Source organism: Strongylocentrotus purpuratus, unplaced genomic scaffold (assembly GCF_000002235.5).
Source record: "Strongylocentrotus purpuratus isolate Spur 01 unplaced genomic scaffold, Spur_5.0 spur5_scaffold_2, whole genome shotgun sequence".
Classification (NCBI taxonomy): domain Eukaryota; kingdom Metazoa; phylum Echinodermata; class Echinoidea; order Camarodonta; family Strongylocentrotidae; genus Strongylocentrotus; species Strongylocentrotus purpuratus.
In genome coordinates this window covers 29,683,114-29,749,494 of record NW_022145605.1, presented here as the reverse complement: position 1 = coordinate 29,749,494, position 66,381 = coordinate 29,683,114, and the positions used below count along the sequence as shown (strand labels likewise).

The following is a 66,381-nucleotide window of genomic DNA, read 5'->3' as shown; positions in this document are numbered from 1 at the left end:
GTATGTACATCCCCCCCCCCCGATCAATTCGCGTTTGTTCTCTCTTTAGGTACCCCTCCCTTTATCTCTCTCTCTTTCTCTCTCTGTCCCTTTCTATGTCTCCTTATATTCACTTCTCTCTCTGTCCCTTTCTATGTCTCCTTATATTCACTTCTCTCTCTCTCTCTCTCTCTCTCTCCCTCTCTATCTCTCTGTCTCTCTCCCTCTTTCCCTGTCTCTCTCTCTTCATATGCCTATTAACACATTCCCCTGTTTGGTTATACATATTCTCATTCTCTTACTCACTCTCATATTTTGTTCATCTCTCCACCCACCCCCCCTCTCTTTCTCTCATTTGACTAATTTCATTTTCGCCTTCATTTTATTCTATTTTAACACTAGGCCCTTACATTTGTGTAGAATTTCATGTTTTCCCTATTGGCAATTTAAGAAACAGAAGGAAACAAGTTTGCATTTACTAGTAGTATAAATATTAGTTTATTTTCGATTACTACATTATACATATGTAACTTAAATTGCAATCATTATTACGTAACACACGTACATGTATATACAGACAAAACATCTCATAGTTTATATATATATATATATCACTTTTTAAGAGATTCATGGGATACATCAAAGACCGTACCACATGGCTGACGCAAAAGATACCTGTTTGGCTATGTGCATTATGCCCTACATGAACAGTGCAAACATTGGGATAAATTATTGGCGCATGCTTTGATTAACTATGCAGGCTTCTTTTAGCGCAGACAATGAGGCAATCGTGTGCAAGCTTCATTATGCCGTTTTGCATAGGTGGTGTGGGTTTTTCTAAATTGGGTCTGCGTTAATGACTAGCTCAACCTGTGACACAGTATGTGAGGGTTAAAGGTCCGCTGCACCCGGTGCGTCATTTCGCTGACGGAGCTCTACGTCAGTGAAATGAACTCTCGTGTTGCAATTGGCATGATAGCTTGGAAAGGGTGGTTGGTGAGACTTCCGTTGAGTAGCTCTGTCATGGGTTTAGATTCCCCAGCCTCCTGGGCCAGCTGCAGGCGGGTTCGGTTGGGGAGTCGCTGCGGGACCGGCAGGTGGCGGGTTGGGTGGAGCTACCCCTAGAAAGATTCAGAAAGATTGAGAAGAAGAAAATTGAGTTTAAATCGTAAGATCTTGAGAACAGGGTATCGTTCATGAAGTTATACAAAATGAAATTGAATTTTTCGTGTGCGTGTGTGTGTGTCAGTAGCTTTTACAGACGTGCGTCAATTAGATCCTTTTTGTTACGTCTTGGGTTGACTTTTAATGTCATCATCCGAAAGACGTGACTCAGTCTCAAACTTGGGTCCTTGTCGGCGAAGACGAGGAGGCTGACGATTAAAACACCTTGCATCTCCTTAAAAATGTCAGTATGACGTTACATAACGATACAATTTTTTTTTTACAATTAGCAAAATATCATCAAGATGTGCTTTTAGGTCTTGAAGACCTGACCTTATTTTGCTCGTTTTGCTTTGATTACTTTCTCCGGCAGCTTAGCAGTGCATGCCACACACAACAAAGCATTCGAGTACTCAACTGAAAAGATCATAAAAAAGAAAATATATATAAACGACAATTTCATACTTATACTCCAGCAATTGTCAACGGTTCTGGGGGCGTAGGGGCGGCAGGCAAGTTCCATGGCATCACAAGCTCCTCTCACGTTCACGACGCGGGGACCTTCGGCATAACACAACATTCCGTGCCGGGCCCGTCTGAAGAGTTGCCTCATGTACCCGTCGTGGTAAAGATCCTTGTCCTTGTCATATACTTCCTTGAGGACCTTCATGTTACATGCTCCATATCCCTCATCTATCTTCTCCCAGGTAAACAAACCACAGTACTGTGTGAGACGGCCGTTGGGATTAAAGCCTGGTCCTGTAAATTAAAAATAGACTGTTCACTCATCCGTTCACTCATCCATTCGTTAATCCATTAACATGTTGAAATAAGCCCGTTACACGACGAGGTGCTCTTCCGCTACTCAAAAAGGCGCCAATCGATTGTTTGATGCAACGGGATTGATTACATCAAACAATGGAGATTTAAACCCGATGCATACCAAGTGTCATTCCATTACCGCCAATAACGCCAACGATCTGGCGAATGTTTTAATCAATATAATTCATACCACCGTAAACAGTTAGGAAAGGGATCCCTCCAGGTAATGACGGCTGCGCACGAGCTGTGACGCGAATGTTCTGTACACAACCGTAGTGTAGATTGTTGCGCCAGTGCGCCGTCGATTTTCAAATCCGAAACCTTATACTAAGCCATCGCACCCTGATCCAAGGGGTACTCTCTTTACCAAGAGATAGCGTCTCGACAGCTGGCTGCATATATTATGTTTGCATGTCAGTGAGTGGCGTATTTAAAATTTAAAGAATATTTGCCTGAACTGCCCCCGTACAAATCAAAATCGAAATAAAAATATTTATAAAGCAATGTCCATTTCGGATGAAGAGAAAGCACTTACCTCCATATCTGCCGTATCTGCCGTATCTGCCGTACATTCCATATCCATGTGAAACAGAGGCACAAATCAGAACACACAGACAGAATGCCACGAGAATCTTCTGTAACTAGGTGATATAAAAACACAACAAAAACATGGTCGCCGTTTATGTTATTTTTTAGTTTTAAAAGCATTAGCAATATTCAATTTTGCTCAAATGATTTTATTGCGCTAGAAAAAACAACACCGAGCGAAATAACATAAATAAAGATCGTAATACTGGGATCATTCTCGTTTATTTCTTCAAAGAGCTTACAATCAAATTCATTCTCATTGATGTTAATCTTGAGAAATACAAATAATTTGTGTGGGTTAGTTTAATAAACTGTTGAACAAAGCGCTAATAACTTACATGAACGCAGAGTAAAAAATGGCGATAGTTTTGGGTCATGCTTTTTCTTAAAAAATATATAATTGTTTCACTGAATTTTTGCTTTCGTCTTTTTTTTCCCTACTTGATTACTTTAAAATTCAGTATGTTTGAAGATGTAATTTAAGCATACGATAGTTCTTCTGATAAAACAGGGCAGTATCGTATTGTTAAATGCCAGCTGTCCGTGTTAACACAAAATTCAGGAAGTTCATGGACACCCACCATTAGAAACAATCGTAAGAGTTTGCGTGAGGTGAATTATCCCATTACACAAAATAATTAGACAAATAATTTTAAGCCGCTCTTCAGATATACCTGAAGTTAATTTCGAAACGTTTTTTTGTTTAACTTTAACAAATTGACCACTCTTAATATTTGTGCCATGTTGCCACAATATAACAGTTAACATGAACTTATCTTTTGTCACTTATGATTCCAGGTAGTTAAAGAATAAAGATTCAAACTCGACTAACAGGAATAATCAATTTCTTGCCAAAAAAGGGGAATACAAAAATATCTTTCCAGCTCATATCCAGCTTCCTGAAAGAAAAGAATACTACGAAATTATAAAACTTACGGTTACAGCCATCCTGTCGCTTCGTTTTAGCTGACAATTTAAGAAAGGAGATTTTCTGAAACGTTGGAAGTCGAAACAGTTGCTACCAGCAGTCGAGTGACGATCCCCGTCCGAATGGAGGCTCTTATACAATGCACCAAGCGCGTAACATAAGCCATGTACCTGTAATTGAGAAACTTTCTCCACCTAGAACCCTGGATGCAGAGTCCCAACGATACATTTAGCCAACTTTGCTCACATTAATGTGATCATTATTTTGAAGGCCATCAAAGATTACTCATGCCAGGAAATTGCAGATCTTGTTGCTTTGGAAAAGGTCTACCTAAAACATAGAAATAATCTAAATGAGAAAAAAACGAAAAGGTTAGTGACAGGTCGAATTCTCCAGAAATCAACACTTCTTCTTCTTCTGGAATTCTCTCGATTCTGTGATTAAAAGGTCTGTAAGTGTACATGTATTCAGAAGAAAATTGAAAAGTTATTATTTGAATACATATTGTTATTCCTGATTCCTGACTATTCTTGTCTCCAAACTGTATACTTTTGTTAATTACAATGAGTAACTAACGGTATGACCATACCAACTATGTTTATAATATACTCATATCGAGAACAAACTATATTGTAATATTGTTTCAATAAGCTGCAGATATATTCCCTTCCCTTTTTCTTGTCTTTTGTAGTTAATTGTGAGTATCAGTTCATGTATCCCTGTAAACTCCCTTTCCCTGTTTTAGCGTGTATTTGTATTTTATCAACTTTACTTTAGTTGATTATGTCATTTTTAGTTTAAGGAGCCTTTCCACAACAAGCTCTGCTTTTCCATAGGCTCTGCCACTTTATCTCTTAAGTTAAACTTAATGGACAATATTCTAAATAGTGTATACCGGTATTGTATGTACATGTATAAAATAATCATTTTCAATATGTTTTTACACTCTCTGTAAAATGAGATATTGTGGAAACCAATAAACTATCCATCTATCTATTTCATTCACAGTTTTTTCTCGATAAGAACTTAATAGGGTACTTATGACATCCTCGATGAATCTTTGAATAATGATAATAATAATAATGATCATAGTAATAACATTAACGATATTAACAATAATGATAATAATAATTGTAATATTAATAATAACAATAACATCGAAGCTACATTTATATAAGGGCTTTCTCAAGACATCTACAAAGTAAAACCATTTCCAGATGCTTTTGTTTAAATATAATGCGCTAATAACAATAAATTCCTACATGCTACCCATTTGTTACCCCAGAGGGGTGTTTCATAAAGCTGTTCGTAAAGTTACGCATGGCTTTACGAACGACTTGTATATGAAAAGCCAAATGGGATGCTCAATCTTTATTGATTATTATTTATTAAGTTGAACTGTGCAGATGTAGATTAACATTCTTCTTATTATAAACATTTTTAATGCAAAGTATATTTTTTGCCATAATTTAATTGAGGTTATTGGAAATATCAGAAAAAACTTTGGGCATTCTATCTGGCACTTCATATACAAGTCGTTCGTAAAGTCATGCGTAACTTTACGAACTCTTTATGAAACACTCCCAGGGTGGATAGTGGCAAATGTAAATTGTGTGTTGCCTAAGGGCGTAAATAATACTGCAACAGGTCTCGAACCTCGAACCTTGTGATCTAGAGATCAATGACGCATCCAATAGACTACGACAACGATTTTGAAAACCATTAGCGTGATAACCCTTTCACTTTTAATAGAGCCCACCCCCCTCCCCTCCGTCCTCCTATCCCCTGTCCGAATATTGCGTTTATGCACGTTTCTCCTTATCGAGGAATGAATAGAAAATAAATTTGAAATTGATAAAAGAGAGAGCGACTGAGTTTAAACGTAAATCATTAAAGTAGTGCTGGTGTTGTCTGTTTTTGCGTTCGGACCATTATCATACTCATCAACACTTGACGAATAACCAGTATTGTTTTAAAAAAAAAGTAAAATAAAGCATTGAGGCGTAATACACCCTAATGTGAAACCGCCGTCCGCCGTCCGCCGTATACCTCTTTTTGTCTTCAAACATTCATATCCTTCCCTCTATCTCTTTCTCAGACACTCTTGAATATCTATTTCACTCTTTAAATATTGTTTTAAAATTCTCTCTCTCTCTCTCTCTCTCTCCCCCTCTATCTCTCTCTCTTTCTCTCTCTTTAATGATGAAATGGTTCCTTTCCTGCCCCTACCCCATTCACTCCATTTTTCCCCACTCTCAAGTTTTCAAATGTATAATACTTTAATATCCTCCCTTCCTGTTCACATTATTCCTTAATTTCACTCTCCCGTTTTCTACACACTCCTCTCTCCCTATTTTAAACTAAGCTTTCTCATCCTTTACCGATAACACACATAATCATAAATAACTTGAAAATATGCAGAGGAACAAAGACAAACGATATCACTTTTATATATATCTCTCTTTCTCTCCCTCTGTCTTGATTATGTGTTGTTGTTTCTCCCCCATCTCAACCTATTCCTCTCTATATCACTCCCAATATGTTTATTATTTTGCTCTTTTCCCTTCTCTGTTCATTTTCATCTCTTCTCTCTCGCACACACACACTTTGTCTCTTCCCCCTCTCTGTCTCTCTGTCTCTCTCTCTCTCCCTCTTTCCCTGTCTCTCTCTCTTCATATGCCTATTAACACATTCCCCTGTTTGGTTATACATATTCTCATTCTCTTACTCACTCTCATATTTTGTTCATCTCTCCACCCACCCCCCCTCTCTTTCTCTCATTTGACTAATTTCATTTTCGCCTTCATTTTATTCTATTTTAACACTAGGCCCTTACATTTGTGTAGAATTTCATGTTTTCCCTATTGGCAATTTAAGAAACAGAAGGAAACAAGTTTGCATTTACTAGTAGTATAAATATTAGTTTATTTTCGATTACTACATTATACATATGTAACTTAAATTGCAATCATTATTACGTAACACACGTACATGTATATACAGACAAAACATCTCATAGTTTATATATATATATATATCACTTTTTAAGAGATTCATGGGATACATCAAAGACCGTACCACATGGCTGACGCAAAAGATACCTGTTTGGCTATGTGCATTATGCCCTACATGAACAGTGCAAACATTGGGATAAATTATTGGCGCATGCTTTGATTAACTATGCAGGCTTCTTTTAGCGCAGACAATGAGGCAATCGTGTGCAAGCTTCATTATGCCGTTTTGCATAGGTGGTGTGGGTTTTTCTAAATTGGGTCTGCGTTAATGACTAGCTCAACCTGTGACACAGTATGTGAGGGTTAAAGGTCCGCTGCACCCGGTGCGTCATTTCGCTGACGGAGCTCTACGTCAGTGAAATGAACTCTCGTGTTGCAATTGGCATGATAGCTTGGAAAGGGTGGTTGGTGAGACTTCCGTTGAGTAGCTCTGTCATGGGTTTAGATTCCCCAGCCTCCTGGGCCAGCTGCAGGCGGGTTCGGTTGGGGAGTCGCTGCGGGACCGGCAGGTGGCGGGTTGGGTGGAGCTACCCCTAGAAAGATTCAGAAAGATTGAGAAGAAGAAAATTGAGTTTAAATCGTAAGATCTTGAGAACAGGGTATCGTTCATGAAGTTATACAAAATGAAATTGAATTTTTCGTGTGCGTGTGTGTGTGTCAGTAGCTTTTACAGACGTGCGTCAATTAGATCCTTTTTGTTACGTCTTGGGTTGACTTTTAATGTCATCATCCGAAAGACGTGACTCAGTCTCAAACTTGGGTCCTTGTCGGCGAAGACGAGGAGGCTGACGATTAAAACACCTTGCATCTCCTTAAAAATGTCAGTATGACGTTACATAACGATACAATTTTTTTTTTACAATTAGCAAAATATCATCAAGATGTGCTTTTAGGTCTTGAAGACCTGACCTTATTTTGCTCGTTTTGCTTTGATTACTTTCTCCGGCAGCTTAGCAGTGCATGCCACACACAACAAAGCATTCGAGTACTCAACTGAAAAGATCATAAAAAAGAAAATATATATAAACGACAATTTCATACTTATACTCCAGCAATTGTCAACGGTTCTGGGGGCGTAGGGGCGGCAGGCAAGTTCCATGGCATCACAAGCTCCTCTCACGTTCACGACGCGGGGACCTTCGGCATAACACAACATTCCGTGCCGGGCCCGTCTGAAGAGTTGCCTCATGTACCCGTCGTGGTAAAGATCCTTGTCCTTGTCATATACTTCCTTGAGGACCTTCATGTTACATGCTCCATATCCCTCATCTATCTTCTCCCAGGTAAACAAACCACAGTACTGTGTGAGACGGCCGTTGGGATTAAAGCCTGGTCCTGTAAATTAAAAATAGACTGTTCACTCATCCGTTCACTCATCCATTCGTTAATCCATTAACATGTTGAAATAAGCCCGTTACACGACGAGGTGCTCTTCCGCTACTCAAAAAGGCGCCAATCGATTGTTTGATGCAACGGGATTGATTACATCAAACAATGGAGATTTAAACCCGATGCATACCAAGTGTCATTCCATTACCGCCAATAACGCCAACGATCTGGCGAATGTTTTAATCAATATAATTCATACCACCGTAAACAGTTAGGAAAGGGATCCCTCCAGGTAATGACGGCTGCGCACGAGCTGTGACGCGAATGTTCTGTACACAACCGTAGTGTAGATTGTTGCGCCAGTGCGCCGTCGATTTTCAAATCCGAAACCTTATACTAAGCCATCGCACCCTGATCCAAGGGGTACTCTCTTTACCAAGAGATAGCGTCTCGACAGCTGGCTGCATATATTATGTTTGCATGTCAGTGAGTGGCGTATTTAAAATTTAAAGAATATTTGCCTGAACTGCCCCCGTACAAATCAAAATCGAAATAAAAATATTTATAAAGCAATGTCCATTTCGGATGAAGAGAAAGCACTTACCTCCATATCTGCCGTATCTGCCGTATCTGCCGTACATTCCATATCCATGTGAAACAGAGGCACAAATCAGAACACACAGACAGAATGCCACGAGAATCTTCTGTAACTAGGTGATATAAAAACACAACAAAAACATGGTCGCCGTTTATGTTATTTTTTAGTTTTAAAAGCATTAGCAATATTCAATTTTGCTCAAATGATTTTATTGCGCTAGAAAAAACAACACCGAGCGAAATAACATAAATAAAGATCGTAATACTGGGATCATTCTCGTTTATTTCTTCAAAGAGCTTACAATCAAATTCATTCTCATTGATGTTAATCTTGAGAAATACAAATAATTTGTGTGGGTTAGTTTAATAAACTGTTGAACAAAGCGCTAATAACTTACATGAACGCAGAGTAAAAAATGGCGATAGTTTTGGGTCATGCTTTTTCTTAAAAAATATATAATTGTTTCACTGAATTTTTGCTTTCGTCTTTTTTTTCCCTACTTGATTACTTTAAAATTCAGTATGTTTGAAGATGTAATTTAAGCATACGATAGTTCTTCTGATAAAACAGGGCAGTATCGTATTGTTAAATGCCAGCTGTCCGTGTTAACACAAAATTCAGGAAGTTCATGGACACCCACCATTAGAAACAATCGTAAGAGTTTGCGTGAGGTGAATTATCCCATTACACAAAATAATTAGACAAATAATTTTAAGCCGCTCTTCAGATATACCTGAAGTTAATTTCGAAACGTTTTTTTGTTTAACTTTAACAAATTGACCACTCTTAATATTTGTGCCATGTTGCCACAATATAACAGTTAACATGAACTTATCTTTTGTCACTTATGATTCCAGGTAGTTAAAGAATAAAGATTCAAACTCGACTAACAGGAATAATCAATTTCTTGCCAAAAAAGGGGAATACAAAAATATCTTTCCAGCTCATATCCAGCTTCCTGAAAGAAAAGAATACTACGAAATTATAAAACTTACGGTTACAGCCATCCTGTCGCTTCGTTTTAGCTGACAATTTAAGAAAGGAGATTTTCTGAAACGTTGGAAGTCGAAACAGTTGCTACCAGCAGTCGAGTGACGATCCCCGTCCGAATGGAGGCTCTTATACAATGCACCAAGCGCGTAACATAAGCCATGTACCTGTAATTGAGAAACTTTCTCCACCTAGAACCCTGGATGCAGAGTCCCAACGATACATTTAGCCAACTTTGCTCACATTAATGTGATCATTATTTTGAAGGCCATCAAAGATTACTCATGCCAGGAAATTGCAGATCTTGTTGCTTTGGAAAAGGTCTACCTAAAACATAGAAATAATCTAAATGAGAAAAAAACGAAAAGGTTAGTGACAGGTCGAATTCTCCAGAAATCAACACTTCTTCTTCTTCTGGAATTCTCTCGATTCTGTGATTAAAAGGTCTGTAAGTGTACATGTATTCAGAAGAAAATTGAAAAGTTATTATTTGAATACATATTGTTATTCCTGATTCCTGACTATTCTTGTCTCCAAACTGTATACTTTTGTTAATTACAATGAGTAACTAACGGTATGACCATACCAACTATGTTTATAATATACTCATATCGAGAACAAACTATATTGTAATATTGTTTCAATAAGCTGCAGATATATTCCCTTCCCTTTTTCTTGTCTTTTGTAGTTAATTGTGAGTATCAGTTCATGTATCCCTGTAAACTCCCTTTCCCTGTTTTAGCGTGTATTTGTATTTTATCAACTTTACTTTAGTTGATTATGTCATTTTTAGTTTAAGGAGCCTTTCCACAACAAGCTCTGCTTTTCCATAGGCTCTGCCACTTTATCTCTTAAGTTAAACTTAATGGACAATATTCTAAATAGTGTATACCGGTATTGTATGTACATGTATAAAATAATCATTTTCAATATGTTTTTACACTCTCTGTAAAATGAGATATTGTGGAAACCAATAAACTATCCATCTATCTATTTCATTCACAGTTTTTTCTCGATAAGAACTTAATAGGGTACTTATGACATCCTCGATGAATCTTTGAATAATGATAATAATAATAATGATCATAGTAATAACATTAACGATATTAACAATAATGATAATAATAATTGTAATATTAATAATAACAATAACATCGAAGCTACATTTATATAAGGGCTTTCTCAAGACATCTACAAAGTAAAACCATTTCCAGATGCTTTTGTTTAAATATAATGCGCTAATAACAATAAATTCCTACATGCTACCCATTTGTTACCCCAGAGGGGTGTTTCATAAAGCTGTTCGTAAAGTTACGCATGGCTTTACGAACGACTTGTATATGAAAAGCCAAATGGGATGCTCAATCTTTATTGATTATTATTTATTAAGTTGAACTGTGCAGATGTAGATTAACATTCTTCTTATTATAAACATTTTTAATGCAAAGTATATTTTTTGCCATAATTTAATTGAGGTTATTGGAAATATCAGAAAAAACTTTGGGCATTCTATCTGGCACTTCATATACAAGTCGTTCGTAAAGTCATGCGTAACTTTACGAACTCTTTATGAAACACTCCCAGGGTGGATAGTGGCAAATGTAAATTGTGTGTTGCCTAAGGGCGTAAATAATACTGCAACAGGTCTCGAACCTCGAACCTTGTGATCTAGAGATCAATGACGCATCCAATAGACTACGACAACGATTTTGAAAACCATTAGCGTGATAACCCTTTCACTTTTAATAGAGCCCACCCCCCCCCCCTCCGTCCTCCTATCCCCTGTCCGAATATTGCGTTTATGCACGTTTCTCCTTATCGAGGAATGAATAGAAAATAAATTTGAAATTGATAAAAGAGAGAGCGACTGAGTTTAAACGTAAATCATTAAAGTAGTGCTGGTGTTGTCTGTTTTTGCGTTCGGACCATTATCATACTCATCAACACTTGACGAATAACCAGTATTGTTTTAAAAAAAAAGTAAAATAAAGCATTGAGGCGTAATACACCCTAATGTGAAACCGCCGTCCGCCGTCCGCCGTATACCTCTTTTTGTCTTCAAACATTCATATCCTTCCCTCTATCTCTTTCTCAGACACTCTTGAATATCTATTTCACTCTTTAAATATTGTTTTAAAATTCTCTCTCTCTCTCTCTCTCTCTCCCCCTCTATCTCTCTCTCTTTCTCTCTCTTTAATGATGAAATGGTTCCTTTCCTGCCCCTACCCCATTCACTCCATTTTTCCCCACTCTCAAGTTTTCAAATGTATAATACTTTAATATCCTCCCTTCCTGTTCACATTATTCCTTAATTTCACTCTCCCGTTTTCTACACACTCCTCTCTCCCTATTTTAAACTAAGCTTTCTCATCCTTTACCGATAACACACATAATCATAAATAACTTGAAAATATGCAGAGGAACAAAGACAAACGATATCACTTTTATATATATCTCTCTTTCTCTCCCTCTGTCTTGATTATGTGTTGTTGTTTCTCCCCCATCTCAACCTATTCCTCTCTATATCACTCCCAATATGTTTATTATTTTGCTCTTTTCCCTTCTCTGTTCATTTTCATCTCTTCTCTCTCGCACACACACACTTTGTCTCTTCCCCCTCTCTGTCTCTCTGTCTCTCTCTCTCTCTCTCTCGCTCGCTCTCTCTCTCTTTCTCTCTCTCTCCCTCTCTCTCTCCCTCTTACTCACTCTTCACATCACTCACTCACATCTCCCTGCTCTCTTCTTCTTACTAATTTCTCCGTTATATTTCTCATCACCTAATAAGACACGTTTAAGATACGTTTTTTCGGTAGACATATACTTCACACAAAGATAAACTGTATTTAACATTTCACTATTTATTTACAAACATGATCTTTTCAATTCAACATCGCACACAATTGAGATTTTTTTATTTTTATAGATACATTGCATTGAATTATTGGCGCCTACACAATCGATGTGACATCTCGTGTTTCTAAGAAAGGGAGACGTTTGTCGAGTAGAAGGCGTCACAGATTTACAGATGGCCCGGGGGGTTCGGTGGAGGAGCCTGAGGATTCTGAGGAACCTGGGGGCGGCCAGGTGGTTTGGCTGCACCAGTCACCCCTACAAAGATTAATAAACAGAACAAAACAAATAGATGATAAAGATTTTTCTAACTAATTTGCAAGACAGTTTATATATATATATATATATATATATATATATACATATATGATTTATACAAGTTTGCATACTGGTTGAATAAAGAATTTAATTGAAAATAATCAGAGAATGGCTGTAAGTTGTTTCACAATGATGCAGTTACAATCAAGATTTTTCTCTCTTTACTTTTTTTTTTGGGGGGGGGGGCGATCTTGCCTTGAAGAACATATTTAACATAAACCGTAAGCACTGACAAACACTTAAGTAGTGAATATGTAATTTAAAACCCCTACATCTTCTAAATTATTTTTTTATTGTACTCACTCCAGCAGTGGTCGACTGGTTTTGGGTCACGGCTACTGCACGACAGTTCCATTGCCTCACAGGGTCCTGACACTTCGATGGCTTGACCAGTCTGGGCGTAGCACAGCATTCCGTTTCGGGCCCATCTGTAGAGGCGTCGCATGTATTGGTAAGGGAAAATATTGACCTTCTCGTCCAAATCGGCAACTTTATCCAGAACATTTTTGTTGCACCTGGTGGCTTTTTCGCGTATCTTCACGTTGTCGAAAATTGCACAAGCTTCTGTAAAGCGGGTGCTAGGCTTAGGTCTTGGTCCTGTATATTGATATTAAAATGATTTACAGTAAAAATGAGGATAACGATTAATATGATAATTATAATAACAATAATTACAATAACAAGAAGGAGAAGAACCATAATGTTAGAAATCATTATACTGATAATGACACTCATAATGATAATAGTTTTTATATAATGATGATTATACCATATTAATAATAATAACAATAATAATATTAGTAATAGCAATAATAATAATAAAACAGAAGAAGAAGAGGGAGGAGAAGAAGGAGAATACCCTGCACAATCATCGTCTAGACAATACACTCCCCCTCCCGACAATCGCTCCTTGCACCTCCCAATCAGATAACTACCTGTTACATCAACTAACCATCGGACCCCTCTTCCTCCTCCTCTTTTCTACAAATACCCCGACCAATATTATAGAAATATTTACCAAACGAATGATAATAATATTCTGGGTTTATATAGCGCTCATGACATCGATCATGTCTCTTAAGCGCTTTAGAGATATCATTTCCCCGGTCATCGGATTCACACTTGCCCGCACACACTGTATGCACATTCTCCACTCCCTGGGGAGCATTCAAGTCAGGCACCATTTTACAGACACTAACAATGCGCAAACAACAATGACTTTCGCATCCTATCCTGTAATTATTCAATGCATGATTTGAGGGTGGCAAATGAGGGCTAGTCTCTTGCCAACCGACGTTAGTGCCGGGTTGGGATTCGAACCATCAACCCTTGGATCGAGAAGGAAGTGAATAGAACCACTATACCACGACACCTCTAACATTGTCAGTCTATGGATTGAGATGAAATACCTACCGTTCCATCTTCGTGAAGCACAGGCACAGATCATTACAGATAGACAGAGCGCCGTGAGCAGCATCTTCTGAAATTACAAAGATAAACGCAAAATGATATTAATGGATGATGTTATAATTTTTGCATGAATCTATTCTAAGGCGATAGAAAGAAATAAATCAGCGAGTGAAGATCCAAAAGTAATTTTGTTTTCGAATTTATTTCCACAAACGATGATGTTGATTGTTGTCTAGAAAATTGACCTTCACATTTATTTATTCATTAACATAAGATCCTGATATGGATGGTTTTATCAGATGACTGCGACAATATGGTTTCTTCTTGATCGAAAGAATTTCCTCTCGGAACCTTCCGAGAAGGTCAATCGCTATGACTCTTTATAAAAGTCAATACAGTTCTGAGAATATACAAACTTTATCTATCAAGAGTAAATCATATCGAAACATTCATATTTTCTGTAAGAAGGAAGAAAAGTAATTCCAACTTTATCGGCAACAGCGTATATGTAAAAGACACCATCAGCATGAACATTATTCGACGTTGAACTTAGATAGTCAAACAAAATGAGCCACTCCAGTTGTGCATTAGGCGACAGGAAACTATTAATTTGTTGATCGCTCGAAGTGATGAGAAGTCACATTAAAATCCTTCCAGCACATGAGTACAACTATAAAACAGCTCACTAAACGAAAACTTTAACACTTACTGTTGTACCCATTGTGAAGTGTGAGATCCGCTAATACGGGAGAAAAGAATGAAATATTGTAGATGTTGATGCGGTTATTACTCGAGCTCAAATGATGATTCTGCTGTCCAGCGTCGTGATTTATATCGTGTGCTGGGCGAGAAATATAATCCATTGCAAAAATATGTAATTGAGAAATATGTAATTGATATACTGTATCTGCTTATCGCTCTGGACATGCATATAATGCAACAAAAATATTTCTGAGCTCATCCACATTTTGGTCAAATTATGATTCATTGGAAAGTTGTGCGGCACAATAATGTAGGCTAACGACTAATTAACTGGATGAGCACTGCGCAACACCCTATTGGAAGCATTGTTTAACAATGTTAAATATGAGATGCATGGCCCTACGTGTTATTAGTGTCTTTGATATGGTGTAATATTGAAGCCCTAAAAAAATTGCGCTTCAAAATGATCATGAAGTGCCTCAAAAAAGTAAAAATCTTTGATTGACCGGTTTTACCATACTCGTTTTTCCCAATAGACTGTAGTGTTCGAAAAACCGTTAGGAAAACGCAACATTTGATTTCGATTTCCAATCATTTATATCTTGATAATCAGAGGGGCGATCGGCTTGTAAAATTCATGGGATTCACTGACTGTCCTAGAGATTTATAATTATGATTGCAGCATAAGCTAAATCCAGGATTTTGTTTCACAATCTGAGGCAATTACCGAGTCACTTTAACTCTAAACTTCACCTAAAACCTCTACCCAAACCTAACCCTAACACTATACATGTGATGAAATAAAACCCAGAAAGAGTGTACCTGAAGAAAATATCTCATCATTTATTGTAAATCAGCCATGGTATACTTTTTGTTAAATCATTACTGTCATTACATTCAAAATGTCTAGAAATACAGATATACACTCTCCTATTTGAGAAAGAAATACATACGTTCATGTTGGCCTGATTTTGTTTTTATTTTTCAAATCATATTATTCTAATTGCATATTAAAAAAAAAAAAAATCTTAATCCATTTCCCCTTCCGATAGAAAGCCAGTTATGACATTATCGATGCAACATTGAACCGTTGACGCATTGTAGCCAGCTTTTAAATGTTATGACCCCCCCCCTCCCCCCCCACTCCCCCCCCCCCCCCCCACTCCCCCCCCCCTCCACACTCCTTTCGTATGCTAATGCGTTTCTGAATTATACCACTTCGTTTTGATGAATAGAAAGAAAAAACAGGCCTAATATTAGGATATTTTATTTAGAATTCCAAATACAGTGCACAGTTTCTCTTTCTTCGAACTGTGGGACAAAGGGAATATTAATGGCATATCATATGGAATGGAAAAAGCAACGTAATTGAAAATCAAATAGCATTAAAAAAAGAAGAAACAAATATTTGGCGTATCCAGGATATGGTGAAGCTAATGTATACCTCTCCGATTGCAGGAAGATACAAAAGATCAAAGTAATTTATAATTGGTCTACGACAACCGTTGCTAGTCAGATAGAATTCATAATTCATAAATTATAATTGAGGGGGCAGTGACGTCATTTGTTTTGTGACATTAGAAATAGTAGGTGAATGGCGTGCGCGGAGAGAACAAGGGCATAGGGTAAGAGAAGGATGTGGAAGGGGTCTGTCATCTTTTTTTTTTTTTTTTTTTTTTTTGTCTGTCTGCATTTTTGACTGCGTCTGGGAATAATTTCACTCGCTCATGTTTAACGAAGTCACTCTGATTGATTCAGCAGCATTTCTATCGTTGAGTGTAAGTCAATTCGTACGCATTGATGTTTATTTAAAATGTATTGTAATTTACGGGTTTATTTATTTGTTATTTTTTGTTTAATATGTTAATGTTTGTCATTGTTTTTTGTAGACTTCGGTGGAAAGTGCTTTATAAGCACCGTTTATCATAATAATTATTATTAATATGACGAGGATTTCTTTCCAGTAAATATGCCCGAATTGCGTTTTGTTTGATTTTGTTTTGATCATTCATTTGCCCCCCCCCCCTCAATCCACCAGGCTCATGGATCTGACCACTGGATGATAATGTCTGGGCATGTACAAATCATAACAGTATGACCAATATTATACTTCTAGGAAATGCTGACTTTAAATATTTATCGTGATTGCCAGCATTTTCGTGATCCTCTTTGCATATTCATTTTAAATTTGAAAAAAAATATCCATTGTCCTTCATACTTTTATGAATATCTTATCAAGATTACCTTAACGTGTCAATAGCGCTACTTCATACACATTTTGGACTTTAAAAAAATGTTGCTGTAAATCTAAGAGTTTCTATCAATGTTTCATTTTTTTATCATGGTTTCTAGAGGGTAGACAATGAAACAGAATCCCTGTGTTTGAAGTGACACTTTAATATGATTACATCTTGCTTCTCAGACGGTTTTGATGAATACAAACGTCGTCATGCAGATCGCATATCAAATTCATTTTGGGGATCGTTTTTCATATAAAACGTTTCTCAATTTAATCATGGCATCATCTGTTTCCAATTTTCTTATCCCATTTTGAAATTATATCTCATCTTATCATCTTAAATCTAACAAACCGAGTCGAAGATGAGTATCTGTGCGATTAATTTCTGAGCATGTGTTTGTTTATTGTTCCTAATGAAATAACTCTTGGCTGGCTGTTAGAACAGAATTGAAAAAAAGGACAATTCTAATAAGGCAAACTATTCTATACATTACACCGATGGTGAAATACGAGCATACGAATATGCAATATCAACCAAATCGTCAGCTCACTTACACCTCTTCCCGTATTGAGTTCTTTATTTGGGTAAAGCTCACTGTGTTAACGCGGTGGAGTCGATGACGTTTGAGATAAAGATCATAACAATCGTTTAAGATATAGCATTTCTTTTAATTCGATCAATGACAGTCGACTTATATCCTTTATGGAATTAAAGAATGAGTATGAACGTTGAATGTGTAATTAAATATTTTAAGGTTTTAAGCCAACCGCAGACTAAACGACCTTTCGGCGATCCGAATTTCAAAGAAATGGCAATTACATTAGATACAATATATATATCTAGACAAGCATTATCTTCGTGATGTACGTTATAAATATTGAAAAGAGCGCTTAAAACGTTAGTCAGAATAAAAAACGAATCGGTTTCATATCATAGACAACGTATTACTGGTATGACGTCAGTACGATTCTGAAGCAATTTAGCTATTCCTTCTCTAAGAAAGTTTGAAATCCTTTGAAATTATAATTTTATCAATCATAATGTCTATTAAAATCAACGATCATTAAGATTTTATAGGTATGAATTTTGATATCAAATAATATTGCAAATTCTTCCAAAATCAAATTATGATCGCCAGCAAACAAGACAGTGTGTCATAAAGTAATGACTTCAGCCATGATATACATGTAACTCTCGTGTAAATATACATGTAAATCTCGGGGTCTGCGTCAGGTAACCTTAAAGGTAAAGACCGGTATTGGAAACGCCCCAATTTCAAAAAATGAAATGGAAGCTCTCATTACCAATCATGTGAAAGAAAATGTTTTGACTAATTCATGATGATAACAAATTTGCCGGGAAACCGCCTACTAATTCATATATTTGGTAAATTTGTTTCTCTCATTGTTTGTGAGAGATATAGGGTAGTCCCATACACATCTTTCTGTGTATAGTGCTTGTAACTTTACGAAGAATGGGCCAAATTTCTTATCATTTTGATGATTCCAGAACCTTGCAGATGCTAGATGCTAGATGATCAACCTTTTCTGATCGATTCCACAACGTTTCTTTCACAATGCAATCGCTTGACCATAACTGGTCTTTACCTTTAACCTTAGTATGAATAAAGTAGTTTTTTGCGACGTCATATAGCAACCTCTTGTTATACCTAATTTTAAACTGGTTTTCCGACATAGGCCTAAGTCTCGAAATTTGTCTTCTTGTTTTCTTTCGTAAAACACGCAGGGTAAGGATAAGGGTTGCAATTGTGTTTTATTTCATAGGTTTAGGGTTGTGGTTAAGGTAAGTATAGTTTTTGGTCCAAGGTTGAAGTTATACGAATTTCACAATTGACCGCGGAACATCAATCGCCGGGACGCGTCTGTCATTGAACCTCTAGACAAGTTTCTGACGCATCGGTCTACGGTATGATATTGTATCCTCTGACAAACGTTCAAACATGAGAAAATATATTTGAAACTAACGTCATATGATTGAAAACAATACATCCCTGCAATCGTCATGTAACCTAAACCCTGAACAAAGTATCATGTACAGGCCGTGTTAAGCTGGATAACCATTGCCCTTCCCAATCATTTGAGACGAAAGGATTAACATTCGAGACAGGGCCTACCTTGCGTTTCGTGCCGAAAGGATTTGATATCATTTATTTTCTATATCAGAAAGAATTAGCGTTCGGAATCAAAAGCAACGTTTCTGATATCAAATAAGATTAGGCTGGCTTTCCTTTACTGATTTAAATGTTTTAGTTAACAAGTTGTGTTGTTTATTCAAACTTGACACCGACATATATTTTCTAGAGAAAGAGAGAGGTGGGTTGGGGGGGGGGGGGGGGCAGAATCTTTGGAAACCATAGCATAATTTTCTTTCAAAAGTCACATAATCATGCCCTCAAACATTGATTCAGGTGGAGAATGGTAGAAGCATTTATGGCGGGATTTTTCCTTCCTTAAAGTCTGGGGCACATCACTATATCCAATTTACCATTTCATCGACCTTTAATTATATGCATCTGACATATTTCCATATTAGTTGTTATCGTGATTAAATACCAAATTATAAAATAATTAAATGACGGTACTCCATCGGAAAACTTAATGTGATTATGATAATAAAGGACAGTGCTCTTTGAAAGGCGTGAACATTTTAGAACATTAAAGTGGGCTTTAAATAGTTTCCACTAAAAATAACTGACTGATTGCTTACCATTGTTTCACACATGTTTTCAATTTCAAAGCACTAGTATAATTGCCCAAACCAATTAAGAAAGAAAAACGAAAAGATCATACGTCACTCACTCTCTCTATTTTTCCTTCTCGACTCTTTCTTCTTCAACCTCGTTCTCTCTGCCCTTCGGTCTTTTGTTTACGTCCCTTCTCATTTATTCTTATCTCCATCCACTCTCATTCTCTCTTCGACTTTACACTTATCACTCTTTGTGTTATCCTATCTCCCTCCTCTTCCCCCTCTCTCCCCCTCTCTCTCTCTCTCTATTTCTCCCTGTCCCTTTCTCGCCCTCTCTCTTCCTTTTCCCCACTCTATCTTTCTCTCCTCTCTCTCTCTCTCTCTCTCTCTCTCTCTCTCTCTCTTTCTTTCCCCTCTCTTTCCCGCTATCTTCCCCTCTCTTCCCCTCTTTCTTTACTCTTTAACCCGCACTTTCTTCCCTCTCCCATCCTCTCCCCCCATATACATTCATCTTTCCTTCTACAAAATTAATGTAACATTTTCGTTATAATTTAGGTTATGAATTTATTCAATCGACTGTTCATTTTACAAAGTATGATCTCACTCTGAACACTTGGTTGTGAACACGTAACATATGATTTTATGCAATTTTGGTGTAAATTTCTGCGTATTCATTTTTTATAAATGTTAAAGGAGTTCTGATGCAGTAAAAATAGATGTATTCAAAAATAAATAAATACAAATAAAACAAAGACGAAACTAATAATGCCTCAATATGCAGTAAAAAGTAAAAAGAAATTAAAGCAAATTTAACAAAATATACAAACATACCAAAATTAATCAAACAAAGACGAAACATAACATTTAAAGCATCTCTCATTTTTACACAGTATGAAAAAAAATAATAACTAACTCCAAAATATACAAACATACTAATATTCATCAAAAATATACTTAACTGAACTTCCAAATTATCAAATATGAAATAAAACACGTAAAGTTTTGGCCGGTTCCTGAAAATATATGCGACACCGTTGCGTTAAACTTGGAAATGCCGGTTTGTGTTACAGGCGATTAACGTAGATAAGCTCTGGATTACGAAGATTTCCGTCTCCATGGTGATTATTATGATGAGTGACAGGTTGAACACCGTCTCCCATTGGTTGGATCTAAGGGACGAGGGCGTGTCAGTCTAGATGTTTACTGTAGCTGGCTGGGTCATTGGGGCCTCTGTGACCGGTGAGGGGGTGATTGCGCTAGCCTGCTTCCTTAGCGCTGCAAGCAAAATTGGGAATGGATGAGAATATATTTTTAGTTTTAAAACAAAATTGTTATGTTCAATTGGTACTTTTGCAGTATTCTAGATGGACAGCGGGATTTCATAAATATTTATGCAGTTATTATTTGTTTTCTTCTCTCGGTCCCTCAGTCCCTCATCTTACCCTTTCTCTTTCCCATTCTCTATGTCTGCTTAACCTCTCTCCCCGCTTTCTCTCTTTCATTTTCTCATTATCTATTCAAACCCTTTTCTAAATCTTTCTTTCCCCACCCCCCTCTTTCTCTCTCCACTCGCCTTTTAATTTTGAACTTGTGTGCACACGAGTCTTGGTTTGTATGCGTCACTCCCTAACCCCCTCTCTCTCTCTCTCTCTCTCTCCCCCCCTCTCTCTCTCTCTCTCTCTCACTCTCTCTTTCTCTCTCTTTCTCTCTATCTCTCTCTCTCTCTCTCTCTCTCTCTCTATATATATATATATTCCGGTGCATTTCAACAGCCCAAAGACAAAACAAAGGGGAAAAATCATATTAAAGTATGCAAGTACTCACGTCCGCAACGGTCGACGACTTTGGGTTCGAAGGCTTGGCAGACGAGCCCCATGGCAGCGCAGTCACCCTTCACTACATTAATCGTTGAACCTTCGAGGTAGCAGAGCCCGCCATCATTGGCCAAATCGAGAAAGTCCTCCACCAGGTCGCCGTCGTATCCGGGAAAGTTGAGCTCTTCCGCGTGGTCGTGGACCTGGTCAATGATCTCCGAGTCGCACACGGTGGTCCCTTCTTCGCGCATCTCGGCAAAATAGCTCAGGCAATTCTTGAGGAGGTGGTCGTTAATGCTCATTACTGCAACAACAAAAAACAGAATGAAATAATGATGATAATAACAAGAATCCCCCTATGAAGCCTCATCAGCACTCCCTTTCAATACTTGTATCTAAACTTCTTGTAATAATAATAATAATAGTAATAGTAATTAATCATCATTGTAAAAGAATAGGTCTACCACCGTTTTTTCTGTTTATTTACTCTTTTGTATTATTTTTCTTCGATGACAGGGGTCGAAATAGGAAAAATTGGAATAAATACATATTTAATCTCTTCTTAATTGTTGTGATATTGATTAATATCTGACAAATAAGCCTCCTCATTCGACGAAACTAAATATGTCTTATACATAGAAATAAACAACATGAGGCGGTAGTATTAATAATGATATTCACAACTAAATTATTTTGGCGAGGGCGGGGGAATGTCGTGTGAATTAATCACGATATTAACCATACTGCATAATTACTCATTGTTATCTATTTTTCCCCCTTCAACTTACGAGGAGCAGCTTCTGAAACACTGACCATACTGACGTAGGTGACAGCAAACAGGCATAATGCGATGGTGAGGTTCAACTAACAGGGAGATATAGAAATAGGAATTGTTTCATACATATCTCGTAACATTAAAAGAAGAATACACCCTTCTCATCAGAAATGTATCGATATCTACATGTTCATTTATCTTCAATAAGCATATAATGACGGCTGTTATTTCTGTACAATTTGTTATAAATATGTTTGATAAGATTTTCGAAAAATATTTGGCATGCATATTTTTTGCAGTCAAAAACAGACTTTTAATTGAAACTCGGACTTAAAGGTAAATACGTTAGTGCCAAACTAATTCAAGATTAGCTTTAAAATACATGTATGTATTCAAGTAGAAAACAGTCTTCTCTGTCTAAAAACAGAGATATTTAAGTAGCCATCAATTTGTATTTTGATCATCTATTTCTTCATTCAAAAATGTTTTTATTAATATATATTTGTACACAAGACCGGTAATGTAAATGTTACAATGTATTGTATTCTTGGTATAAAAAAATATAAACATAAGAAGAGGTAAATATTAGTCCCAGTCGACGCAATAACAAGAAAATTGCAATGCAATAACAAGAAAATCAAACACGACATCAATAATGCAACATATGGTGAACATAACGAATTGAGAACATAATCAAACTAAGAGAGTGAACATTATTACCTAAACAAAGGTATAGGTTGAATAATGAAATAATTGAGTAATACATACCGATTTGGCCATGACGAATATTTTACCAGAGTTTTGTATTAACATACAGATGAATTTCAAATACAGCTTGTTCGCTTCTGGATGCTTACTGTCAACTGTGGTTAGAAATCCCATATTTATAGTCTTCCCCGACATTAAATCATTTGAATAAACTCTTAACATAATATATGTTGAAATAGCAAACAATGAAACAAAATTTGAATGATGGATTATTAAGAATGAAAAATGCCTAAACCAATGCCAACATGTATTGTTTCATTTAGATGCAGTGCGGATCATTCCAAGGCCAAATATTTCTTGAGCGATTCACAAATATTTGACAAGCACAATTGTTCCTTAAAGTAGCCTGACGGGTCAATATATTCAACAATGTTCAATGGATTTTCTTTAAAGATTATCACTACAAATAAAAACTTTAACTAAAAACTAAAGCCATACAAGTACGTCATTACAGAGGCCCCCATATCATAATTGTAAAGGCATATTACGCCTTTCATATTGTAATCTCATTTTGAATACCTCCGTTTTTTTCTCTCTCTCCCTCTCTATGTGTGTGTGTGTGTGTCTCTCTCTCTTCCTCACTCTGTGTCTCTCTTTCTCTGTCTGTCTGTCTGTCTATCTCCCTCCCTTCCCCTCCCTCTCTCTACCCCCTCTCTCTCTCTATCTCTCGCTCTCTGTGTGTAGTACAATACATTCCCCTCTCTTTCTTTCTCTCTCTCTCTCTCTCTCTCTCTCCTCTCTCTCTCTCTCTCTCTCTCTCTCTCTCTCTCTCTCTCTCTCTCTCTCTGTGCTCGTGTCTTCGCAATCATTCTTTTCATCCTTTCTCTATCTCTTTCCACTAAGTCTATTAAACTTGTTCTTATTTTAAGTTTTCTCGTTTGAATTGTTGCCAACAAGCCTCTTCCTCCCTACCCTCATCTTCCTTGACTTTGTTCCGTTCTCTATCAGATATTCATCTATATGATAATACAAAACTCTTGTTTTTTTCGTATTTTATTCACCTAGTGCCCCCCACCCCCGATACCGGAACCCCTTCTATAGCGAACCCATGCTATGCCATTGCACATTATTCTACTATTAACTTTTAAATGGGATATTGTGCACCTGTTTCGTTCTTCTTTCGTTGAAACCATTTGCTAACATATGAAAATAATATTTTATTCACAAACAACGGGGGTAAAAAATAGTTCATTGTCAAGAATTCATTCATTGATCGACTTAAAAACCTTGCATTAAACCGTAAACGCCTAAAAATCCCACGTCCTCCAGTGCCCACGTCGCTGCAGCCCCCTCAATTCGTACGGGCTTAAAAATCAAGTGATCGCTTTTGAAGGGATCTGTGTGGAAACGAGCCATCCTTTGTCAGGGGCCCCTTTTCTATAATTCTCTTCCACACTAACATAAAAATAATCTTAAAAGGTTACATATTATTTGTCAACTTCTAGAGAAAATCAACCTCCTCTTTCAGGCCTTTTGCCAGACTGACGGTGATGATTGAATAGATTGACGTAAACTTATGAGGTTTACAATGTGTCAAAACTTTTTTCTAGAATTTGGCTCAACGTCAACGGCGCTTACATCTTGTTTTAATAATTTTTTTTTACTGCGCTTAGTATATTAATATTGTACATACATCCAGTCTGAAATATCGCAAACAAATTTCATTCGACTATATACCAAGCAAAATCATTTTGTATAGGTATAAGTTTTCTCTCCATAACATTTCTGTCATTATTTCTTTACTAACACTTAAAGATAATCGGAGAAAATATATGATGTCATTTTATTTCAAGAAAAGTATTATGCTTTTTAAAATGACTCGTCTTAGACTTTTAAAATGTCTGTGCCGTACTCAGTGATCAAACCACACGGAAATATTTTCAGATGGAACAAATTGCGATTAACAATAACTTAGTTTGTTTGTCACTAAGAGAGAGAGGGAGAAAGAGAGAGAGGGAGATAGATAGAGAGAGAGAGAGAGAGAGGGGGGGGGGGGGAGGGAGGGGAGAACGAGGGTGAGAACGATAGAGGATACAGACCAATGTTTCCATAGTCTCCTCTGAATCCTTTTGTTTTAAGTTTGTGTTTTCATAATCGGTTTTTAATCTAATTTATTAGTTATTCACTCTTGCTTGATTTTATTCTTGTCTCATTTATATGTTCCTAATACAATCTTATGATTTTCACTCACCTTTCTCCTTAATTTCCTATATCCCATTGTTACACGAATCATTTTGCCCATCTTTTTCTTGTTTGAACGTCTCCTCTCCTGTTCCCCTTTCCCCCGTCCCCCTCTCGCTCTCTCTCTCTCTCTCTTTCCACGCTCTCTCTCTCTCTCTCTCTCTCTGTCTGTCTCCCTCTCTCTCTCGTGCTCTTTCTTTATCCCTCTCTCTCACGTTATCCCCCCTCTCTCTCTCCCCAACCCTCTCTGTTTCATTTTCATAACGGAAACCGGTGCAGCTATATTCAAACTATAATGAATTACCCGACAACTATATTAAATCATACATCAATTTGAATCATCTGTTTTCATAGTGATATTATCATCATTTTAATGCCAATTACAGTGAAGAACAAAACAAAATATACAAACAAAAATCTTTTTTAACAACCAACTGCATATTGCAGACGAAAGTATCAAGGGGAAGGAGTAAAATCTTGTTATCTGATTTTAAACTGCTTAGAAAATTCAAAATCAAAGATCTATATCATTTAGAGGAAAATGCTGCGAACGAAATGATTGAAATAAAATTGGACCCCAACTATTAAAAGTGCAGCTTCCTTGCATGATAACGTTATTAATCTCTTTCTATCGTCGCCATGGTGATTGGATACAGTACGACTCGACGAAGGCGTGAATGACTTCGTCGTCGAAACCATTAATTTACTGGAAGGCGTGAGCGCGTCCGCCGACGGTGGGGACCTCGACCTCTGGCTTCTCTGGGGCCTCGGTGGGGGTATCGGTGGTGGTTGGGGTAGCGGTGGTGGCGGCTGCTTGGGCCTTCTTGAGCTCTGTTTAATGTAAGAAGGGAGAAGAAAACATTACAAAATCATTTAGGCCTATGAGGAAACGGGCAAGTCCAAGATATTTGCTAATTTAGTCTCCCGAACGTCAGACAGGTGTGTAAAGTTCTGAACATGAATTGACATCAAACGTGTCTTTTCATTTAATATTTGGTCTGATATAAGTTCTAGTAGGCCTACTAAATTAATATAATCATTATACTTAAATCTTAAATGCCGTTTGTGACGTACGAATTAGCCGCACTTGCATATAGTAGTGTATGGATAGAGGCAGAGAATTTAAGAGATGTATCCTTTGTGAGACGAGTCCCCAAAAATGACCGGTGAACACAATCATGAATGCGAAGAGAGATCGAAGCTTGACGTTCTAAACAGGTTGGCTGTTCGTTATAATGATAAAACCGTCATTAGCAGACGACCGGTCAACCTGTTCGGAACGTCGAGCCTCCTCAAAATTACTCAAATAATTTGTTAGCATTATGTCTCGTTTTCCGGCGACCCGGGTTCGAAACCCAGTCGTTGCGCTAGTGTCCTTTGGTAAGGCATTAATCCTCATCACCAGGTCCCTCGGAGAAGACCTTAAGCATTCGATCCCTGGTTGCTTGCTAACATGCATTTATGCTTTCTGAGCAGTCAGGTAAAATAGCAACCACACAAAATTTATCAAAATATGAAAATAAAGATGGTAATATCACTCACTGGAACAGAAATCGATGACCTTGGGTTCAACGTCATTGCAGGCAAGTTCCATGGCTGCGCATTCCCCCTTCACGACGCGGAGAGCTGCACCTTCCAAGTAGCACATACCGCCACCATTGGCCATGTCGAGGTAGTTTTCGACCAGGTCACCGTCGTAGCCGGCAATGTCGAACTGCTCGGCGTAGTCGTGGACGTGGTCGATGACCTCGGAGTTGCAACGGTAGCCCTCGCCGCGCTTCTTCTCGGCGAAACCGGAGCAGGATTTGATCAGGTGCTCGTTGACGCTCATTACTGATGAATAGATAGATAAAGATGTTTATGATATTATTATCAACTACAAAAATAATACTTATAACAATAGTAATTTAAACATATTTGTGATCAGAAGTGGTCACGGACAATAACATGTTATAAATTATGATATATACTTACAGTAATAATGATAAAAATAATAATCATGATAATAATAATAACAATAATAATAATGAAGATGATATTTAAAACAACAATAACGATAACTCTTTCTTAACATGCGCTTTTACAGCGAACTGATCAGAGCGTTGTAACAACAAAAAATAGAAGGCATACATTTTATGTTGATGAGCTATAATAAAGCATAGCAAATAGTAATCGACAGTCTTGATTGATGTATACAGAAAATGACTACATATCTACGCACTCATACAACTGTCTGCTTGATCATATGAAATAACTTGGCTATAAATGTATAGGACTTACGGAAAGCTTCTGAGACAGTAAGACATGATACAGCGACCACGCACAGTGTGATTAACAGCTTCATCTAAAAAAATGAATAATATAACAATGATTATTCATATATATATATTATACATTACGTTAATTTTATCCATGGATTGCCTAGAAAGAATGCCCCTTCTCTCATCTATGTGACAGCTACCGACTTACATTTTTCCAATCAAGAATGTACTCACTTAAAAATAAAAAATGCAGATCAAATTAAATTATACAATTTGATTGTTTATCAAAATAAAATAAAAAGCAAAACAAAAACCGTATTGAAGGTATCAATATAAATCAAAGAAATAAACACATATTAGATAAGGTTTCAATCGAAAAATGTTGATCGTTCATGGTTTTTAGATTAATAGAATTGTTAAAACTCAGTTTTTTCCACTTACCGTTGTTGCCATTTTGAAGATTACTTTGATTGAGGTTCGATACAGCTTCTTACTTCTGCTCAGGTTCCTTATCTGTTTGTCACCTAGACTTGAATGATCAGTAGTGGTCACGGACCTCATATTTATACACTTTCCCCAAATCTAGAAATACAAAGCATAAATTCTAGATTCAAGAGGATTTATTAGAACACATAAGTTGGGAAAAAACGACTGAACGTTTGCGATTAAGTTAAAGCTCTTTGCAAGGTTGCATGCAATGTTTTAACATAGCACAAAGCCGGAGAAATGAAACATTGTCCACTCAATTTGTGGACTAAGGTTTCCTAGGCTTTGCTTATGATCCACTTGCCTTGATTTAATTTTCTTAGAATATTTCTTCGGAATATTAATCGCCTTGGCATTAAGCTTAAGCTTAAAGATGTTCATGCTTGGGTATATAGAGGGCACCGCCATAATCTCCCGAAGGAAACTCAGTGTGTACATCGGAGCGGTTTCGGAGTACCGCGCGTAGTAGTAGTAGTGGTAGTGGTGGTTACTGTACCTGACTGCTTAGAAAGCATAAATGCATGTTAGCAAGCAACAAGAGGACCCACGGCTTTAGGTCCTCTCCGAGGGACATGGTGATGAGGATTAATGCCTTACCAAAGGGCACTAGCGCACCGATTTGGTTTCGAACCCGGGTTGCCGGATTACGAGACCACTGCTCTACCGACTGAGCTATCGCGCCTCCTCCTAATAAATCTTCCATTCCTCTCTACTGCCACATGTTCAAGACGTCAATCAACCTTTCCTTTGCTCTCCTCATTGCCAAAGTTACAGAGCCATACAATGCTACCAAAGAAACAAGACATTTAACAGGTCTCTTCCTCTTCTTTTACAACCCTAAACAACTTTTTTTTTCATTGGCGAAATCCGCCTCTATAATAATTTGCCCCATACCACCTGACTGCACTTACTGTTCTTAGGCGTGGGCTTTATATACAACAAAATGAAAGTTTAAAGGGCCAATTCACCCATTTTAGCCTCGACATTGACGCACATTAAAGTTGATCAAGCTTGGGTATATAGAGGGCAGCACACAATTGATTGACAGTTTGAACATGAGGATGTTGAGAGGAATGGAAGAAATTAGGCGGAGGGACAGGATCACCAATGAAGATGTACTGAATAGAGTAAAATAACTTGAGAACTTGAGATCATAATGACTAAACGTGTGATAGGGAGGGATTGAGAAAGAGCTAAAGAGGGCTCTGGTGTGTGGACAAGCCTTTTGGGCAGAACACCTGCGAGAGAAAGAGAGAGAGAGAGAGAGAGAGAGAGAGAGAGAGAGAGAGAAAAGGGAGAGAGAGAGAGAGAGAGAGAGAGAGAGACACACACACACACGCTTAGGCCCGATCCTGTTCCTAGTCTTCATCAACGACGCATTGTCATCCTCAAAATTGGAGCATTGAAAATATGTTGATGATACGACACTAGAGGAAGCGAGACCACGGGATGCGACTGCAGAAACCCACAATACCCTATCTGAACTCAACACCTGGTGCAAAAAACAACGCCATGCAGCTTAATGCCAGCAAATGTCATGTAATGAGAGTAAACTTCGGAAAAACTCAACTCCCTCCGATTAATGTAAGTCTTGGCGACCAAACCCTTGATGAGCTTCAATCAATCAAAACCCTGGGGATACTACTTCAGTCAGATCTGAAATAGAACAGCCATGTCGATAACATGGTGCGTAACGCAAATAGGCGCTTTTACTGTACATGCTAAGAACCCTGAAACCATTCCAATTATCATGGAAAGACTTAATATGCGTTAACACAGGCTATGTTAGGCCTCTTGTTGAATATGCTGCTTCAGTGTGGCATCCAGGCTTTAATAACAAACCAACAAAATGCCCAGATTGAAAGGATCCAGAAACGTGCACTCAAAATTGTACTGGGATCATTGTACTTGACCAACGAAAATGCGCTACAAATTACCAATCTCCAAACTCTAGACACTAGAAGGCGAGAACTTTGCAACAGATTTGCTACATCACTGATAGATTCACCTCAGTTCAGGGACTGGTTGCCACGCCCACGCCAGAATAGATATTCATAATCTCTGAGAAAGGTTGCTCCTTATCCTGCAATCAGATGCAAAACTGATAGATACAAAAGAAGCCCAATTCCATTCTTGGGCGATCTATTGAATGATATGTAACTATGTGATCATCATACATAGTTACACTATTCGCTTTTCACTTAATATATTTGAATTTTCTACCAGTTTGTAAAATGGTATATACTTTGTAATGAGCTCTATCCAGTTCATTGAAAATTCATTGCTGCATCAATCGTAACTGCTAAACATCTTCTCCTCTTCTATTCTCTCCTCTGTTTCTAGCACACACACTCTCTCTCTCTTCTCTCTCTCTCTCTCTCTCTCTCTCTTTCTCCCTCTCCCTCTCTTTGTCTCATATTCTCTGTCTTTCTTTTTCTCTTTCTCAATTTCCCCCTTTTCTCCTATTTTATCGGTCACTCTCTATTTGTCTCTATTGTAACGATTTGAAGCCCTGTTCACAAACCGATCATCACATGATCCGTATAAAAAACCATGAATATTAAAAGTATATCTATATTTTGCTATTGTAAATCTTAACTTATTTTCTGTCAAATTGAAGTAAATTTCCAATATATCATTGTATTTTACTGATCTTTTAAATCTGTTAAAATCACGCAATTATTCACTTTTACAATCCGTTGCAACTATTTTAATAGTCGGTCTGGTTACAAACAATCACGACCCGTTTAAAATCAATGAATTTCGGAGAGGAAATATTTTTACATGTACATATTTATATATATCTTTATATTTTATATTTTTACTATAAACTTGACCGAATTTTTAAAATTTATATCATGTAATTTTTGATTTCACATGTATTTATTGTATTTTGATGTTTTTATCAAATTGTAAAATGTCACACGATTCAGCCTTTGGGCTTCGAGATGATTTTCAAAAAAACAAACCCTTTATATATGTTTCCGTACAAGACAATGTTTCCGAATCCTTCTGCTTCAAGTATGTTATTGATGCTGAAGTTGTTTTGATAACCTTATTTTATATATGAATTATTATTAATTATTCAATCTTGCTTTTTTCCCATTTTAGTCTTATTCATTTGTTCTTACAAGGATTTTCACTTACCTTTTTACTTCATTTCCTATATCCCATTCTCACACAAATTATTTTGCCCATCGTTTTCTTGTTTTAACGTCTCCTCTCCTGTTCCCCCTTCCCCACCCCTCTCTCTCTCCCTCTATCCCCCTCTCTCTCTCTCTCTCTTTCACTCTCTCTCGTTCTCCCTCTCTCCCTCTCTCTCTCTCACTCTCTCTCTCTTTCATTCTCTCTCTCATTCTCCCTCTCTCCCTCTCTCTCTCTCTCACTCTCTCTCTCTTTCACTCTCTCTCATTCTCTCTCTCTCCCTCTCTCTATCCCTGTCTCTTGTGCTCTTTCTTTTCCCCTCTCTCTCTCTCTTCATCCCCCCTCTCTCCCCGACCCTCTCCGTTTCATTTTCATATAACGAAAAACGGGGAAGTTACATGTACATTCAAACTACAGTAAATCACTTGACAACTATATCAAAGGCATACATCAATTTGAATCATTTGTTTTTATAGTAATCTTATCATCAATTTAATGCCAACTAAAATGAAGTACAAAACCAAATATACAAACAAAAATCAGTTTAACAACCAACTGCATATTGCAGATGACGGTATCAAGGGAAATAAACAAAATGTTGTATCCGATTTGAAACTGCTTTGAAAATTCAAAATTATAGATCCATATCATCTAGAGGAAATTGTTGCGAACAAAATGATTGAAATAAAATTGGACACCAACTATTGAAATTACAGCTTCCTTTCATGACGACGTTATTAATTTCTTTCTATCGTCGCCATGGTGATATGATACAGTACGACTCGACGAAAGCGTGAATGACTTCGTCATCGAAAGCGTTAATTTACTGGAAGGCGTGAGCGCGTCCGCCGACGGTGGGGACCTCGACCTCTGGCTTCTCTGGGGCCTCGGTGGGGGTATCGGTGGTGGTCGGGGTAGCCGTGGTGGCGGCTGCTTGGGCCTTCTTGAGCTCTGTTTAACGTGAGAAGGGAGAAGAAAACAGTGGTGATTACAAAATGATATGAGGTAAAGGGCAAGTCCAAGATATTTGTAACCTGGTCTCTTGTACGTCACAAAGTAGTGTAGGGTTCTGAACATCTATATACATTGACATCAGACATGTCTTCTCATTTCATATTTGGTCTGATAACAGTTCTAGTTGGCCTACTAAATTAATACAATCAAGATATATACTTAAGTCTTAGAAGCCGTTTGTGATGTACGGGACCATAGCCTGAACTTGCAAGGTAGTGTTTGAATATAGGCAGATAATTCAAGAGAGGTGTTCTTTCGTGAGACGAGTCCTGAAATGGACTGGTGAACAAAATTATGAATGCAAAGAGAGAACGAGGCTTGACGTTTCGAGCAGGTTGACTGTTCGTCATCATGATAAAAACAAACTTCATCAGCAAGCGACCGGTCAACCTGTTCGGAACGTCGAGCCTCCCCAAAATTACTCAAATTTTTAGCATTATGTCTCGTTTTCCGGCGACCCGGGTTCGAAACCAAATCGATGCGCTTTATCCTTTTGTTGTATTTATTTTCCAATCATATTAAAAAGACAAATAACATATGACATAAAACGAAATGAAACATAACAGAATTAAAAAAAAAAAAATTACATGTGTATATAGATTGCTTAAAAATGATTGGCTGGATTGCCCGTTCAGTGTCATAAAAATATATGACACTGTTCTTCCTGGGGGTCCAGGAAGAAGGTCCCTCGAAGAAGACCTAAAGCAGTCGATCCTCTGGTTGCTTACTATTACAAGGATTAATGCTTTCTTAGCAGTCAGGTAAAATAGCAACCATACAAAAATTATCAAGATATGAAAAATAAAGATGGTAATATCACTCACTGGAACAGAAATCGATGACCTTGGGTTCAACGTCATTGCAGGCAAGCTCCATGGCTGCGCATTCACCCTTTACGACGCGGAGAGCAGCACCTTCCAAGTAGCACATACCGCCGCCATTGGCCATGTCGAGGTAGTTTTCGACCAGGTCACCGTCGTAGCCGGCAATGTCGAACTGCTCGGCGTAGTCGTGGACGTGGTCGATGACCTCGGAGTTGCAACGGTAGCCCTCGCCGCGCTTCTTCTCGGCGAAACCGGAGCAGGATTTGATCAGGTGCTCGTTGACGCTCATCACTGAAAAATAGATAGATATGTAGATAATGATGTTAATAATGATACCAGTACTAATACTTCTACTACTTCTAATACTAATACTAATGATATGATAATAATAATTGAAAATATTACTAAAATCAATAACAATTATAATAATAACAATAACGATAATTGTTTCTTATTTAGCGCTTATTTGTTTATTATTACATCATACTGATCAGAGCGCTGCTACGACAAAATCGGAATGTTATGTTTATGATCAATAAAAGCAAACTATGCACAAAGTTATATAGGCCTACATATTATTAATGAATGTACAAATAGAAATGACAATATATTACCCCATTCATTACACTCTCATATGTTCACATTTTTATCCTGCCTTAGCGTATGGAATACATTGACATATTTGTTTTTGTTTTTATGACTGACGTTTAGCATGAGCTCTTATTCTTAGGACTTACGGAAAGCATCTGAGACGGCAAAGCATGATATGGCGACCACGCACAGTGAGATTACCAGCTTCATCTAAAAAAACACACAATTATTCTATATATTAGATTTAATTTATCCATGGAATAAATAGAAAGAATTTTACCGTTTTCTCATCTACAAGACAGCTTCCAACATGATTTTTTTAAAACCAAACAACAATTCATTGACTTTGAACAAAATTAAAATTGCAGATTACACATTTGATTGTTTATAAAAACAAAACACAAACAAGGTATTGAAAGTATTAATCTAAATTAAAAAGAAAACCTGATATCAGTACAGGTTTCAATGCAAATTTATCGATCATTCGTGGCTGTCATATAGTAGTAGAATTGTTAAAACCTAGTTTTTACTTACCGTTGTTGCCATTTTGAAGATTTGATGATTATGTCTTGGTACAGCTAATTACTTCTTTTCAGGTTCCTTATCGGTTTGTCTTCTAGACTTGAATGATCAGTAGTGGTCACGGACCTCATATTTATACACTTTCCCCAAATCTAGAAAAAAATAAGGTTTGAATTCTAGATTCAAGAGGATTTATTAGAACACACAAGTTGGGCAAAAACGACTGGATATTTGCGATTAAGTTAAAGCTCTTTGCAAGGATGCATGCAATGTTTTAACCTAGCACGAAGCCAGAGAAATGAAACATTGTCCACTCCATTCGTGGACTAATGTTTTCGAGGCTTTGCAAATAATCCACTTACCTTGATTTAATTTTCCCAGACGGTTGGTTCTTTGTTCGGAATATTAATCGCCTTGGCTTGTAGCTCAAGCTTAATGTGCGTCAATATCGAGGCCAAAATGGGTGGATTGGCCCTTTAAACTTTCATTTTTGGATATTGTGTGGGGGTAATGAGAGACCACACCCAACATCAGTCAGTACAGTCAGGTGGTATGGGGCGAATTATTATGGGGGCGAAACTCCGCTAATTTAAAAAAAAAGGGATTTAGGGTTGTAAATCAAAGGAAAATCTTGTCATAATTATGTACGGTTTGTAGAGTAGCATTGTATGGCTCCAAATTAAACTTGGACAACATTATTAGGTGAGCAGAGGAAAGGTTGATTGGCAGTTTGGAAATGTTACCTAGAGAGGAATGAAAGGAATTACTGCAGGTGCATGGACAGGGTCACCAATGCAGAAGTTCTGGAGAGAGAGAGAGAGAGAGAGAGAGAGAGAGAGAGAGAGAGAGAGAGAGAAAGAGAGATGAAGAGAGATAGAGAGATGGGGGGAGGTTTGGGGGGGGGGGTCGTTAAACAGTAAATGCGACAATTGCTTCAAGTCAACTTTATAAGCTAACTACATTCCTAATTTTAGCCCCGACCCTCAACCCTAAAACCTAATTGCATCCCTTACCTTTAAAGAGAAGGTTGAGTTCTGGGAAGAGGTGAAAAATAATTTGTGAGCATTACTCATTCTTATTATGCAAGTGTGGAAGAACATCAGTTAAGACATGTTCCCTGAAAAGCATGGCTCTTCAAATGCCTTCATATTCTAAATATGCATGTTACATCGTAAAAATCGGGGGGCCGGCTTTTTACGCCACGTGTTCGTGTAGTCCCATATACATCTTTCTGTGCAAGTGTTTGTAACTTTACCAAGACTTGGCCAAATTTCTTATCATTTTGATGATTCCAGAACCTTGCAATACACACAAATTCTTATATGCTAGATGATCAACCTTTTCTGGTTGGTTCCACACCGTTTCTTTCACAATGCAATCGCATGACCAGAACTCAACTTTATCTTTAACTGCGTATCTTCTCTTCTCTTTTACTAAATAAATCCCCAAGCAATTCTGCCAGTCCAAATGTTGGGTCGAAACTTCACAATTTTTTTTTTAAATAGTTTTTATAGTAGAACATCAATACACAAATATATAATAATCAATTTCCTTCAAATACCTTAATAACTTTTGTTATTATTCGCTTGAAGAGAAGTTTGATTTCAGGGAAAAATGACAAAATTTTGTGAGCTTTCTCATTCTTTGAATGTCAGTTTTTAAGAATTGATAAGAGAAACGTCCCTCTTTATAATCCCGATATGTTAAAGAATATAGTAGCTGAAAAGTTTGGACCAAACTCTCATGCCACGTGTATCATCATCGTCATCACCATCATCGCCATCATCATCATCATCTTCATCCTCATCATCATTATCATCATCATCATCATCATCAGCATCCTCCTCATCTGCATTGTCAAAACCATCATCCTTTAATTTGTGTTTTCAATTTCTTATCCATCCTGCTTAATAAATAAATGTCTTTATCTATTTCATGAGTTTTTTGCTGGGGCTGTCTTATTTTCAAGCAATCTGCTTACATTGACAGTCCTTTTTTACGCAAACAATTGTATAATGTTTGATGAAATTTAGTATTAATTAATTAATTTATTTATTTATTTATTTGACATATTTATACAGGATAAAAAAGAGACAATCGAATCAGCAAAGCTGTTTTTCATCGATGTCCTGTTAACATGATTAAACATTTCCGATTCTAACCAATGGGATTTTTTTTTTCTTCATTACATCAGTCAAAAAATACACAAAATGCTTTAAAATGCAAGAAAAACACAATATAAGAAATTCGTTTGAAAGAAGTTAATGAATGACCAATTAATGACACTTTATCATTTCGTTTTCAAAATAACAATTGTTATATATATTTGCTTATTCATGATTCACTGCCAGGAAATACTTATTCTATTTTACATTGATATTGTTATCGATTTTGTTAATACTTATATGAATGCAGAAAAAAATCGAATCAAATCAAATCCAATAAACCCATTTCTGTATACAATGCATGTGATATGGTAAGCTTCGTATGATCATGTTCTTTTTCTTTATTTTTGTGAAGGTATTCCTTGTTTGAATATGCACTTTGTTTCTAATGAATGGCGCTTTATAAATGTATTATTTACGACATGAAACCGATTTTTGTTTTTCCCTCCATGCACTGACTGTGACCTCGCATGTGCGAGGCGGGTCAGAAATACTTTAACAAAAGGGAGGAAAACAAAGTTATTACATTTTCGGAGTGTGTTGTCACTGCAGAATTCTCTAGTGATAGTTTCCTGTTTCACAGGTTCATGGGTTAAATTATACACTTTGCCAATAGTCAACCCAACCATCTATTGAGCAATATTTTCGTATTTTGCCCAACAGTTGGTCAAGATTTTCCCAACAAGTGGGCTACCCTAGTTGGGCGATTGAAGGGTCATATCTTTTGCCGACATTTTGGTCAGAATACGAAACAATTATGCACGTGTGAAGTAGGGTACTTGCGTTTACCAATACCACTGGGCAAAATATTGCCCAATAGATGGTTGGGTTGACTATAAGCACAACGTTGGGCAAAGTGTTGAAAAAATATTGCCCAATCTTTTCACAGTGTACAAGATTGACTTGTTAACTTTTCTATCAGAAGTGATTTGATAAGTGATATTTCGGATAGTTTAATCGGGCCTCATTGTCAAAGGATAACTCGAATGAAAACGAAACCAAAGCAATGAATCATTCATCATAATACTCAAAAGAAAAATGGCCAATTCATTTGTTCATATGTTTTTAGTTTGGTTCTTTGTTTGTTTTTAGTTAGCCTATGTTTATTTCGGTTATATACGGTTTTGATGAGACAATATTTATCTAAATAAATGACACTAACTAGAATGACCATGTAGTAATATCATGTTCATCGCAAATTGTATTATAAATACATCATTTATAATGGGATTTTCCGTCAAATTTGCTTTGTTGATGTTTCCGTTGATGTCTTTTGAGGCATTGTATATTTCCGCCTCATTAATATTGGCAATATTTTAACAGATTATTTTTAAGAATCGTAAGAATAGTTATGAAAAAATAGAAAGGAAACATTCATGTTTGAAATATGTAAAATCAATATATCCCATAGAAACGTAATGTGTAGACGAATAAGGCATTACAATGAGAGTTACTTGTTATACTTTAATAATTCCAAGAGTTTAATTCAATAATTTACTTTGTCACTACGACTTAAATCCCAACAAATATCTAGAATGCAAAAACCTGTAGAAATGTTAGGGCCTCCCGATTTGCAACCCTGCGAGATAGGCCTATGCTTATAGGATACATACAAGTTCATATACATGTAATATCAGTCATTTTAATATATGGAACATAATGTTTAAGGTTTATACCTTGATACTACTTAGGAATGGTATTCATTATATTTAGTTAAATTTTAGTAAAAGATCATTTTGATAACTTAATTGTCCAAATGTTTATGTCAGGATTATTCGACTGTGCATAAATGTAATGTTTTAATTCAATCATTTCGCGGCATAGCACTTTTGTCTGTTCCGCTCGCGAAACTTCGCAGAAATGTCTTGCTAGCGAAGTTATATGTTTCACTGTTCGCAACAAAAATGACTCTTCGTAATAAATTAATTATTATCCTTCTTTCCCTTTTCTTTCCATGTCTCTTCTCCTTTCTCTATCTTTATCAGTTTGTTTCGTTTATGTCTGTCTGTTTCCCTATATTTCTTTCTTTCTTTCTCTCCCCTATCTTTCTTTTTCTCTTTCTCTTTCTCCTTCTCTCTCTCTCTCATCCGCCCTCTCTTTTTATCTCATCACATATCCTCGCTCTCTCTCTTTTTTTCTTCTCTCTCTCTCTCTCTCGCTCTCTCTCAATCGGATGTTCTTTTTTTTTCTTACGTTATCAATCTCTCTACATATTTGTAACATACACTTACCAATCACTTTATTTTATAGTTCTTCGTCGCAAAATTAAACATCAATGTCTTCATCATCACAATTCAAACAAAGTCAAATAAAAATGATCAAAACACGTTTGAATATTTTTTTTTATTTTAATGAACGTTTTTACTTATCTTTGAATAATCATAAATAAGCGAAAGAAAACAAAATATACATAAAAATCACGATCTTGTTTATTGATGTTAAGACACAAAACCTACGCGGGGAAATAATTAGTAACTTCAGATCACTAGTAAGAGAGATGTTGATCAATAAGTTCTATTCTTCTGAATGTGCATCCTAATCGACCGCTGTTATCATGGTGATGTTACCATGACGTTAGAGTTTGAGACGGTGAAGTGAGTGTTGGTCTAGACAGTGGTAGGTGGTAAAGCTGTTGTAGCTGTTCCGGTTGTTGGACCTATTGTTGTTGCTGGTGTGGTGCCCACTGCGCCTTTTCATCAATTACCGTTTAATACCATGGTGATAAGATGACTGGTTGGATGTCGGAGTTTGAGAATTGAAGAGGATGTTGGTCTAGACAGTAGTAGCTGTATGGTCAAGCTGCTGAAGTTGTTTCGGCTGATGTACCGTGTGTTGTTGCTCGTGTGGTGCCAACTGCGCATTTTCATCAATAACCGTTACCTTGGTGATAAGATGACTGTTTGGATGTCGGAGTTTGAGAACTGAAGAGGATGTTGGTCTAGACAGTAGTAGCTACATGGTCAAGCTGCTGAAGTTGTTTCGGCTGATGTACCGTGTGTTGTTGCTCGTGTGGTGCCAACTGCGCATTTTCATCAATTACTGTTTAATACCATGGTGATAAGATGACTGGTTGGATGTCGGAGTTTGAGAATTGATAATGATGTTGGTCTAGACAGTGGGAGCTGGCATACCTGTCGTGGGTGCAGCAGTTTGTGGGCGCTGTGTTGTCGCCGGCAGAGTTGGGGGAGGAATTGCATTCTGTAGGGCTGTAAAATGAATGGGGGAAAGGTATGTAGACTGTTAAGATATTTCCAAAAGGACGGGAATGAGTTCCAACGAAATTCTGTTGCAAGTTAGATATACATAATATGGGTCATCGGTTAGTGCAAAACAGTCATCGATTGGTTCAAATTTTCCAATGCTGGAACGTGCAACTGTCATTATAATTATGAAGAAGTCAACCATTCTTGATCATGGAATTGCTTGAAAATAAGCAAAACATTTGCATTAGAGATTTTCTTTTTGCACATTTTGTCTCTAAAATCTCAAACCTCGAACGACTAGGCACACATAACTCGGCAATGTGTTCATAATCACACCAAAAAAGTACACTGAACACGAAAGAAGAGGATGAGGAGAAGGAAGAAGGGGAAAGGAGAAGGAGAAATAAGTAGAAAAAGAAAGAAAAAGGCGAAGAAGGAGAAAATTGGTAATAAAAAGAAGAATGAGTGAAAGAGAAGAAGACTCCTTTCCTCTCTTTCTTTCCCTTCTTTTCTTTTCCCCCTTTCCCCTCCCCGTAGCAGTAGTTAGCTACCCCCCCGAAATGTTCATCTTTCGAAAGGACAAAAACAATTACTCACTTGCGCACATATCGACGACCCTTGGAGTAAAGGCATCGCACACGAGCTCCATGGCGGCACAGCCCCCGACGACTTTGCGTAGCTCGGATCCTTCCAGGTAACAGAGTTGGTTGTTGTCGGCCTGTTTGAGGAACGTCTCCACCAGGTCGCCGTCGTACCCAGGCCCCGCCCCCTGCACCCCCTCGGCGAAGTCGTGCACGTGATCGAGGACTTCGGAGTTACAACGATGGCCCTCTCCGCTCTTCTTCTCTTGGTATCCGAGGCAAGATTTGATCAGGTGATCATTGATACTTTGTCGTGCTATAAACAAGAAAAGGATGATAATAATGGTAATAATGATATTAAGGATGATAACAATGATGATAATAGCAATAATGATAACAATTTTAATAATAATAATAATGATGATAATAATAATGATAATACTTATAGTAATAATAATGAATTTGTGTACTAAAGAAAACATCAACAGCTTCAATGCGGTGCTTTCTGAGGTACACATTTACACGTGGGTAAAGAGTAGCAAATTTGGATTAATGTCTTGCAAAGGCGAACCCTCAACCCTTATTTTAAAAGTCAAGTGAATGAACCGCTACAACACAACAGTCCCCTCCCACATTCCCAACGGACCTAATAATATTTTATTTTTGTTTTTACAATGTGAACCTTTTACAATCCCAGTAGCCAATTGACACAATCTCTGGTTTGGCACGGGCGCTGATAGACACAAATAATCGGTAAACTCAGTGTACCATAATTACGAATTTGTAAAGCATTAGAATGAACCACATTGGTCAATTAAATGAAAAGCTGGAATTTGGTCAATAAACTAAATTTACTTGTCCTCCCGTCTCTACTTATCTACGGAAGGCACGAAAGCTCAAAGAATAGTCTTTTTTCTTACAGGAGCTCCACAAAATCAAATAAATGTAAAAAATAATGGATAATTGTCCATTCGTTGATGAATCTAGAAAACTTACGGAATGCTTCTAAGAAGGTGATGTATGATACAGCAATCAGGCATAGTACAATGGTTAGTTTCATCTGAAGAAAATAAAACATGAAAAGAGGAAAATATTCATTATACTTGTTACACTTGATAAGGAAGAGTTTGGCGAGAGCGACTTCCCAACAAACTACTGCAAATTACTGACCACTCGATGGTATAATTTTATTAAACTCTTTGGTTCTCAGAATTTAAGATCTATATTTTATTTGTTTTTGTAAGGATAATATGCAGGATATGGGCAACATCAATAAATATTTAATGGAACATTAAAACCAGAATTTGCAACAGTTGGACAAGAACATTTTCCGGAATAAAATGCAGGAATAAAATATCACTAGACTTCAGATTAACTTCGTTTAAAAAGAATTCAAAGAACTGATACTTAATGACAAATCATTAATGAATAGATTATATTTTACTTACAGTTGTAGCCATTTTAGATAAGCAAGTTAACTAGAGTTTCCCTGATGACTTCTCAAATTGTTTCGACTGTTGCTGGCGTCTGGACTTGAATGAACCGAAATCATCAACCTGCTCATATTTATACTCTTCTCAAGATATTTGTCTTTGAAATATACAATGCTTCAATCATTAAATTCTAGAAGATGAAAGAAAGAGAAATGCATGTCCAATGCCAGCGACTGTTTAATAAGATTAAGACATTGTTCGCTGTGAGGACAGAGGGTGAAGTCAGAGGATTTGGCAGTTGTCCATTTATAGCAAGGGATTTTATTCTGTACTTGTCAGAGGCACCGCAAATGCTATATTAAAGCGTTTCTCATTTTCTCCTTCAGAGTATGATCTCGCTCTTTGTTTCTTTGTATTCGCAAAAGCTTTGATTTTTTCAGCTTAAATATGGGATTTACATGAGCTTTCTTGCTGCTTTTATAAATTCATTTTACTTAAAAAAATTGAGGTCAAGAAATATGGCCATATTAAAGGGTTAGTTGAGTTTTGTTGCAGAAGGCGCTACACAAAATATTTGTTTTGGTGAGATAATGAAAAGTTGAATGTCAAATTTAAAATGACCTAATAATCTTTGATTGAACAAAATCAGTTCAGAGGCGGCTGAACTATCCATAAATATAACGATTTCTAATATTTGTGGTGCCCCACAAATATTCGATAATTTAAACTAGCCGTTGAAAAAACGAGATAGCGCCTTATACGTTTTATTCCAGCCAATGCCGATGTTGGCTTTTTGTTGGCCTTTTCGTGTTGGTTATATATAATACGCACAACCAACCGGCCAGTGTATTGTTTTTATTAATTAACGGTCACCGTATTTTTCGTAAAGTTGAGCTGAATTGGATTGATCGTATTGGCTACATTTCCCACATTTGGAGGTCAAAAATACTCTCATAGCAATTTTAGGTCCTTATAAAGAACACTAGAAATGTCATTAATAAGTTTAAGAGCAATAACCAAGCACTTTGAAGGCATTTGCGGTTTGAAACAAGAACTCAACTATCCCTTTAAAAGTCAGGTAGTTAAGAACTAGTCCGAAATAAGAGAGTTTTACTTTTCTTTTCATATCAGAACTCAGAGGCACCACCAGTGTTCAGCGTTTGATTCTCTTTTTATATTCAGAATGCTTTAGATTTTTAACTTAAGTATTGGCATTTGAAGTACAGGATTTGCACACATTTTCCTACTGCTTTTATCAGTTCCTTTACTTGTATATTGAGATTAAGCCTATGGCCGCAGTATTAGGACATTGGGTTTGGAAATATTCCAAAGTCTGAAATATTGCCTCATTGTCAAAGGAAACTCGAATTAAAAAACTATTAATCCAAAACAAAATGGCCAATTCATTTTTTTCTTTTGTTTTTGTTTGTTTGTTTGTTTTAGTTGTTTGGGTATAGGCCTTTACGGTTTTGATTTAGACTTTATTCATTTATTGAAATTATTCAGAATTATCCTGTAGTATCATGTTCGTCACAATTTGTATTATAAATACAAAAATATAATAGGATTATTCGTCAACTGTGTTTTAATAATATTTCCGTTGGTGTCCTTTGGTTTTTTTCGCCTCATTAATATCGGAAATATTTTGAGAAATTAATTTTTAGAACTGTCTGGAGACGATAAATGAATAATTACAGAAAAATGTGAGGAAACATTCATGTTTGAAATATGTGAAATCGATACATTCCATAGAAACGGTATGTGTAGAAAAATAAGGCATTTAATATATCGGGGGTTACTTTACTTAATTCCAAGAGTTTAATTCAGTAATTCACTTGTTCAGGCTGCCTTGAATCCTATTGAATAGATAGGGTGCAAAAACCTGTAGAGATTTTAGAGTTTCCCGAATTGCTTCTCTGTTCGATATGATTATAATATATATATATATATATATATATATATACATGTATATCGGTCATTAAAGGTATAGACCAGTTCTGGTCATGCGATTGTATTATGAAAGAAACGTTGTGGAATCGATCAGAAAAGGTTGATCATCTGGCATATAAGTATTGGTGTGTACTGCATGGTTCTGGAATCATCAAAATGATAAGAAAATTTGGCCCAGTCTTGGTAAAGTTACAAGCACTGTACACAAAAAGATGTATATGGGACTACGCGATATCTATCCAGTCCGAAGAGGTATAATAATTTACCAAATATATCAATTGGTAGGCGGTTTCCCGGAAAAACTGTATCATCACGTATTAGTCAAAACATATTCTTTCACATGATTGGTAACAAGAGCTTCCGATTCTTCGTTTGAGAGGGTCACGTGGGGGCACGTCCAAAACTGGTCTATACCTTTAAGCCAGTTTACAGTTGCAGTCTGAGCATGAACAGATAAATGTCATTGCAGAAAGAAATTGTGAAGGACACGCAGGTAAAATACTGGATACGTGCTCATGAAAGTTATGTAATCATTATCCATTTATGCATATTAAGCAGTGTACTCCATGATACACAGGTGGAAGTATTCTTTGAAAAGGGGAAACAAATGCTATTTATGTAGCACCTCCATCGCTGTAGGAGTGATTATTTCAAAATGTACGAAGTGGGACCTCTTCATGTTTTGAAGATATGCGGATATTCGGGGTCATTGAGACATGTGCTAAGCGTGAACTGGTCTCTTAAATGGATAGTTGAGTTTTGTTGCAGAGGGCGCTACACAAAATAATTTGTTTGTGAGATAATGAAAAACTGAGTGTCAAATTTGAAAGAACATACAATTTAAATGACAAAATCATCTTTGTTTGATCAAAATCGGTTCAGAGACGGCTGAAATATCCATACATATAACGATTCCTAATACTAGTCTAATATTTGTGTACCACCACAAATATTACATAATTTGAAGAAAAAAAACCGTTGAAAAAACGAAATAGCTTCTTTTACGTCGTATTTCAGTCAGCCAATGCCGACGTTGGCTTTTTTGTTGGCATTTTCGTGTTGGTTATATTATGCACAACAAGCTGGCCCATGTATTGGTATTTTTAATTAAATAATTAATTAACGGTCACCGTATTTTTTTAAAAGTGTAGCTGAATTATGATCGTATTGGATAAATTTCACACATTTTGGGGTCTAAAATTACCTTCATAGCAATTTTAGGTTCTAAAAGGGCACTAGAAATGTCATAGATAAGAAACAGAGCAATAACCATACACTTTGAAGGCATTTGCGATCTGAAAACAGAACTCAACTATCCCCTTAATTGAACATAATGTAAAGGGTATACCTAGGCACAGTTCAGGAATAGTATAGTATTAATGACTGCTTTGAGAGAAATAGTTGTTTTATTACGCTCAAGGGAAGGTTAGAATTGTGCTATTCCCCGAGGCTTGCCGAGGGGAATAGCCCAATTGTAACCTTCCCGAGAGCGTATGAAAACAACTATTTCTCGAATATTAAAGCAGTCATTAATACTTTTATATGCCGAAAAAAATAGACTAAAAAATGAAAAATTAAAAATATTTATCATTTTTGTCGAAGACGGGATTTGAACCCTCGCGTACAACAAGAGGTGTACCGAAAACCAACGCTTAGACCACTCGGCTATGGCCCGCCGTTAACACGCATGGCAGTTTTCTCCAATATATACATTAAAATGGATTGAAACCGGCTTCGCGTGTGATGAATGCTTCGCAAAAGCTCCATATACGGACTCTTCTTTTACTTTTGCAATGCATATTGGCACGAACTTAGATCAAGATCTATCGGCAGATGTTGTTTTTTTGTTTTTGGAAGTTTATTTTCGTCTTCATGTCAACAATGCAAGATAAAATTGTCGGTAAGATCGATCGAGATTCAATTGTATTGAAATTACCGACCAATCCTTCGCACACATACGGCATCCTCCATCGCTCAAACCATTTTTTAACATGTAAACCTATGAGGTAACCATGGAGGCTGACCAACTTTTTTTAATAACCATGGTTATTAAAAATATTGAAATGTTTTATGCATGGTTACCGAGAATTTTACAGGAACAGTTGAAGTTTATGAATGCAATTCGACCAATCAGATGGCTGGATTTCTTAAGTGAGGTATATAATATTGATTATATCTAGTTATATTCGAGTAAAAGATCACTTTGTATTGAATTATTGTCAAAGCTTTATGTCACCATTCTTGGACTGTGCATGAATGTAATATTTCATTTCAACCATTTCGCAGGATGATACTTTTGTCTGTTTCTCTCACGAAATATCGTGGACATTTCTTGCTCGCTAAGTTACTTGTTTTACTGTAAGCAACAAGAATAAATCTTTATAGTGACTGAATTACTATCCTTCTTTCTCTTTATCTTACATTTCATTTTATCTTGCTTTTTGTCTATCATTTTGTTGTGTTTCTGTCTGTCTGTTACTTATATTTCTGTTTTTCTTTTTCTCTTTATCTATCTCTTTCTTTTTATCTTTCTCTTTCTCTCCCTCTCTCTCTCTCTCTTCTGCACTGTCTTCTATCTCATCACACATTCATTCTCTCTCTCTCTCTCTCTCTCGCTCTCTCTTTCTCTCTCTCTCCCTCTCTTACTCTCTCTATCTCACTTTCTCGCTCTGTCTCTCTCTTACTCTGTCTCTCTCTCTCTCTCTCTTACTCTCTTACTCTCTCTATCTCACTTTCTCTCTCCACCTCTCTCTCTCTATATATATATATATATCTTAATCTATCTCTATTACAACTTACACTCATCAATCACTAAATTTTATAGTTCTTCCTCGCAAAATCAAACATCATTTTTTAGCATCACAGTTCAAACACAATAAAGTAATACATTTCAAAACATGTTTGAACATCATTTTTTTCGTTAACATTTTTTATTCATCTTTGAATAATCATAAATTAGCGAAAGAAAACAATATATACATACAAATCACAATCTTATTTCTCAATATTAAGACACAAACCCTACGTGCAGGGAATTAATAAGTAACTTCCGACCACTAGTAAGAGAGATATAGATCAATAAGTTCTATTCTTCTGAATTTGAATCCTCATCATCATCCGTTGTTACCATAATGATGAGATGGGAGATGACTGGTTGGACGTTAGAGTTTGAGATGGTGAAGTGTTGGTCTAGACAGTGGTAGGTGGTAAAGCTGTTGTAGCTTTTCCGGTTGTTGGACCTTGTGTTGTTGCTGGTGTGGTGCCCACTGCGCTTTTTCATCAATTACCGTTTAATACCATGGAGATAAGATGACTGGTTGGATGTTGGAGTTTGAGAATTGATGAAGATGTTGGGCTAGACCATGGGAGCAGGCATACCTGCCGTGGGTGCAGCGGTTTGGGGGCGCTGTGTTGTTGTCGGAAGAGTTGGGGGAGGAATTGCATTCTGTAGGGCTGTAAAATGAAACGGGGAAAGGTACGTGGATTGTAATTATAAGGGTATTGCCAAATGAACGGAAATGAGTTCCAACGGAATTCTGTCGCAAGTTGGATATACATGAATGCCGTATGGGTCATCGGTTAGTGCAAATCAGTCATCAATTGGTTCAAATTTTCCAATGCTGGACAGTGCAACTGCCATCATGATTTTGATCAAGGTTTTTTTGTTTTCATAATCATAATGGCAGTTGCACTTCCCAGCATTGGAATATTTGTAAACTAGTAAAACATTTGTAGCAGAATTGTGCTGGAGATTGTTTTTGCAATTTTGTCACTCAAATCTCAAACAGTATGTTACACCACAATTCCATTCTGGGATACGTACGCACCCTTGCCCCCCCCCCCCTCCCTCTCTCTCTCTCTCTCTCTCTCTCTCTCCGTACCCGTTGCTATGCCCCCTGAAATGTACATCTTTCGTGAGGACTAAAATCAAAACTTATGCTAATTACTCACTTGAGCACTCATCGACGACCCTTGGAGTAAAGGCATCGCACACGAGCTCCATGGCGGCACAGCCCCCGACGACTTTGCGTAGCTCGGATCCTTCCAGGTAACAGAGTTGGTTGTTGTCGGCCTGTTTAAGGAACTTCTTGACCAGGTCGCCGTTGTACCCAGGCCCCGCCCTTTGTACCCCCTCGGCGAAGTCGTGCACGTGATCGAGGACCTCGGGGTTACAACGATGGCCCTCTCCTCTCTTCTTCTCTTTGTATCCGAGGCAAGACTTGATCAGGTGATCGTTGATACTTTGTCGTGCTATAAAAAAGAAAAGATGATAATAATGGTAATAATGATATTAAGAATGATAAGAAAGGATAACAATAATGATAATGATAACAATACTACTTCTTATAATGAAAATGGTGATAATAACAATAATAAGAATAACATGTGAATCACATTGGTTAACTAAACGAAAAATTTAAATGTTATCATTTAATGAAATGCACTCGTCCTCCCATCCCTACGTTTTGGATGGAAGTCAATGAAGAACAATGGATGGTTATCTTTTTCTTTATTACTGCACATTATTAAAGGTACTATGTCCCTTTTGCAGCCAACCTCAAATGCTGTAGAACTTTGCAGGAATTATGAATATGTCATGTATGTCCTATTTGTGAAATTTAAACGTTAGCAGTGTCCTCATATTCAATTAATGCAAGGAAAACCGTTTACTTGCTAGACTTCACTGTCAGACACTATTGAGTGACTGACTGGCTTTTTTCTTCTTTGGTAATAACATACATGAAAAGAGTTGTAAAGGGTACATGAGCATTTGTCTACATCAATAACCCACTTCTTGTGATGGCCAAGATTAAACTGATTGAATCTTTGCGCAGCATAAAACGTATGACCATTCTGTACAATTGTCTGAAAATCAAGACTATTACTTTTGGGCTCTATAGCCCTAAAGTCAATTTGACAACTAATAGTTGTTATTTTCCCATTTGAAGACATTTTCAAGCCCCACCTTTTTTAGGGAAGTTCTAAATTAGTATTATATTTCAAATGCAGTTGGAATTTAACTTTTTCATTTTTTTGGCCTGCAAATGGGACATAGTCCCTTTAAGTAAAAAATAAAATGTCAAAAGTAATAGATGAATCATGAAAACTTACGGAATGCTTCTGAGAAGGTGATGTATGATACAGCAATTAGGCATAGTGCAACGGTAAGTTTCATCTGAAGAAGAAAAAAAACATAATAAATAGGAAACTATTCATTATATACTTGTTACACTTGATTATGAAGAATGCAACGAGTGCGACTTCCCAACAAATTACTGACCACTTGGTATAATTTCATTCAATTCTTTGATTCTCAGAATGTAAGATCTTTATTTTTGTTTCGAAAGTATGTTCCCTGAGAATAATATGCGGGGTATGGGCAACATGATAAATATCAAAAAATATCACAACGTAATGCAAAACTAAACCAGAAATTAAAAAGGTTTAACTAGATAAATTTCCGGAATAATATGCAGCAATTAAAAAAGACTCACTAGACTTCAGATTAAAATTCACAACAGTGATTGAGGATTAATCATTAATGAATAGATTATATTTACTTACAGTTGTAGCCATTTTAGATAAGCAAGTTAACTAGAGTTTCCCTGATGACTTCTCAAGTTGTTTCTACTCTTGTTGGCTTCTGGACTCGAATGATCCAAAATTATCAACCTGCTCATATTTATACTCTTCTCAAGATATTTGTCTTTGACATATACAATGCTTCAATTGTTTAATTCTTGAAGGTGAAATAAAGAGAAATGCATATCCAATGCCAGTGACTGTTTATTGAGATTAAGACATTGTTTGCTGTGAGGGCAGTGAGTGAAGTCAAAGGATTTGGCAGTTGTCCATTTATAGCAAGTGATTTTATTCTGTACTTGTCAGAGGCACCGCAAATGCTAAAGCGGTTCCCGATTTCTCATTCAGAGTATGATCTCGCTCTTTGTTTCTTTGTATTCGCAAAAGCTTTGATTTTTTCAGCTTAAATATGGAATTTACATGAGCTTCCTTGCTGTTTTTATAATTTCATTTTACTTTAAAATAAAAGGAGATCAAGAATATGGCCAGATTAAAGAGATATTTTAGTTTTGTTGGAAAAGGCTCTACACATGATATTTTTTTGGTGATATAATGAAAAGCTGAGTGTCAAATGTGAAAGAACATACAATTTAAATGACCTAATCATCTTTGTTTGATCGAAATCGGTTCAGAGGCAGCTGAACTATCCATAAATATAACGATTTCTAATATTTATGGTGCCCCACAAATATTTGATGATTTGAACCAGGCGTTGTAAAAACGAGATAGCGCCTTATACGTTTTATTCCAGTCAATGCCGATGTTGGCTTTTTGTTGGCTTTTTCGTGAACCAGCCGGCACGTGTATTGTTCTTATAAATTAACGGTCACCGTATTTTTTCGAAAGTGGAGCTGAATTGGTATTAGTAGGAGACCAGCCTGTAGGTCCCGTGACCAATCTCTGGGAACAAAGGTTTGAAAGTGTTTTTGTGTTCCCTGATGAATACCGAACCATTTTGACTTGGGCTGCCCCCTTGAAAATCCCGGGCATTTTCGTGAGGGGTCAACAAAGGTCATACAGGGTAGAAATTCAAATATATTTCAATTGTGTCGATATGCATATTAAATTACTCGTCTGGTCATGAGGATTCCAAAAATGTATAGTTTGCTATACCTCCGACCTTAAATAAGGGCGCTATGGTCAAAAACTTTGAAAGGTCAACACACTTTTGACTGGTGGTCAAATTCACCAACACAGTTAACCTTATCAAATTGCATATCAAATTACTCGTCTGGTCATGAGGATTCCAAAAATGTATAGTTTGTTATACCTCCGACCTTACATGAGGGCGCTATGGTCAAAAAGGTCAATGCACTTTAGAAATTCACCAACACAGTTAACATTGTCCGATTCTAATTATTTAAGGGTCTAATAATATGTTTTCTGACATGGCAAATTCAACTAGACAACTTTCAAAAGCTCACCCAGTACGTAAACAGAATGACTATTTATAGTAACTGAATAATACTATCCTTCTTTGCCGTTTTTTTAAAAACTTTTTTTTTCTCTCTGTATCTATCATTTTGTTCTGTTTCCGTCTGTCTGTTCCCTGTTTGTATTTTTATTTTCCTTCTCTCTCTATTTTTTTTTCTATCTCTCGCTCTTTCTCTCTCTCTATCTCTCTTTCTTTCTCTCTCTTTTCTCTCTCTCTCTCTTCCGCACTGTCTTCTATCTCACCAAACAATTTCTCTATTTCCCTCTCTTAATCTCTCTATCTCGCTTTCTCTCTCTGTTTTTCTCTTACTTTCTCCCTCTCTCCCTCTCTCACTTTCTCTCTCCACCTCTCTCTCTCTCTCTCTCTCTCTCTCTCTCTCTCTCTTCCTCTCTCTCTCTCTCTCTCTCTCTCTCGTTCTCTCTCTCTCTCTGTCTCTCTTGCTCGTATTAAATAGGATGTTATCCTTTTTTCTTTCTTTATCTGTCTCTCTATATATTCATCATAACTTACAATTATCAATCACTAAGCTGTATAGTCTTTCCTCGCAAATTATACATTATTTGTTATCATCACAGCTCAAATACAGTAAAAGTAATCAACCTTTAAACACGTTTGAATATTTTTTTTTTCTAAAATATTTTTATTCATGTTTGAATAACCATAAATTAGCAAAAGAAAACAATATATACATACAAATCACAATCTTGTTTCTCAATGTTAAGCCTCAAACCCTACGTTCAGGGAATTAATTAGTAACTTCCGACCACTAGTAAGAGAGATATTGATCAATAAGTTTTATTCTTCTGAATGTGAGTCCCAATCGACCGCTGTTATCATAATGATGTTACCATGACGTTAGAGTTTGAGACGGTGAGTGTTGGTCTAGACAGTGGTATGTGGTAAAGCTGTTGTAGCTGTTCCGGTTGTTGGACTTTGTGTTGGTGCTGGTGTGGTGCCAACAGGGCATTTTCATCAATTACCGTAACCATGGTGATAAGATGACTGGTTGAAATGATGAGGATGTTGGTCTAGAACCTGGGAGCTGGCATACCTGCCGTGGGTGCAGCGGTTTGGGGGCGCTGTGTTGTTGCCGGAAGAGTTGGGGGAGGAATTGCATTCTGTAGGGCTGTAAAATGAAACGGGGAAAGGTGCGTGGATTATAATTATATTGAGGGTATTGCCAAATGAACGGGAAATGAGTTCCAACGGAATTCTGTCGCAAGTTGGATATACATGAATGCCGTATGGGTCATCGGTTAGTGCAAATCAGTCATCAATTGGTTCAAATTTTCCAATGCTGGACAGTGCAACTGCCATCATGATTTTGATCAAGGTTTTTTTTTTGTTTTCATAATCATGATGGCTGTTGCACTTTCCAGCATTGGAATATTTTTAAACTAGTAGAACATTTGTAGCAGAATTGCGCTGGAGATTGTTTTTTGCAATTTTGTCACTCAAATCTCAAACAGTATGTTACACCACAATTCCATTCTGGGATACGTACGCATCCTTGCCCCCCCCCCCCCCGCTCTCTCTCCTCGTACCCGTTGCTATGCCCCCTGAAATGTACATCTTTCGTGAGGACTAAAATCAAAACTTATGCTAATTACTCACTTGTGCACATATCGACGACCCTTGGAGTAAAGGCATCGCACACGAGCTCCATGGCGGCACAGCCCCCGACGACTTTGCGTAGCTCGGATCCTTCCAGGTAACAGAGTTGGTTGTTGTCGGCCTGTTTAAGGAACTTCTCCACCAGGTCTCCGTTGTACCCAGGCCCCGCCCTTTGCACCCCCTCGGCGAAGTCGTGCACGTGATCGAGGACCTCGGGGTTACAACGATGGCCCTCTCCTCTCTTCTTCTCTTTGTATCCGAGGCAAGACTTGATCAGGTGATCGTTGATGCTTTGTCGTGCTATAACAAAAACAAAAAAAGAGTAAAGATGATTATATTAATGATAATAATAATGATAATAATAGTAATAATGATAATAATATTAATAATGATTATAATATTAATAATGATAATGATAATTTTGTTTACCGAAGAAAACCTCACCAGCATCAATGCTGTTCTTTCTGAGGATCCTGCAATTTGTATTACCCCAGCAGTGCCAGGCTAGGATTCGAACCACTACTACAGAAAATCCCCTCCCACATCCCCGACAGATCTAATAACTTACTTTTGTTTTTACAATGTAAACCTTTAACATGCCCATTAGCCAATTGGCACAATCTCTGCATGGTTTGCCACGGGCGCTGATAGGCACAAATAATTGGTAAACTCAGAATAGCATATTACGTATTTCTAAAGCGTCAGATTGAATCACATTGGCAAATGGAACAAAAATTTGAAATTTTATTAAAAAGTGAAATTTACTCGTCCTCCCATTCCTACGTTTGAAAATCAAGAAAGTCTCAAGGAATAGTCTTTTTTTCTTACAGTAGCTGTACTTAATTAAGTTACTGTCAACAATCATTGCTACTTGTCCATTTGTTGATTAATGATGACAACTTACGGAATGCTTCTGAGAAGGTGAAGTATGATACAGCAATCAGGCATAAGGCAACGGTAAGTTTCATCTGAAAAAAAAATAGAGAGGAAACGGTGAATTATACTTGCTATACTTGATCCGGAAGAGTTTGACAAGAGCGACTTCGCTACAAACTACTGACCATTATTTATTATTATTATTCAATTCTTAGATTATCAGAATGTAAGATCTTCATTTTTGTTTCGAAAGTATGTTCTCTGATAACTAAATTCAGGGTATTGGCAACATGATGAATGTCATGGAATAACACAACGTAACTAAACCAGAAATTAAAACAAGTTTAACTAGAGAAATTTTCGGAAAGAATGCAGCAATTAAAAAAGACTTACTAGACTTCAGATTAACTTTGTTTGAAAAATAATTCACAGCAATGCTTAATGATAAATCATTAATGAATAGATTATATTTTACTTACAGTTGTAGCCATTTTAGATAAGCAAGTTTACTACAGTTTCCCTGATGACTTCTCAAGTTGTTTCGACTGTTGCTGGCGTCTGGACTCGAATGATCCGAAATCATCAACCTGCTCATATTTATACTCTTCTCAAGATATTTGTCTTTGAACTAAACAATGCTTCATTTTTTTAATTCTAGAAGGTGAAATAAAGAGCAATGCATATCCAATGCCAGTGACTGTTCACTGAGATTAAGACAATGTTCGCTATGAGGACAAAAAGTTTAGAGCTAGCCCGAAGTCAAAGGATTTGGCAGTTGTCCATTCATGAGGGGGGTTTCATGCAGTACTTGTCAGGGGCACTCTCAGTGCTAAGCGTACGTTTCTCATTTTTTCGTCAGAGAGTGACCTCGTAATATGTAATTGTTTCTTTGTATTCGCATTTGCTTTGATTTTCAGCTGTATGAGCGTTTGACATACGTGATACATTTTCTTGCTGCTTTTATAATTTTATTTTTACTGTTTACAAACATATTGAGATTAAGAAAATGGAAACTTAAAAGGTCAGGTAGTTTAGAACTATCCCGAAGTAAAACAAATTTGACCATTCTTTTTTCATAACGGAATTTATTCTATTTTAGAGGTACCTCGAGTGATTTGCGTTTGTTTGTAATTCTCCTCTTTTTTGCGTCCCTCCCTTCACCTCCCCCCCCCCTTCCTTGAGTGTAAATCTTGATATTTGTTTCTTTGTATTCGCATTTGCATTGAATTTTACATTTATAGCGCGAAACAGCGCGAAACAGTAAGAAACGGGATTCAATAAAATCAGGAGTGGCAATGTACCAGGAATGAACACTTTACAAGATTCCGCTATTATTGTTATCATCATGTTATCATTAATCAAAGCTAAAATGGGCGTTTGAAATATGGGATTTGCTTTCTCCTGCTGCTTCAATCAAACTGTGCTTTCCGGGCCCCCTTTGTTTTACTTAGTTCAAGGATACACATTCGAAGACTTTCACATTTAGCAACCATAGCAGGAGCTCATGTTACATTAGAGGCACCTCAGTCCTCAACGTCACTCCATTTTTGTATATTTGATGTAAATCTCTTTCTTTGTTTCTTTGTATTCGTATTTTCTTTGATATCGAACTAATAAGGGCGTTTGAAATATGGGATTTGTACTTAAACTGGTGCTGTTTCAATCAAGACATATTAACAAAAACTGTATTCATATGACATACATGGGAGGCCTTATTTCTTTTTTTCAAACAATCAACCTGGGACCTGTTTCACAAAGCCTTTTTTCAATGACACATGACAAAAATCAGTGACAAATCTGCTGATAACCAATCAGAAGCAAGGATTTCAGTAGCTTATAACAAAATCTGTCATTTGTCACTGGTGACAAGTTTTGTGAAACGTCCCCCAGGTGATGGCAAGGAATACACTTACCAAATTTGATAATAATGTATCGGTTGAAATTACTCTGACGTAACGATAAATCAGAGTCAAATTATCAATGCACCATTCTAATCTAAATGTCTTATTGTTGCTGTTTCGTTTACTGTTGCTGTTTCAATCAAGACATCTTACAAAAGTTGTATTCATATGCCGTACATGGGAGGCCATCTTTCCTTTTTTCAAAACAATCAACCAGGTGGCAAGGTATACACTTGCCAAATTTGATCATAATGTATCGGTTGAAATTACTCTGACATGATGATTAATCAGAGTCTCATTATTAATGCACCATTCTTATCTAAATGGCTTAATTTAAAGCGTATCTGTCATAGTTTACAGGAGGGATTAGACTGCCCTGCAAGGTCCCTGGACAGGTGGTTATCTCATCAACTCAGCTCTCAGTTAACATAAGAAAAAGAGGATCATGGGGGACCAATGGTCACCGATTAGGCATGGTTTGTTATATAGAGGGCGCAAGTAGCTACAAGTAGTGCAGTGGGCCTTTAAAGCCAGTCTGCACTATAGTTTGGCCAGGAGGGACTATACCTCACTGTGTGGTCACTGGCAGGTGGTTATATCATCAATTATCATAAGAAAAAGAGGACCATAGGAGATCAACGGTCACCATTTAGGCATTGTTGGCTATATACATATAGAGGGCGCAAGTAGCTACAAGTAGTGCAGACGGGCTTTAATTCGATCTGTAGAGCTATTCATGCCAGTTATTTTGCTTATTTCAGGACATGGGATTACCTTTTACATGTTTGAGATAACTTTGGTCGGAATTTTGTCAACTTTGTTCTTTTTTGTATTTCAGAGAGGGAAAAAGAGTATTTGAATTGCACACAGTTGTAGGAAAAGAGCTTATTATTTCTTTTGTTTTATAGTTGTCAAGTCACGTAACATTCCAAACATAATCACAACTTATATTTATATTACTATTTCAATCCACAAGTAGTGCAGCAAGCGGTGGTCTACAAGACTGGAAAAAGGGATTACAATTGAAGTAGATTTATTGAAGTTGAATCATTGAATTTTGATTAAAAGTTAAGCTCGGAAATTTCAGTGAATCAGTTTTGTTTCAGATCTAATAACAGAAAATAATGTGAAAAGGAAAAATCAAATAGAAACGAAATTAGTTGCTTCGGAATCGACATAATATCCCTTTCCGGCTCCCTTCTTCACCCATTCTCTCATTCTCGCTCTGCCACACTCGGTTCCTCGCGAACACCCCCCCCCCCCCCCCCCACATTATAGGCAGGCATTCTTCATTGTTCATTTCCCCCCTCGTTCCCTCACTTCCCTCAATCATTTTGTTCGAATGCGAGGACAACAATTATGATAATCTTTTAACGAACAAGCCATCATTTTTTTTGTCGCCACCTTCACAGCCCTAATCCCACTCTTTCCATTAAAAATAAAGTTGAGTTCTTGCCAACCGATTTAATTTTGAAAGAGATTGTCTGGTGAAATATGGTAGGTTGATTTTGTGATGCATAAGAACTGATGAATATTGTGATCCTTTGGAATATAAAAGAAACTCATAAGAAATCGAGTAAGTCACACGCACCACACAGATAAATAATTATATCGGACTACACAAGAAAGTTTGGTTCAAACTTGTCAGCTTCCCCCCCCCCCCCCCCCCATCATTTCGAATATGTGGGCATTTGAAGAGCAATCCCTTGCAACAGATATTTCTCTTATGATTTTCTTCCTAATTAACAAAAAGACTGAGAAATCTCATAAATTATATTTTTTCAATCTTTACAAGAACTCAGTCTTCTCTTTAGTCAACACAATGAGTAATACTTTCTATAGAAGTTCTCTCGATGACATATTGTTCTAATCCGACCGATTAAACAATACTGAGGTCGCCGATTATAAACGAATCCGCGCCAGATTTTCTTTAATCGTCGCAGGCTGGTTGATATCATAAATGTACGCATGCGTGTTCAACCGACTTGATATATGTATATAAAATCATTTTTCTTGTTCTTCTTCTTCCTTCTCTGTTCTTTTCTTTCTCCTCGTCGGGTTCTAGATCAGATCAACTGCTACTTTTTCTTCATTCATCGCGACTGTAATGATTGTGATGACGTCACTTTTTTTAAACGTAATATAAAGCTATAAACAATTCTATTTAATCATCAACTTTTAGTCTTTGATTATGTATTCCTTTTTTCACCATCTTAATTGCCACACTTCATGTTTTTTTTTTATAAATATGGACATGTGTTAAAGTGAAATCGACCTTGGTTGTCCTTACAAGGGGGAATAGAAAATTCAGATAAAGAAATCTGAGAAAGTTTAAGATTTACATTGTTAAAGATAAAGGTGAGTTCTGGTAAAAAAAAAAAAAAAAAGAATTCTCACAGAATCAAACAAAACTTACACTGAATGTTCAAGATAACAAATAAATGTCATTTGCCAAAAAAAATTGGTAGAAAATGTATACTGGCTGAGTAATTAGCACAGAAAGATTGGGAAATCAAGGTTAGTAGCCCCGACACCATTTGTTTGGTCCCATATACATCTTTCAGTGTACAGTGCTTGTTACTTTACCAAGACTGGGCCGAATTTATTATAATAATAAATAATAATTAACAACATTTGATTTTGATGACTCCAGAACTTTGTAGTACACACCAATACTTACATGCAACATGCTCAACTTTTTCTGATCCATTCCACACCTTTTCTTTCACAATTCAATCGGATGACCAGAACTCACCTTTATCTTTAAATTTGAAATGCTGAAATTACAGAGATCAATAGCCTCTCATTGGCAATTTGGTCATATATGCTAAGCAACGTAGAGTGCTCAACGATGGATGGTGGGGGCAGCTCTGATTTTATTACGGGAACATCGTTTTTTTTTTTTAATGATGTGTTAACAAGCGGAGGGGGCTCATTAGTGCATAGCGGGGGCGATTCTGATTCTATTATGACTCAGCTGTTGAATAGAGGGTGGGTTGGGAAAGAGGCAACATCATACCCCCTCTCTATATCTCTCTCTTGCTTCTTTTTCTCGTTTAGTCTTATCATGGGTGTAGGGAAAGTGCCCCTTGCCCCTATCGCTACGCCACTTCATACATGGACTTATTCTCTATTCTTTGTGAAAATAAAATTCCACCTTTTTTTCTAATATATGTTGCACACATTCTTCTACGCAACGAAATATCCATGTTTTTTTTTCCTCAAAATGTTTAAACTTTTCTTTCTTTGCCCCATACATTTTCATCTTTGACTTGGGTGTACGTTTCTTTTCTTTATTCGTATACTTTACAAGTATCTCTTCTTTTAGTCTTTGCCATTTTTTCATCCTTTTGTCTTTGTATTGATTAATACTCAACATTAGTTTTCAGCATCAAGCACATAGTTCACACCGAGGAAACTAACAATCGATGTTGATTAAACACATGATTTCAAAACAGATACATGTATGGATGTTTAAATAGACAATATTTTTTTCAATGAAATAATAAGTAATTTGACATACATAATATCATGAATAATATATTCAATCAGTCGTACATGTACGTCAAGAGATACATAAATGTTTGAAGGGATTATTAAATAAATTAGCCCTTAATGTGCTATTTGAAAGGAATTTTCTAAGCATTTCAAAACGATCTTTAAGGGGTGGGGTGGGGGAGGGGGTTTCTACCCTGACGGCTCTATGTAAGATTAAGTTATGGTATGTAGTACATGTATGTTATTTCAGTTCTCTCTCTCTCTCTCTTTCTTTCTCTTTCTCTCTCTCTCTCTCTGTCTATGTCTCTCTCTCTCTCTCTCTCTCTCTCTCTCTCTCTCTCTCTCTCTCTCCCCTCTACCTCTCACTGTCTCTCTCTGTCTCTGTCTCCTTCTATTCCTCCTATCTGTTTTTCTCATCACTGATGTCCCAACTTGTTCGATACAAATTTAAACAACACAATATAACATGATGGCAAATAACTAATAATTCACAAATTAGTAATTTTTTTATTACAAAAAAGAAAATCTGTCAGCAATTTATACATATTAATATCAAAGAACCTTAATGAATCTAAGTAGACAGAATAAGAAAGTGTATGTATTTGGCGTACCATGAATACATTTGAAAAGAAAATGATTTGTTAAACAGAATATCCGTTGAAAGAAGAGCTACGATTAAATCATGGTTGCGACAATATGAAGTGTGATTGTGTGAAATATGAATTACGAAGATATTTTCAATTCTTAACATAATTTTCTCCACAAGCCGCTATTTTGTTATTCATCTATGGCTTCAATTGAATAACTCGAATTGAAATATTTAAGAATAAGCGGACAATAAGGTTTGGTTATCAAAACAAAAATTAAAATCCTTTTAGCTGGAGACTTGGTATAAATTTGATAATTAAGAAGCGAAGATGTTTAGGCAGTCATAGGAGGTTGGTTGGTCGGGAGAGACATGGTAGTATTGGGTGCAGGATTGGTAGGAGGTGGTGCCGGTGTGACATCTGCAATGGAAACAAGTAGATAAAAAGCATTATCATCATTATTATTTTTATTATTATTATTATTGCCATCATCATAATGTCATTATCCTTATTTTGTAATTCTCTTTTTTCTTCCTCTTCTTTTTATTCCTCTTTATATTGTAATTATTAAAAGCACTAGCAGAAGTAGTAATAGGAGTATTATTATTATTATTATCATTAGGAGTAGTAGTACTAGTGGTAAAAGTAGAAGTATCGTCATCATTATTATTATGATCAATACTTTAACATAATAGTAACCCCGGAAAATTAGACTACCCTTTTAAAATTGCCCCCCATAATAGCTGAGGGGAAATTAGATTTAGGGGGGGGGGGGCAGGGTAGTAGTTCCCGGAGACGTGTCTGCTGTGGTGGTCCAGCGAGGTATAGGACATAGTTGTCCTATAATCTTCTTTTGACCTATCTAGCCCTAATTGCCTACTAAACTGGACAAAATGCATGCGGAGATAAACCGCTTCATATGCAAACGGGCCTTTATTGGTCCAAACTTCGATTTTCTAATTGTGACGTCATCAAACGTCATCCTTACATACCTTGGCACCGAACGAGGTTGACCTTTGAAGGGCCGCAAACTGCCTCCATGGCTGCGCATGCGCTCCTGATGGCTCCTCCCTGGACCGTGCAGTAGACGGTGCCCTTCTCGGCCATGTCCAGATATGTCTCGACCTGATTACCATCCCAATTGGGAAAGCTCGGAGGTGTTGCTAGGTTCTCGGCGTACTCCTTCACATCCTCGATCACGTTCTCGAAGTCGCAACCGCTGGCACTTTCCTTGGCGTAAAAATTGCACGCCACCGTCAAGTATTGCGTTACGAGTGTCGGCGATGAGATCGCTGAGAGTAAAAGAGAAAAACACAGTTGATCGTAGAAAATCTGTATTCATTCGTAAAATTGTGTACACTTAATAATAATAATATTGATAATAGGCATTTCTATAGCGCCGTCTATCTATAAGTTCTATTCCGAGGCGCATTTATTATTACCCCGGCTTTAGCCTAGCTAACAGCGCTCCAGCATTTCAAGGAATTAATTCCTGTCAGGTACCCATTTACCTCACCTGGGTCGAGTGTGGGAAATGAAGATTAATGCCTTGCCAAAGGACATAAGTGCCGTGTCGGGGATCGAACCACGACCTTCGAATTGCAAGTCAAGTGCTGAAACCACCCGACTTCGACACTTCTAACGACACTTCTACGACACTTAGAGACAAATCGGAAATAAAATTAGTTAAGATTAGGCTTTCAAATATTTTAAATTTAAAAAAGAAGCATTTAATTCTTGAAAACAGATTAGAAGCAGCTTAGTGTCGAGCATCTAAAACTTTTTTTCCTTTCACACATCCTCAGTAGCGATTAATTGTTATTTGCCTTTACAGACCTAAGAGTCTGCCGGAAAATAACTTACGCATAAGCTATCTCACAAAACTGTTTGTGTTCAATTCCATTCATTTTTTAAAATAATAGCTCAACAAGAAAGCAAAACACATTACACTCACACAACATGACAAAAACAAATAGTAATTAGATATAAATCATTAAACGCTTATTGCGAGATACCACGATATAAATACGATGAGAGTCGAATTGGTCACATCTTTAAACTTCAGGATTTGTGATGTCATTTACTAAGATCTTCAGATAAGTGCAGCAGCTTTTTGTTTAGTTTTGTTGTCGTTCATCAATAGGTTTAATTAATCAATGCTTGTATTTTGATTTAGACATTAATGGTGTCGCCGGCACCAGGGTATATATTGAACACGTACACACTAAGCCCAGACAAAATAATTCCAAAATTAGACTACGAAACGTGTTTGAAGAATAAACTTACGTTGTCCTTTCACGCCGGTGAGGGCGACGAAACAAAGACAGGCGATGATGGTAATTTTCATCTGTAAAAAAAGAAGTATATATATTAAAAAAAAAAAAAAAAAAAAAAAAAAAAAAAAGTGAAAAAGAGATTTATCATTGGAGTGAAATATATTTTGCGATTAAGTTTTTAATAATTTCACATGACATAATGTAGTATAACTTTAAAGATTCAAAACACCAATATTTATGTATGTACAACGTAGGAACTTTCATTAGTAAGTTTGAGAATATCGGATGATATAGCCCGTTCGCACATTTTCTAAGATGACTCTAAGCCAATAATATCATAAATAATTATTATATTGAAACAAATCATCACATTTCGATAAAATATTGACTTACGCTACTTGCCATTTTGAATCCAACAGAATATCCGTCAAAAATCAGAGGATCAACTGAAAATTTTCAGAGCCTTCAAGCTTCAATCGAATAGTAAATACTATTTTCAATTCGCTCTATTTATACAAAATATCAGGACACATGGACATTTTGGTTGAATGGTTTAAGACTTTCAATGGCTTTCTAATGAATTTAAACAGACCCCTTTTTGTAACACTGAATATGATTCAAATTAATCTCGCCAAGGCTTGATTTAAAGAATGTATGTAAGAGTGTGTATTAATCCCTTTGACAAATTGCTAATCCCATTGATATTTCAAGTGACATTGATTGTTTTATTCATGTATTTGACCTCTGTATTGTTTAGCCATGTATAATGTGACCTATCAAAGACCATGGTATTTTCAGTCACATTCTCGCCAGCACAGATGTTAAACGTTAACATTTTGTTAAATGGAGATTTTAGTTCGAGCAAAGCTGCTACGAACAGCTTGAATAGGAGGTCCGTTTCCGCCTTAACGGGATTTGTATTTCTGCCCGATTCTTATCTTTTTCTTGGGGCCTCCTTATTTCAATTCTTGCAGAATCACAAGACAGTCATTCTCGCTTTGTGTATATATATATTGGCTCATTCAGTTTTAGAATGAAACTTGAAGAAAACTTGTACATGCATAAATTAAATTGACAATATTTTACCCGATTGTACACTAATTACCATGCAATAGACCTTTGAATTATTTTTGCATTTCGTTTCTATAAAAAAAAGAAAATCTCTCTCTCTCTCTCTCTCTCTCTCTCTCTCTTTCTTTCTTTCTCTTTCTCTCTCTTTCTCTCCGTTTCTATCTATTTTTTCTGACTTTCGCTGTTTCTCTTTATCTCCTCCCATTCTATGTCTATCTGTCTCTCTTTCCCCTCTCTTTCTGTTTCTTCTCTCTCTCTCTCTCTCTCTTTACGCCCAAACTTCTGACTTTCTTTTTTTTTTTTTTTACTTTTTTATGTTTCTCTTTTTCTCCTCCCCTTTTCTGTTTACCTCTCAATCTCTCTTTATTGTTTATTACTTCCTATACTTACACACCCCCCCTCTCTCTCTCTTTCTCTCTTTTTCTCTCTCTCTCCCTCCATCTTTCTGACTTTCTATCGTTCTGACTGTCTCTGTTTCTTTCTATATCCTCCTATTCTCTGTCTCTCGGTCTCTCTGACTCTCTGTCTCTGTCTCTGTCTCCCTCTCTCTCTCTATTCCCCCTTTCTTCTCTGTCTACCCATGTTACCTCTTCCCATTCTCTGTCTTTCTCTCCATCTCCTTTGTTATCTTTCTCTCTCCCTCTACTCCTCCTCACCCGTTTCTCTTTCTCTCCGATTCTATCTATCTTTCCATCGTTGTTTGCTTCTCTTTATCTCCTCACTTCTCTCTCTCTCTCTCTCTCTCTCTCTCTCTCTCTTTCTCCTTCTGGTTTCCTATTTCCATCTCACTGTACACCCTCTCTTTTTCTCTCTTTCTTATTTCTATCTCTCTCTGTTTTTATCTATCTTTCTATCTTTCTCTGTTTCTCCTCTATCTCATCCTACTCCTTGTCTCTGTCTCTGTCTCTATCACCATCTCTCTGTATTTTTCTTTTCCCCTCTACCCACTCCCCTCCCCCTCTCTCTCTCTCTCTCTTTCTCTCAGTCCCGCTCTCCATTTCTATCTATATTTCTCTGTCTCTCTATACCCCTCCTCCTATTCTCTGTATCTCTGTCTCTGTCTCACCCTCTCCCCTTCTCTTTCTATTCCCTCTACTCCTCCTCCCTTTCTCTCTTTCTTTACGCTATCTTTCCTTTTGCCCTCTACTACCTCCCCTCTTACTTTCTTTCTCTCCCCTCTCTCTCTCTCTCTCTCTCTCTCTCTCTCTCCGCTTATATCTATCTTTCTAACTTTCTCTGGTTCTCTCTATCTCCTCCCATTCACTGTATCTCTTTCTGTCTCTCTCTCTCATGTCACCCTCTCTCTTTCTCTTTCTTCTTCCTCTACCCCTCTGATCTTTCTCTCTTTCTCGCTCTCTCTCTCAGTTGCTATATATCTTTCTGACTTATTCTGTTTCTCCTAATCTCCTCCCTTATCTGTCTATCTCTTTATCCCTTCTATCTTTCTATTTTCACTTCACTATACCCCCCCCCCCCCCCTCTCTCTCTTTCTTATTTCATCTCTCTTTCTATCTCCGTTTCTATATATCTTTTAATATCCTGCATCAACAATTTATTGGTTTTTGATTGGTTCAGAGCTCGTCATGTGAACAGAAATATTTCAACGATGTTAAGGTTTGCTCTGAAAAAGGAACTATTTGGGAGTACTATTTTGGAGTTAAATTTTATTTGTTCTATTTAAATCTTAATTGAATAATTTGTTTTTATTTTGTTTTTTGCTATAACTATTTTAATATCTTTCTCTGTTTCTCTTTATCTCATCCTACTCTCTGTGTCTGTCTCTCCCATCATATCTATGTATCTTTTTTTTATCCCTCTATCCCCTCCCCTCTCCCTCTCTTTCTTTCCAGTCTCTCTCTCTCTCACACACACTCTCTGTCTCTCTCTATCTCCCTCCCTCCCTTTCTCTCTCTCTCTCTCTCTTTCTCTCTATTGCTATAAATCTTTCTGTGTTATTCTGTTTCTCCTTATCTCATCCTATTCTCTGTCTCTGTCTCTCTGTCTCTGTCTCACTCACCATCTCACTTTATCTTTCTTTGTCCCTCTATCCCCTCCCCTCACCCCCTTCTCTCTCTCTCTCTCTCTCTCTCTCTCTCTCTCTCTCTCTCTCTCTCTCTCTCTCTATCTCTCTCTCTCTCTATCTGACTTCGACATTAGAGTCTGTGCCAGTGAGTTCAAACCAACAGAAATGAATACACCATCGAGTATTTTACAGTTAATAGTTTATCATAAATAAGACATAATTCATTAGTAACATGAATCAATATTAACACTTATTTCATCACGCATTAAGATTCAAAGCGACATATTTTAAGTAGATTGTTCTTTGAAAGGATTTTTACCCCATAATAAATAAGCCAGTTGTTAGCTGTACTAGCTTGTCCTGTCATGATGCATTCGGTTCACTATTGATTATTTCTATTTCTGATCTTTGTTTTCTTCAAAATTCTACGTTTTCGACGAATTAATCTAAATCGAATCAAACCTATCTAAGGTAGTTACAAAAGGAATTAAATGTATGATGCATTGAATATTTTACAGGCCTATACGTGTCGAGTTAATTCAAATCATCTTATATCACATCCAAACTTTAATGTAACAAAACAATAAAATTGAATAAAAATATTGGGATGTCAGTTGGATATTTAGCACTTTAAATCAGAATTCAAATTTATTTAAAATTAACTAAGGAAAGTGACTCTTGGTCGTCGCGAGATAAAAGTCGGTAAATCCTTTCAAAGACTTTTTGAAATGAAGCCCCACTTTCCTTGATGAGTACAACTGCAGAAAGAATAACTAAAAAAATATCGTCCGGACACTCTATCCTAGGTAAACTACCACTGGACAACTAGTCCATAGTATAAGCTATGATGGTGGTTCGTGTGGCAGGAGAATCAAGTAATGGTAGGTGCGGAAGTAGGAGAAGCGGTAGCCGGAGTCGTCGGGCTAGTTGTTGGTGTTGTTGCTGATGACGGTGAGAGAAGCTAGCGGTTGCAGTTGTAGTGGTGGTGGTAGGAACTGTGGTGCGATTTGTGCTGGTAGGAGTGGTAGAAGGGGGTATTAGAGCTTGTTGTCGGTGTTTCCGATGGTAATAGTAAGAGAATCAAGCAGTGGTAGTAGTGTTGGCGTCGATGGTTGTAGGAAATGAAGTTGTGGTTGCGATGGTACTTGTAGGTGGAGTGGTAGCTGGAACTGTGGAGCTTGTTGTAGGAAGAGCGGCTGTAACCACTGGATGAAAGACAAACATTGAAAATGGACTAATTATAGGCCGGAATATAGACCAAAGCGTTCATTTCCCTTACTCGGACAATTTCTGATTAAATCGTGTAAGAAAGAGAAAAAAAAGAGGATACCCCCCCAAAAAAAATCTGAATTGAGTTATCTAGTCCTCTTTACCTCTACACTGTTACAGGTCCCTGCCTCTCCCCCAATAATTTTATTTCCATCTTATTTTTCATTGAGAGAGAAGGAAAGAGAGAGAGAGAGAGAGAGAGAGAGAGAGAGGGGGGGGGGGGGGGGGGGGGGGGGGGGGGGGGGGGGGGGGGGGGGGGGGGGAGAGAGAGAGAGAGATGTGGGAGGGAGGGGTGGGGTGGGAGCTCGTAATTTTTTCCTCTCTCTCTCCTGATGTGGAATTGAGAGAAAAAGAAAATTGTTCCTCCCAACATTTTTGAAAAGAAATCTTATCATCTTCGCGATCTGGAACATGGAAAGAAATTCGTCCCCCTTCTCCAAAAATGTGGAAAATATTTACCCCAACTATCCCTTGTAAAACTTGGCACCGCCATATCAATACAGATCGGATGTGACGTCAAATTTTGAGACTTACTTGTGCATGGCATGACGTTCTCATTGGATGTGCAGACAGCTTCCATGGCTGCGCATGCGCCTTTGATTGGCGCGCCGTGTGCCGTGCAGACGATGTTTGATCTCTTCGCCATGTTGAGGTAGACTTCGATGTTGTCACCGTTCCAATTCGGGATGTACTGCCCTGGTCGCTGCAGGTTGTCGCCGTGCTCTTTCACGTCCTCGATGACGTCGCTGTTGCAACCCCTGATGCCGGGGAACCCCTTCTCTTTGATGTAAAAGCTGCACATCTCGCGGAGATGCTGCGTCATGATTGACGGGGCTGCTGAAGTCGCTTTAGTGGGAGTGGTTGTTGTTTTGGAGAAAAGGAATACTCGAATTAAAAA

The 66,381-nt window shown here is 37.1% G+C and overlaps 7 protein-coding genes across 8 annotated transcripts; all 7 read right to left on the bottom strand.

Moving 5' to 3' along the window:
* Nucleotides 1-12,233: 12,233 nt before the first annotated feature.
* Nucleotides 12,234-14,748, bottom strand: LOC115926545. The gene is made up of 4 exons (XM_030991338.1): nucleotides 14,700-14,748; nucleotides 13,994-14,060; nucleotides 12,884-13,177; nucleotides 12,234-12,520 (listed from the first exon to the last, which is right to left on the bottom strand). The coding sequence occupies exons 1-4, from the start codon at nucleotides 14,709-14,711 to the stop codon at nucleotides 12,432-12,434; spliced, it is 462 nt and encodes a 153-aa protein (XP_030847198.1). The 5' UTR covers nucleotides 14,712-14,748; the 3' UTR covers nucleotides 12,234-12,431.
* Nucleotides 14,749-20,589: 5,841 nt separating this feature from the next.
* LOC105442042 lies at nucleotides 20,590-23,109 on the bottom strand. Its single transcript, XM_011673791.2, has 4 exons — nucleotides 22,996-23,109; nucleotides 22,241-22,316; nucleotides 21,463-21,756; nucleotides 20,590-20,913 (listed from the first exon to the last, which is right to left on the bottom strand). Exons 1-4 carry the CDS (start codon nucleotides 23,107-23,109, stop codon nucleotides 20,831-20,833), a joined length of 567 nt encoding a protein of 188 aa, XP_011672093.2. The 3' UTR covers nucleotides 20,590-20,830.
* Nucleotides 23,110-25,593: 2,484 nt separating this feature from the next.
* On the bottom strand, nucleotides 25,594-27,890 carry LOC115926466. Its single transcript, XM_030991199.1, has 4 exons — nucleotides 27,879-27,890; nucleotides 27,457-27,520; nucleotides 26,719-27,009; nucleotides 25,594-26,007 (listed from the first exon to the last, which is right to left on the bottom strand). The coding sequence occupies exons 1-4, from the start codon at nucleotides 27,888-27,890 to the stop codon at nucleotides 25,880-25,882; spliced, it is 495 nt and encodes a 164-aa protein (XP_030847059.1). The 3' UTR covers nucleotides 25,594-25,879.
* Nucleotides 27,891-31,559: 3,669 nt separating this feature from the next.
* LOC115926544 lies at nucleotides 31,560-34,096 on the bottom strand. Its single transcript, XM_030991337.1, has 4 exons — nucleotides 34,031-34,096; nucleotides 33,643-33,706; nucleotides 32,906-33,196; nucleotides 31,560-32,018 (listed from the first exon to the last, which is right to left on the bottom strand). Exons 1-4 carry the CDS (start codon nucleotides 34,040-34,042, stop codon nucleotides 31,891-31,893), a joined length of 495 nt encoding a protein of 164 aa, XP_030847197.1. The 5' UTR covers nucleotides 34,043-34,096; the 3' UTR covers nucleotides 31,560-31,890.
* A 5,050-nt stretch (nucleotides 34,097-39,146) lies between these two features.
* Nucleotides 39,147-48,979, bottom strand: LOC115926543. 2 transcript variants are annotated; one of them, XM_030991336.1, is made up of 4 exons: nucleotides 48,916-48,979; nucleotides 48,463-48,526; nucleotides 47,302-47,601; nucleotides 39,147-39,389 (listed from the first exon to the last, which is right to left on the bottom strand). In XM_030991336.1, exons 1-4 carry the CDS (start codon nucleotides 48,925-48,927, stop codon nucleotides 39,292-39,294), a joined length of 474 nt encoding a protein of 157 aa, XP_030847196.1. In that variant the 5' UTR covers nucleotides 48,928-48,979; the 3' UTR covers nucleotides 39,147-39,291. The 2 variants fall into 2 exon arrangements, with proteins under 2 accessions (XP_030847196.1, XP_030847195.1); XM_030991335.1 differs by lacking the exon at nucleotides 39,147-39,389 and adding an exon at nucleotides 46,537-46,803.
* A 2,136-nt stretch (nucleotides 48,980-51,115) lies between these two features.
* LOC105442043 lies at nucleotides 51,116-53,401 on the bottom strand. The gene is made up of 4 exons (XM_030991334.1): nucleotides 53,338-53,401; nucleotides 52,887-52,950; nucleotides 51,983-52,282; nucleotides 51,116-51,494 (listed from the first exon to the last, which is right to left on the bottom strand). Exons 1-4 carry the CDS (start codon nucleotides 53,347-53,349, stop codon nucleotides 51,397-51,399), a joined length of 474 nt encoding a protein of 157 aa, XP_030847194.1. The 5' UTR covers nucleotides 53,350-53,401; the 3' UTR covers nucleotides 51,116-51,396.
* A 5,777-nt stretch (nucleotides 53,402-59,178) lies between these two features.
* On the bottom strand, nucleotides 59,179-61,525 carry LOC105442049. The gene is made up of 4 exons (XM_011673808.2): nucleotides 61,514-61,525; nucleotides 61,131-61,191; nucleotides 59,837-60,136; nucleotides 59,179-59,264 (listed from the first exon to the last, which is right to left on the bottom strand). The coding sequence occupies exons 1-4, from the start codon at nucleotides 61,523-61,525 to the stop codon at nucleotides 59,179-59,181; spliced, it is 459 nt and encodes a 152-aa protein (XP_011672110.1).
* Between the last annotated feature and the right edge of the window lie 4,856 nt (nucleotides 61,526-66,381).

What these genes read in the sequence shown, in the direction of transcription:
- LOC115926545 (XM_030991338.1), bottom strand. An exon ending in TGCTTCACGAAGATGGAACG is followed by an intron (nt 13,178 to 13,993) that starts GTAGGTATTTCA and finishes ATCAATATACAG; the next exon opens with GACCAAGACCTAAGCCTAGC. An exon ending in ACCAGTCGACCACTGCTGGA is followed by an intron (nt 12,521 to 12,883) that starts GTGAGTACAATA and finishes TAATCTTTGTAG; the next exon opens with GGGTGACTGGTGCAGCCAAA.
- LOC105442042 (XM_011673791.2), bottom strand. Translation starts at nt 23,109, where the DNA reads ATGGGATTTCTAACCACAGTTGACAGTAAGCATCCAGAAGCGAACAAG. An exon ending in TATTCGTCATGGCCAAATCG is followed by an intron (nt 22,317 to 22,995) that starts GTATGTATTACT and finishes TCTCCCTGTTAG; the next exon opens with TTGAACCTCACCATCGCATT. An exon ending in AGTCGTCGACCGTTGCGGAC is followed by an intron (nt 20,914 to 21,462) that starts GTGAGTACTTGC and finishes TTTTGCTTGCAG; the next exon opens with CGCTAAGGAAGCAGGCTAGC.
- LOC115926466 (XM_030991199.1), bottom strand. An exon ending in TACTGTCTCAGAAGCTTTCC is followed by an intron (nt 27,010 to 27,456) that starts GTAAGTCCTATA and finishes TCTATTCATCAG; the next exon opens with TAATGAGCGTCAACGAGCAC. An exon ending in GGTCATCGATTTCTGTTCCA is followed by an intron (nt 26,008 to 26,718) that starts GTGAGTGATATT and finishes TACATTAAACAG; the next exon opens with AGCTCAAGAAGGCCCAAGCA.
- LOC115926544 (XM_030991337.1), bottom strand. An exon ending in TGCCGTCTCAGATGCTTTCC is followed by an intron (nt 33,197 to 33,642) that starts GTAAGTCCTAAG and finishes TCTATTTTTCAG; the next exon opens with TGATGAGCGTCAACGAGCAC. An exon ending in GGTCATCGATTTCTGTTCCA is followed by an intron (nt 32,019 to 32,905) that starts GTGAGTGATATT and finishes CACGTTAAACAG; the next exon opens with AGCTCAAGAAGGCCCAAGCA.
- LOC115926543 (XM_030991336.1), bottom strand. An exon ending in CACCTTCTCAGAAGCATTCC is followed by an intron (nt 47,602 to 48,462) that starts GTAAGTTTTCAT and finishes TCTTTTTTATAG; the next exon opens with CACGACAAAGTATCAACGAT. An exon ending in GGTCGTCGATGAGTGCTCAA is followed by an intron (nt 39,390 to 47,301) that starts GTGAGTAATTAG and finishes TTCATTTTACAG; the next exon opens with CCCTACAGAATGCAATTCCT.
- LOC105442043 (XM_030991334.1), bottom strand. An exon ending in CACCTTCTCAGAAGCATTCC is followed by an intron (nt 52,283 to 52,886) that starts GTAAGTTGTCAT and finishes TTTTTGTTATAG; the next exon opens with CACGACAAAGCATCAACGAT. An exon ending in GGTCGTCGATATGTGCACAA is followed by an intron (nt 51,495 to 51,982) that starts GTGAGTAATTAG and finishes TTCATTTTACAG; the next exon opens with CCCTACAGAATGCAATTCCT.
- LOC105442049 (XM_011673808.2), bottom strand. An exon ending in CACCGGCGTGAAAGGACAAC is followed by an intron (nt 60,137 to 61,130) that starts GTAAGTTTATTC and finishes TTTTACTCTCAG; the next exon opens with CGATCTCATCGCCGACACTC. An exon ending in CAACCTCGTTCGGTGCCAAG is followed by an intron (nt 59,265 to 59,836) that starts GTATGTAAGGAT and finishes TTTCCATTGCAG; the next exon opens with ATGTCACACCGGCACCACCT.